The following is a 72089-nucleotide window of genomic DNA, read 5'->3' on the forward strand; positions in this document are numbered from 1 at the left end:
TCGCTGAATGCTTATAGCTTGAGATCTCGGTTTCTTTGGGTCTCTTGATTTAGGTTTTTATTCTTATTTGGAGTGTGCAAGGGATTTTTCTTTGCACTTCCATTTATTTATCCTTTGTTTTAAGCTTGTTACGTGTTCTGGCAACAGCTTGCAGCAGTGATGCCTTAATATATTGTTTTTCTAAGTACGTAATTATGTTATTGGTCATTAAGGCCATAGGGGCTAAACTATTTATTATAGATGTTACGTTCCAAGGAAGGCCAAGCCACATCTAGGCCCATACTCTAAAATGATTAGTCAATGGTACAATTGGAGTTTCATTAGAATCATTATAAAGAGTAAGATCCTCTCCCTCTTAAGTAATGTGAGATTTCATACACCATCTATACTCACTACTCAAATCGGGTCTCACAATTGATATGTACCACGGGGTATCTTGGCCACTGCAAGCTGTAGGATTTGAAGTGTGTCATTATTTGTACTGCCGAATGAATTTTCTCCTTGCTATCTTGTCTTGAAGCATAAACAAATGGTATCATTTTCATGGGATGTAAAAGGGGCAAACAATTTCTAGAGGCTATTAGACTGAGGAACTTTTTCTTGAATTATTCGAGGTGCACTTGTGGAAAACTCCCCTACCCTTGGAGAAAATAAATATTATGCACTCTGGGTTAAGTATTGCTGATAGATTGATAAATATCAGGTGCTTGCGCACATTTTTTCCTGGTTAATACAGATCTCATGGATGTTAGTGAATGTTGATTGTTAGATTTGGACCTATCAAAAAATTTATTTAAAACCTATAAAAAAAATGTTGATTGTTAGATTTGGTTGTTGGTGGAGAAAAAAATGTAGTCAAAATGATATTGGCTTAGTTGGCCCAAATTAGTCGGAATGAGCTTTACTGAATTTACTTGTCTCAAGAATTGAAATAATTGGTGTGTGAGAATTGAATTACTCTTTTAATGTGTGAGAAGAAGTAGTCATACCAGAGGAAAGCTTCATGTAAATCTCTTCCTGCATATCACCATGAAGAAAGACATTCTTCACATCCATCTGATGCAATTGCCACGACTGTGAAGCGGCAATAGCTAAGATGGTTCGAACCGTGGTCATTTTGGCAACATGAGCAAAGGTCTCCTCATAATCAACCTCATATTCCTGCTTGTTATCCAGAGCTACAAGGCGAGCTTTGTACCAATCCAAAGAGCCATCAGAACGAAGTTTTATAGAGAAAACTCATTTACTCCCAATAGGTTTGACTGTAGCAGGATAAGAAACAATATCCCAAGTGTGATTCTCCTCAAGTGCTTGAAGTTCTGCTTGCATTGCATTTTGCCAACACTCATGTTCCATGGCTTGTTTGTAGCATGAGGGAATGGAAATAGTGGATAAAGTAGCGACAAGAGAGACAAGAGGGAAGAAACCATACCGATCAGGGAGTCGAGAAGGACGAGTAGACCAACGAAGAGTGGTGGAAGAAGGAGCAGGATCAGACATTGGGTCAAGATAGGAAGGGAGCACAAAGGAAGTGGAAGCAGACTTATGTCGACTACGTCTTTCATACAAAAAACTAGGCAGAAGAGATAAAAATGCAGATGGCTGCTCAACACGAGATGGAAAGAAATATTGATTTTCAAAGAAAATCACATTCCTAAAAACCCATATACAACGAGCATGGGGATCATAACAAACATAACCCTTTTGAGGGATAGCATAACCAAGAAAAATACACTTAACAGGCTGAGCAGTAAGTTTATGTCGTTCATGAGCAGGAAGATGCAAAAAATAAACACAACCAAATGTACGAAGATCAGAATATAAAGGAGAATGACCAAACAACTTAAAGAAAGGAGAAACATGATTTAACGTAGGAGAGGGTAAGCGATTGATCAAATGAATTGAAGAAGAAAGTGCTTCACACCAAAAACGAGGAGGAACAAATGATTCAAGTAAAAGAGTTCTTACCACATCAAGAAGATGATAATTTTTCATCTCAGCAACACCGTTTTGTCATGGTGTAGAAGGACAAGAACGCTGAGAGATGATCCATTTGCTTTGAAGAAAGTCATGAAACTCATTAGACATGTATTCGCCACCGGAATTAGAGCGCAAGACCTTGATGCGGGTAGAGAATTGAGTCTCAAGAAGTGCAAGAAAGCACTTAAAGACTGAGAAAACTTCGTCCTTAATCTAAAGGAAGTAAACTCAAGTAAAACGATTAAAGTCATCAATGAAAGTAACAAAATACTTGTAATGTGCATGAGAAACATCGGGTGCAATACCCCAAACATCACTAAGAATAACATCGAACCAGATGAAAAGCGCCGAAACAGCAAAACTGAACCAGATGAAAAGCGCCGAAATCCAAAGGCCATTGAAACAAGAATAGAACCCAGAAAACACAACAGAAGTTGCCGAAATCGCAGTTGCTGAACCGGAAAGAAGGAACTCCAAAAACCAACTGAGACAACGTCGAAAACTCGCAAGAAGCACTCAGATGGCGCCGAAAATTCACAAGGAGGACTCAGAGGATGCCGAAAGTCACCAGGAACCCCAAGGATCGACTCAGATGGCACCAGAATCACACGAAAGGCTAATCACGAACTAGACATCACCGAGAATGAAGAACCCACAAAGAAGCTCTCCTGAGAAAGAAAAAAAATTCGTGAAAGATAGGCAATCTAGTAACCTGCTCTTGATACCATGTCAAAATACTCAGAAAACCCAAGAGAAACCGAAACCGAAAACTTTGTTTTTGAAAAAATTGCCTCTTGTGAGTTCTGCCCTTTCATTATACTGTAATTCCAACATCTATACATGGAAGTATATGCTATACACGGATTCTAATTGATTCTTAATATTTAGCATCTATACGTAGAAAGATAATCTGTATAGCTAATATTAACAGAGTCCTAAATTATATAAATTCCTAAAATTATATACGTTAACATGCTGGTGGTCCTACTGGGGGGGATATGCAAGGAAGTGGGGGAGGTTACGTGGGAAGTGGCTATGGTGATGCGAATGGAAATACAGGGTATGGAAATGCAGCATGGAGATCTGAGCAATCACAGACTTCTGACTTCTGGAAATTATGGTGCTTCTCAGGTGAATTGCCCTCATGGTGGGCAGGTTGCCTATGGTGGTGGATATGCCAATGCCCAGGCCCGAACCCAACAACAGTAATCATTTGGCTAGGGATCCAACTGAATCTTCATCTTTGTTTCTTTACTATGAGAGGGTCAGAATTTTTTTCCGTGCAAAGCAGCAGAGGGAGCGGCGCAGTTGGATGTCAACCCGCTTTGGGACTGGTTGGATTGCTTGATTCCCCGTAGTTTGCAGTATCTAGTTTGCTAGTTTATAGTAAGGAGTAATTTTGAGGCGTACTAGATGCTCCTCATATTTAATATTTGCTTTTGAGTGTAGTCTTAAATTTGGCGTGCTTATATTTCTCTACTAGCTCATCTGGAATTTCTCCTCTGTCGTAGTGTTTAAGCCATGGTAGCTTATATAACCTCATTAATGTTGGTTTGATTACATTTGGGTGTTTTGTTGTTATCATATTATTAGTGCTCTAGTTCTGCCTCTGAGCAACAATAGATGCAGTAGGAAATTTACTAAGTAGATACTAATGCTTGATCTGATCTTGCTTGATTTGATCTGACAAGTAGGAATACAGAGATGTGTAGTGAGGTATTTTACTAGTAGCGGTGGAGCTATGGCCACTCGGGTTGATCACTACGTAATGGGTAGCGATAATCGTAGTGGTAGTTGACACTTTAACGTTGGCATAATCATTTTCCTCCAGTATTTGCCCTTGTGTTGTACAGGAGAGATGCACGAGGTCAAAAGTGGAGTGAAGGGTCCACTCATGGCTGAACACAAGCATCGTTGTGGGTGCAGGGGGGGAGTGTTCAGCATGGATGGAATTTCAGGGTTCAGTTTGAAATTACAAATTTACCTGGGACAGGTCATTCTCCAGCCTGGCCATGGCACTGTCAAGTTTTGCAGATTCCAGGGAGTTCAAGTGTGAAAACTTCTCATTACATACGTGAACTAAAGTAAATGTATTCACCTCGGAAACCATTAATTTTATTTAGTCTCGGTCGGGATAAAAGATCTTTCTTCATTTTAAGTGAAATGGAAGATAGCATCCGAGTGCAATCTTTGATCTACTTGGGGAAGATGACCAACTCCTGCCATTAATATGAAGGTTCGGTATCTCCATCGGGAACAGAATCAACTCCCGACGGCACACTTTGATATGAATTGCTGAATGCAGCAACATTGCCAGGACGTGTGAATACAATCTGCATTAGAGATGGAAAGCCAAATATTTCTTAGTTCTAGCTCAAGTATATAAGCTCCAGAATATATTTCAAGGAACCAAGTCCATGATCAAGAAGTATACAAGTAATAATAGCAATGACGATGTGTGTGGTCGCACGAGGGAATATCATAAAGTTTCTTCCCAGTTGAATGCGCCCCTTCGCAACCATCAACGTTTGCATGTTTCTCTACTGGGACGATCTTCGTAATTAATGCATCCTATGATTTTCTTTTGCCAATTTCCTTCTTTTTTGTTATAAATTATAATTAAGCTGATGCAGTTAAACTGTGCCTTTGCGGTCCATTTTCAGCCATTCTATCTACTTCTTCTGATTTCAGAGCACACCGAAAACAGCACTTTTCGTGAAACACAGATTTGCAAACATTAATGATGTATGTGTCCATCCATCTGTTGTTTTTGTAAAGAAACATTACAATTTATATTGACACAATCAAATCTCAATTCTCAAGATTTCAATTTGCACAGAATCAGCCAATGAATCATCAGTTATTTTCCATTTATTTGTAAATATCAGTTATTTCCTTATATTTGTTTATTTCCATATTTAGTTTGACTTCCTGTATCTATTTAATCAGCATTGTATCATTGTAATCGATAAGTCATTTTGAGAATAAACTATTCTAGTCTCATGTTCTTAACATGGTATCAGCCTAAAACACGATCCCTCCCTAACCCGTACCCTCCATGTCTTCCTCTTCCCTAACCGATGTCCCCTCTCCATATATTCTCCATCCCTCTGATTCTCCTAGCCTAATCCTTGTTTCTGGTCTCCTTATAGGAGATAATTTTTCAAAATGGCAAAAAGCCATGACCCGCGCACTCAATGCCAAGAATAAACTCAGCTTTGTCGATGGCTCCCTTCCCATCCCTGATTCTAGTTCTCCCGAATACAAACAATGGAACCAAACCAAGGACATGGTCCTTACCTGGATTTTGAACTCTATCAGTCCATCTCTAGCCAACTCCCTCGAATACCACACAAACCCACGCGACGTCTGGGTTGACCTCCAGTCGCGTTTTAGCCACGGCAACAACGCCCGTCTCTACCACCTCAAGCGTGCACTCTTCTCTCTGCAACAAAACACCAATTCCATCCATGAGTATTACAACCACATCAAACAAATCTGGGATGAATTGAGTCACCTTCAAAACATCAATGATCTCAAAGACATGCAAAAACAAGCCGATGATGAGCGTGTCTTCCAGTTTCTCCTTGGCCTCAACGACTCCTTTGCCCAACTCAGAACCCAAATCCTTGCTATGGACCCTCTTCCTCCCATCACCAAGGTTTTTTCTATTTTATTTCAAGAAGAACAGCAGCGCCTTCTTCAGCTCCAACCACTGTCGTCGGATTCCATGGTCTTTGCAGCCGCCACCTCCAGCAACCCACTGAGCCATCTTCGCTGCACCAAATGCGGCAAATCGGGCCATACCCGTGACCGCTGCTGGAGACTTATCGGCTACCCATCTGGACGAGACCCACGATCCAAGCCGCGCCCATCCATTCTCGGCAAACCACCGCCTACCTCAGCACCGACAGTCAATCAAGCCTCTTCCTCCGCCGATTCCTCTCCTCTCCTTGGATTGACGCCGGAACTCTACAAGAAATTGATGGATTTGCTGAACCCCACACCCATCTCCACCAACTTCGTCGGTAATGCCATTTCTTCTTCCCTCTCCTTTGATAGCCACCGAGATTGGGTCGTGGACAGTGGCGCTAGCGCCCACATGTGCCACGACTGAAGTGCATTTGTTGATCTGCAACCCCCCCCCCCCTTCTCTCTCGGTTAGACTTCCGAATGGCCATACCCTTTCTATTAAGGGTATCGGCACTTGCCACTTGTCCCCTTCCCTTACCCTTTTTAATGTCTATTTTATCCCTGATTTTCATTTTAATCTATTGTCAGTCCCTCAACTCACCACTAACACAAATTGCATTGTTACTTTTTCTTCTAAAATTTTTTTTCTTTCAGGACCCACAATCGACGAGGCTGATTGGAGCGGGTGATTTTTGCAATGGGCTTTATGTGTACCGGCCTAACAACGTCCTGGTTTTTTCCGTGCAATCCTCTACTAATAAAGACTTATGGCACCGACGCCTAGGTCATCCCTCTCGTTTTTTTCTTCCTCAATTATTTAATAATTCTTATGTTGTCTCGGATTGTGATATTTGTGCTCATTCTAAGCACACACGTTTGCCTTTTTCCTCTAATGATAATAAAAGTACTTCTGCTTTTAATAGAATCTTTTGTGACATTTGGGGTGGTTACCACACTTCTTCCATTTGTGGTTCTCATTATTTTCTCACTATTGTTGATGATTTTTCCCGTACCACTTGGCTCTATCTTATGCGTCATAAATCTGAAGCATATATCAATCTTATGCATTTCTTTGCCCTTGTCCAAAATCAGTTCAATACCACGGTAAAAAAAATTCGCACTGATAATGGTCAAGAATTTCTTTCGCACAAATTTCAAACATATCTTCATAATCACAGCATTATCCATGAACGTACCTGTGTTGAAACTCCCCAACAGAATGGTGTTGCGGAACGAAAACACAGACACCTCTTGAATATTGCTCGTAGTCTTCGTTTCCAAGCCCACTTACCCCTCAAATTTTGGGGCGAATATGTGCTCACTGTTGCATATCTTATTAATCGAACGCCCAGTCGCACTCTTCAAAATAAATCTCCTTTTGAACTTCTCTTTGACACCATTCCGAACTATACTCATCTTCGTGTCTTTGGTTGTCTTTGTTACGTTCAAACCCTCGGTGCTCATCGAGATAAATTTTCTCCCCGTGCCTCAAAATGTATCTTTCTTGGCTACCCAAGCAATCACAAAGCGTACAAATTATATAACCTCGACACTCAAACCATTTTTTTCTCCCGTGATGTCACATTTCATGAAGACATCTTTCCTTTTCAAGATCTTCTAGATATTTCTCACTCACCTCTCCCTATACTTCCCTTACCCGTTCCCGAACCTCCTTTATCAAACTCACCACCCTCTCCTTCTCCTATCACCACGCCCTCTCCTCCTCCTATCACCACGGACTCTCTGCCTATTTCTATCCCAGAAACTCCATCCACTCGTCCTCGTCGCACTACTACTCGACCAGCTTATCTCCAGGATTATGTTTGTCCGACACTACACGCAGGGCCCACGGCATCATCACTCGTTGCATCAACCTCAGGTACTGCTCATCCTTTATCTGCCTTTCTTTCTTACTCTCGTTTTTCTCCTTCTCATCTTACATATTTATATGCTCTCACCACTTCTATTGAACCTTCTTGCTATTCTATTGCTTTTCGTCATTCTCATTGGCGGGAAGCAATGTCTAATGAGCTACGTGCCCTTGAAGCCAATTCCACCTGGACACTTGAGCCCCTTCCTCCTGGAAAAAAACCCATTGGTTGCAAATGGGTCTTTAAAACCAAACTCAAAGCCGATGGCTCAGTTGAAAGATATAAAGCTCGCCTCGTTGCAAAAGGCTACACTCAAGTTGAAGGTCTCGACTATCATGAGACTTTTGCACCCGTTGCAAAAATGACTACTGTCCGGTGTTTGTTAGCTGTTGCTGCCACTCAGCAATGGATCATCCACCAATTAGACGTCAACAATGCCTTCCTCCACGGTGATCTTGATGAAGAAGTATACATGACACCACCTCCCGGATATTGTCCTAAGGGGGAGACCCGCGTCTGCCGTCTCTGCAAATCTCTCTATGGCCTCAAACAAGCCTCCCGCAACTGATTTTTTAAACTAACCGTTGTGCTTCTTGATGCAGGTTTCACTCAATCTCAAGCAGATCACTCTTTGTTCACACTAGTCACCACCACGAGTATCACCGTTGTGCTTGTCTATGTCGATGATATCTTGGTTGCTGGCAATGATATCTCCCAAATCGAGGTCTTCAAACGTGCTCGCTCCACCAATTTCAAAATCAAGGATCTTGGCCCCCTCAAATATTTTCTTGGTCTTGAAGTTGCTCGTTCCAAAAAAGGCATCTTCCTTAACCAACGAAAATATGCTCTTGACATACTGAATGACAGTGGCCAACTTGGTGCTCGAGTCGCTCCTTTTCCCATGGAACAAAATTTGAAACTCACCAATCAAGATGGTCGCCTCCTTTCTGATCCGAGTGCCTATCAACGACTCGTGGGCCGACTCATCTACCTGACCATCACTCGTCCTGATATTGTCTTCGCCGTGAACATCCTCAGTCAGTTTATGCATGCTCCCCGCCTTCCACACATGCAAGCCGCCACTCGTGTTCTCCGCTACATCAAAGGCAGCCCAGGCCAAGGCATTTTCTTTCCGTCCTCCAATCCCCTACATGTTACAGCCTACACTGATTCTGATTGGGCCAGCTGTCCCACCACTCGTCGCTCCACCACCGGTTTTTTCATTCAACTCGGCACAAGTCCTATTTCATGGTGCACAAAAAAACAGACGACCGTAGCCCGTTCTTCCGCCGAAGCTGAATATCGTGCCATGGCCGTCACCACATGCGAGCTTATCTGGTCGAAACAACTCCTAACTGATTTTGGTATCCCTCATCCTAAACCTTTCAGTTTGCACTGTGACAATCAATCTGCTCTGCACATTGCCCATAATCCTGTGTTTCATGAACGTACCAAGCACATTGAGATTGATTGCCACATTATTCGAGACAAGATCAGGTCTGGACTCCTCACTGCGGTCCACACGTCATCTCTTGAACAAATTGCGGACATCTTCACTAAACCGTTAGGCAAAGAACTTTTTCATCATTTTTTATGCAAGTTGGGAATTACGGATCTTCATGCGCCAACTTGAGGGAGAGTATTGATACAATCAAATCTCAATTCTCAAGATTTCAATTTGCACAGAATCAGCCAAGGAATCATCAGTTACTTTCCATTTATTTCCATTTATTTATAAATATCAGTTATTTCCTTATATTTGTTTATTTCCATATTTAATTTGACTTCCTGTATCTATTTAATCAGCATTGTATCATTGTAATCGATAAGTCATTTTGAGAATAAACTATTCTAGTCTCACGTTGTTAACAATTTACCTGATAATCTCCAAGTGTACGCGACTTAAAACCTGCTGCGCAATATTCAAAGTAATATTCCCACGTCCTTATAAATTTTTCGTCAAAGCCGAGAGCAACGATTTTGCTGCAAAACGAAACAAGCATTAGCGCCCTCAGCATCAAAATACAACACCTTGTTACTCCCAAATCCTGATTAGATCAATCTTTTTTGAGATGAGGCACGATAATTACTGTACAAATTCTTTTTCTTACCTCTGGTTTTCCATAAACTTTTTCCTCCAGCATTGGAGTGTTTGGTAGTAATGATTCCCTATGTTCTCCAGGTGCTCCACACTGCATTTACCGAATTTCTTTTACTTTTGGAGAGAGAAATACAAAAAGTACAAGAAGTGATTACTAAGCAATAAAAACTTTACCTGAGTCTGGATGCAGAAGCCATGGCTGATGTTATCCTGCTTAATGAAGGTATGCATGCACCGGGAAATATATATTCCTTTATAAAGTCTGAGCTTTTCTTGTGCTCATCATAACGTTCATCTGGCATCGATGAGAACTAAGAAAAGATCAACAGGCTTTAATCGTTAGCAATCATGTGTTGAAAATTGTCGCGAACTTCGGCAAATCAAATTAGAAAACAGAGAAGAGAGGATGTACATCCCTTTCCTATAAAGAGATGCACATATAGATATTATTACCAAAGGAGAGATTTCTCTACATATAAACAGTTAGAGTCCGCTTTTGAAAAAGGGGAAGTGCATCGGAGTCCTCAACCCGCAGCAGATAGGGAAAACTTATTATATAGCATGCACCTTGGGGCTTTCTCTTTGGATGCAATGGAAGTATATAGATATCATGAGTAAAGTTGTAGCGCCTAAGGGTGAGCTTTCATGCAAGTGGAGGTTTGGTCCCAAGTAATGCTTTTGCCTAAGGGTGAGCTTTTTCGAAAAGCTAGTGGAGATTCTGAGGCTCAGGATGTATAGGTATTTACTGATTATGGCTTGAGCGCCTCATCTTTTTGATAGTAGAAATTTTCCCTGATCATCTCCACAGAGAGGTTTGTGTCAAATTATGCAAGCAGTCTCCTAGTGTGTGATCTTCTTACTTTGTACGTTCTTGACATTGAATATGTTGTCCATAGCTATTGGTTATGTTGTTGTATGCTTCGAATATCACTTCACTTTCACTTGGGAGATAATGTGATCAGAAGTAGTCTCCTAGGAGTGTTTCTTTGAAGAGCTGCTGCTACTTAGATTTTGGTGCATTGGGTATATTGGTGGCTAGGATTTGAGTATCTATCACTACTGTAGTACTAAATTTTTTTTTGTGATAATTCACTAACTTTAAGAGTATCCATTGGCATAACACAATGTATTTAATAGGGCTAAATCACCAAGGCATTTGCAACCAACCATGGCATTAGTATCAAACTGTAAAAGACATGACACCATCATTTACTCCAGCCCACCACCCCGGCCTCCCCACAAAGTTCATTACCTGCAGAACAAGAATCCCGTCTTCGGATAACAATGATTCGCAGCAACCAAAAAACTCTTCCATAAATTCATGGCCAACATGTTCTATCATCTCGCTGAAAAATTGTATCAAGAATCACGGTTTTGTTAGCATCATCACAGTCAGATTCTACGAATTGGTAGTTAAAGAACTCACCAAGATATAATTCTGTCATATTTGTAGGTATCTGGCACCTGGCGATAATCACAAAGAAGAAGCCTAATATGGTCCTGAGAGAAGAGTTGATTAAGATGATGCCATTTCATAAAGATAACATTAGAGTCACCAAATGTTCTCATGCTGAGAAGAACCTCATGATCATTAGATGCAAATTGAAACTGAAATGCAGTTGAAGATGGGAACTTTTTTATGCTTTGTATAATCTGAAGCTTCTTTAGTAATTTTTCAAGACTTCTTTAACATCTAATTACAATTGCACCTTTGAACTACCACCCCCTTTTTTGCAATGTGGACCCCTAACTATAAAATTCAGAAAATCACCTGAAGGCCAGCAGTTTTCACTTTCTTTTCCGCATATTTTAGTTGCGCTTCAGATAGAGTGATGCCTGTGTATTTGCACCCGGTCTGTTTGACAACTTCAATGGCAAAGCTTCCCCAACCACACCCAATATCAAGAACTCGATGCTTGTTATCAATTCTTGCCTTGTTATTGGAAAGTAAAAATGAAAGTAATGCAACTTAGAGCAAGGGGAACTGTAAGAATTTGACATGATTCAACAGAAAAGGCTCACCTTTTCAATCAAAATAGAGATTTTTCTCAGCTGTGCAACTTTCAAGTCTTCATCTTCCTTCTAAGAAATATTTTAGAACATATGAATTTAAGTTAAAGCTAAAGCTTGGATGGAAGAATTAAGTAAATGCATTTTTTTTTATCACTAAATCATCAAAAAGGTTCTGATCCTGACCTTAAATACAGCAGACGAGTATGTCATTGTTTCATCCAAGAACAGAGCAAACAATTCATTACTCTAGAAACATAGCAAAGGACGAGCTATAAGTTTCTATTTGTCAATAATATCATGCAGTAACTGCTGATTAGAGGATGAAATATGGAAGTATCCGTATTAGCAAATAACTGAGAACCTTATCAGCTAATTCCTCACTAACTCTTGTTATACATACATATTTTATTTTCAGATTTGTGGGAATCCTTCCTCATTTTCTCGGCAAACTAAAACAGTTCTTACATTTGAACGATCAAACGCCACTCCACAATGATCTATGTGTTGTACACAAACACATGTTCACACAAACACGTGTTCAATCCATAATTTTCCTGATCAAAGCTATTAGGTTGCCATTAATGGTCCTTCTGGATTCATCCAATGACATCAAATAAAAACATGGAATTTAGAGGTAAAAATATTATTTATACCAGGTCGTAATGGCGAGAGATGTTCCTGCGAGCATGTGTAAGGGTATTTTGCCTTAAAAAATGATTGAGAAAGTCCTTTGCAGATGCTATGCCTGCTGTGAATATCAATGGAGTCCACCAGCCCCTAAAGCCAACAAAAGGTCATGAGTGCTCAAACTAGTGCAATTGAGGAGATGAGTAATTATCAATTTATCATGGTATAACTATCCAAGCTTCCAACAAAGTCTGCCAGTTGCAACATATATACCTTGTCTTATTCGATTTTGTGGCAGAGGAAATTGCATCTCTACCGGCAATAATAATCTGCAAAATAAAATTGACGAAGAATTTCATAGACTTAACACATCTCATAAAACCAGTTTAACAAGAGAGTATTGTTTATTTTTTATAAACAGGCCAAAGACCTTGTCTACAGGCAATTTGAGATTATTTCTCAACACGCTCCCTCATGTGCAGACCAGTATTTTTTTCTGGTCCTTATCACAAGATAAGTGGTGTGGGCCTACATTAATTCGTCCTATAACAAGCTCTGATACCATGAAGAAATTCAAGAGCCTAACTCATCTCATAAAACCAATTCTACTAGAGAAAATTACTCATTCTTTATAAATATATCCAATAATTTATCCACAGGTAATATAAAATTATTCTTCAACAATTGACAAGAGAAAATGTCGAAGAAGTAAACAGTACCAGAAAAAAAAAACTTGGTATCAGGCTTGGAGCATTCTTTTTTTCGGATTGCTCTCCTACTCAGATCAAATTGTCTTACCATAAAAAGATTTAGAAGGCCATCGTTTTCAACTGCGAAAGAAAAATCACCATCAATGTATGCATCTGCAAGGCCTAAATCAGCTCGTGTCATGACCTGCTCATGATAGCAATCAACTTGATCTCGTCAGTGCCGGCGAGAAAGATTGTGATAAAAATATAAAATGATTTTGAATTAAAAATGCCAATATTCTGCGTTGGGTGGCCTATTCTTTAATTAAATTTGAAAAGAGTTTTTTTCTCCTAGTACTTTCAAACAGGATGGATGTCGCAAGTTCGAGCTAGCATGGATTATGAACAACTAGAGTACATACGTACCTTCCAGTAAAACTGGGGACTATGAACTCTAAGAACGGTTTCAAGAGAACATTTTGTCATGTTTCCCTCAAAACTGAATGTTGTGCCCCCTTCCTCCATTAATCTGCATGCAATGCCACAAGTAACAGTATATTGATCGTTACAGCGCCCGGGTTTAAGCTGGGACGAGGCAGGATTATAATTAAGTTTGGAGGCCGAGTAGAATAAATAGTTTGAACTGAAATTTTTTAGTAATACTTTCAACAAATCGATACAAAACGAAAACAGAAAAAAGAAAAAAGAAAATTAAACTTGCTTTAATTCTTCTATGATACCATAATTTTATATCTATGTGTTTTTTTATTTTTTTATATATATGTTGTAATTAAGAGAAGACGTTGAATTATGGAAACGATCAATATATATATATATATATATATATATATATATATATATATATAAGGAATTATAAAAAAGAGTTCATTAATATATATAAATCATAAACTAAGTTTTGTGTTTTGCAGAATAATGTATAGCAGTAATATCATATATATAAAAGTTTTTAAATAGTGCAATTGCATACAATATAGCCAGCTAACATAAAGTTTTTTTGGTTAAATATCATCCAGATAATTACAAATTTTAAAAGATAAATAATCTAATGTGAATATTATATTCTAATTTAATTTCTTGAAATAAAACAAGAAAATGTAGTTACCCTAAAATTTTAAATGAAATTAAACTCTAATTTGATGATATATAAGAAAGATATATTAAAAAATTATTGACAATTTACAAGGCATCCCTTAAGACTGGCCATTTAAGAGCATTAGCAAGTATCGATTACAAATTGTGGACAAGAACAAGAATAAAAGTATAAAAAACTAAGGTGGTATACAAATTAGATAAGATTATAATATGTATAAATGAAATTAAATTCTAATTTGAATATGATATTTTCAATGGCAGGAAACCTTTCGTTTTCGAACCTTTAATTTTTTTTTTTTTAAATCTTAATGCTAGAAAATGAGTGGTTTTATAGTGCCAACTATAAAGACAATATATATCATTAAAAATAATTTTAGCATGTGAAAAGTTGTGAGAGATCAATAAAATAAAATGAAATTATGATAAGGTGACTCAATAGAATATAAAGAAAATGCTTCAGGAATTATATATATATATATTAATGTTAAGGAATTAACATCATTAATTATTAAAACAAAGATATAAAAGGTAACGGATTTCAATAACATAACTTATTTTTGTAAAAATTAATAAATCAATTAATATAGCATTAGCGTGGGTCAAATTAAACACGTGCTATAATCAGCATATATACTCATGCTAGACTGCAAGAAAATATAGCACGTATTTTTCCTGATATATTATATCGAGGTCCCACTAGATGATCGTTGATTTAACTTAATCGCGGTGAATAATATTAGTTACAAATCTAAATAGATAAATTTTATAAAAGTATTTTGTAAAAAAAAATCTCACTGATAAAAAAATATTTTTTTATATATTTTAATTAGGTGAGATTCGCTTTTTACAAAGACTTGCATGAGATGGCCGTAGAGTGAGTTTTGTGGAGTCTCGTACCTAAGATGATCGAGTTTTAAATATGTTTGAATGTTAATATGAGTTTAGATGTATTTCTCATAGAAAGTGAAAACATATTGTGAGTCTCATGTGTAAAGAAGTATTGAAATAAAAAAAGTTGTGAGTCTCTCGTATAAAGAGGTTTTGAATTGAGATGAATTTAGTAATATGAGAGTTAAGTGTTTGGATATTAGATTTAGTTTAAAATTAGACTGAACTAAATTAAACTCATATGATTTTAACAACTAATCATAGCCTTGTACTGGACGATAGAAGAAGATAAGCAGGAACAAGAAAAAAAACTTTTATCTTAATTTGGAAGCTGCTGCTTGTTAATTTTGGTATTTCCTCCGCATCTTACAGCAAAATATTTACTTAAGGATTGTGCTGCGCATCAGTCGGAAGCCGCAGCATACCACACAAATTTTTTTTTTTTTTTTCACTCAATCCACTGAGTATGCGCCGGCTTCAATAAACAGTAGGCTGATATTTATATTTTCTCTTTACTTAATTTCACGATAAAGAAATGAAAACGGGCACAAGACATTAGACAATTAATAGAACAAAATTTTTCACGATGGAGGGAAAGATCTAGAGAAGGAGCCGTATGGAAGGATCGTGTAGGCTGTACCGTGGCCGGAGTGGAACAGATGAATTAAAGAGATCCGGACGGCTCTGACTTTAACGTTGGGTACTGAGGATACGGGGCTTGTCTAATATTGCCATGTAGCGCCAGTAGTACTACTGGATCAGGTGCATGGCTACTCTATTATATTGACTCTTTTGGGAAAAAAATAAAATAAATAGAGCATGTCACTGCAAAGGAAATAATAATCTTGGATCTATATGCAGATGAGAAAAAGGAGGATCATCTCTATATAGGAAGCAAGAACACTAACATTAAACGTCCGCAGGAGATATATCTTCTCAGGAACCTCGTGACAAAGAGGCGCGCCCCAGCTTCTATCAGAGAAGGCAACATTTGTTTGGGTTTGCTTAGAAGAGCACAACTCTCTCTCAGCAAACTACGTGCAGCAGCCATGGCAGCCAGCCCGAGTACCGATTAAGAAGTATACGTACCTTAATTTATTTTTTCTGCTCTTGATCTGCAAAAAAAGAGTAGTGATGAGAAGGTTTATATAGATGTAAAGTACTGATCAATCGAAAATGATCAAGTGATCGATGCATGTATGTATGGGATCAAGCATGTATAATTGGATCATGTGGATGCGCGCTAGCTAGCATATGGACATGGTCGATATCTATTATATTATAATAAGTAGTTATCTATTTATGAATAGTAATTTTTATTATTTTTTCGTTAAATCTGTTTAGTTCTGTTTTATTAAAGGTCTTCAAAATTCTTGATCATTTTACGTGTAGCTCCCTTGTAGAATTTAATGAAGGATCTTATTTTACTAAAAGGTTTTTAAGACTCTTGACCATTTGATATGAAGCTCTATTATAGAATTTAATGAATGATCATGTTTTACTAAAAGATCATTAATATAATATAATTATTATTAATATTAATATTGAATATTATTAATTTGATTAGAATATAATTATTATTAATATTTTAATTAGTAGAACTATAAAATGTGATAAAAATATAAATTATTAAATTATTAAAATAATAATATTTTATTATTATATAGAGAGTAAATAGATAATCCAATATGAATGTTGATCAATGCTCATATTTTGTTGAAAATTAAATTTTTTATCTTTCTTTAACATTTTCTTTTCTCAGACAAATATGGTACTGATTTTTTCATTTTTTTTTTAATTTAAATCATTAAATTAGGTGCATCCCGAGATTAACATACCTGGGACCATTCCCGTGTGTGTGTGTGTGTGTGTGTATATATATATATATATATATTTATATGAAAATGATAGTATGTCCCTTGAGTTTGTTCCTAACCGTTAATGTATTTTATTTTATTTTTAATTTTTTTATTTAATAATTAAAGAAATGACTTTTAATGTATTGATATATTTTTTATTTTTAAAAAATATTTAAATATGTTAAAAAAATATGAAAAAGAAAAAAAGAAAATTTGTGCTAGGCGACACACCCAACGGTCAAAGTTGGGTAGCAGCCTAGCACGACTCATATCTATATATAATGAAAAAAAAAATTCATAAGTTATTATTTACTACTCTATATTTTATATCCTATAAAAAATATTTTCACATCTAATAAAAAATATTTTCGCACCTCATAAATTATAAATTTAATTTATGAAAGTAATAATGATTGACATATTGCAATCTTCATATTTAATATGGCTCATTATTAAAAAAAAATAGAAATTACTTTAGTCATAAATTGATTACATAAAAGTAAACTCACAAATTGATATTACTTAATATAATATATTAAATTATAAAATTACTTTTATTATAAAATATATTTAACAAATTCTATAAAATTACATCAAATCAATTTAAGTTTATTTTATTTAATTTTTTTTTTGGGAGCATGGAGCAGTTCTAAAAATAAAATAAAAAGGAAAATGCTGGAGCTCCCGCTAGGGGCTCCCGCTGAGAGCTCCCGCTGGAGCTCCAGTGTATTTTATTATGTGTATTTTTTAATTCTTTTTTATATAGATGTTTTTAATAATTTTAAATATTTTAAAAAAAAAATTATAATATTATTAAATAATACTTGCTTAATCACGAAGTAAAATATAAAATATTTTTTTATAATTTTTTATTTTACTTCGTGATTAAGGAAGTATTGTTTAATAATTTTTTTTTTTACTTCTTGATTAAGAAAGTATTTTTAATGATGTTCTAAATTTATTTTATCTTTTAAAAAATATTAAAAAAAATTATATAAAAAATAACTTAAAAAAAAACACATACAATATATACTACAGCCCCCAGCGGGAGCCCCCAGGCTCCAGCGGGGGCTGTAGCATGATCCAAATAAAAAATACATGGCTCACCAAACGGTCAGCATGTGATAGATCGCAGCCATCCATTGCAACAATTACCTTGCAGGACTTCTGGCTAGAAAACTCATTAGTCATGTGGGTCCCGCGTCTGTTGTCTTTTTTTTCTTAAGGTCGTTGAAATGCTTGGATGCAACGTATATGTCCTGTCATGTCCTGCGGACGGTCCTACGTCTACTGCTCCCAGATCCCGCTAAGCTACCGTTAGGAATTGGTCCCCTTTTTTAAAATTTTTTTACATATATTTTTTAATCATTTTAAATATATTTTTTTTAAATAAAAAAATTATAATATTATTAAAAAATACTTTCTTAATTATTAATTAAAAAAATAAAATAAAAAATTCAACATTAATACCGAACGATAAGAACCAATAATAAAAATATAATTTTCTTTAAATTAAACATCAATTATCAGCCGTACATCTTTGATCATTCAAAACTGCACATGATCAAAATTCAAAATATCCAATTAGTCCAACATCTTAATATTATGAAATTAATTTACGTACGTCAATCACTCAATCAATTTACGTACGACATTTGAATGTTAGATACTCCTCGATCTTCCTCTTCATTCCAACGGCAAATGGGAAGGACCAATTAATATTACCCTTGTTCCAAGATTCCTAGGAAAATGTTAAAAGAGATAAGATCTTAATTTAGTTAAAAAAAATTATATAAAAATAAGTTATAGATAATTGATGTGATACGTTAAATTATAAAATTATATTTATAATAAAATAGATCTAAAAGACTTGATCACATAAAACTATATCACTTTGTAAATTTTCTTTTGTGTACGTAATATAGTGCAAGTCTCACCTCTAATATATATCTAGCTATATACTTCTAATAATCCTAATATATAGTGCAAGTCTCACGTCTAATATATAATTTTAAACTAATCTGTTTGGACATTTTTATTTTGCAATAATTGACATAAGATCACATGATACATTTTTTTATGTCAGGAATCTCACATTTATATAGCGATTAGCATGCTCTCAGCTTGGTCTTAGATCCACTTCTTGCTATGAAAAATATTTGGGCTTGCGTGCTCTTGTTGGCAAGTTAAGGTTTCAAGCTTTAAAAGGAATATTGGATAGAGTATGAACTCGTATTAGCCACTGGAAAACTAAGCTACTGTCCCAAGCAGGAAAGGAGATTCTTCTAAAGGCTGTGTTATACAAGCCCTTCCTATATACTGTATGGGGGGTTTTAAATTGCCTAAAGACCTTCTTAGAGAGCTTAACAAGGTCATGCACAGATTTTGGTGGGGTCAACAAAAACAGGAGAATAAAGTTCACTGGATTTCATGGCAACAAATGGGAAAGCTAAAGCTATTGAAGGATTAGGATTTAGAGGATTGTAAAGCTTTAACTTGGCTTTATATATTGGCTAAACAAGGATAGAGGATCCTACAACATCTTATTTCTCTGGCTTCACAAGTTCTAAAGAGGAAGTATTTTCCTTCTACTGATTTCCTTCATGCTAAGATGGGCTCGAGGCCTTCTTTTATATGGAGGAGTATATGTGCTGCTAGGCATTTAGTTGAGAGAGGATCTTTTTGGAGGATTGGTAATAGAGCATATACTTTAATCTGGAAGGATAGGTGGTTACTTATTCCTACCAGCTATAAGGTTCAGTCTCCCATAACCTGTCCACCAGAATCTGCAAGGGTTGCAAATCTCATAGATGCTGAAGGCAAGCAATGGAAGAAAGAGTTGGTGGCTATTATGTTTAAGGAAGATGAAGCTGTTGTTGTACACAAAATCCCTATCAGCTCAGTTGGCTCTAGAGATAGATTGATATGGCTGGGTACCAAAGATGAATCTTTTTCAGTGAAGAGTGCTTATCATCTGCAAAAGGAGATTGCTAACATAAATAAAGGTCAGACCTCTAGTGGGACTTATCTGCAATTAGAGTGGACCTCATGCTGGAAGTTCAGGATTCCCAGTGCTACAAAAGTTTTTCTATGGAGAGCATGCCTAGAGTCCTTGCCAACAAATTTAAATCTCTTCAAGAAAAAGGTTATTGACTCACTTTTATGCCCCATCTGCCTAAGGGAAGAAGAAACAATGTCTCATGCTTTGTGGAGTTGTGCTTCTGCCATGGATGTGTGGAGTCAAGGGCCAAGAGTGATCAATAAAAGTTCTATCAGAACAGGTAGCTTCAGAGAGTTGGTTGAGAGGCTAATTTCAATATGTGACCAGTAATATGTGGATTTGTTGGTAGTTACAGCTAGGAGTAGAAGAAACAATTCATATTTTAGGGATCTTTTGATCATCCTTCTGCTCTTGCTAACAAGGCTAGGGAACTGCTTGCTCAGTTTCAAGATGTCCAGCTTGGTTCTAAAGCTACATCTAGTGTGTCAACAACACACAATATGAGTTGGTCTTCACCTCCTTTTGGTCAAGTCAAGATTAATTAGGATACTACCTTATCTGAGTCTAAGGGAAGTGCAGGGTATGGTATTGTTGCTAGAGACCATGAGGGTCGGGTTCTTGCTACTAAGAAGTTTTCAAGGCCTAGTTTATTTGATCCTCTGTTAGCAGAATCTCAGAGAACCTTTTTTGCTGCTAGTTTGACACTTGAAATGGGGCTGAGATCAGTTATCCTGGAAGGTGATTCATGACAAGTTGTTTTTGGTCTTCAGCAGCAAAATGATAGAGTTGATCGAGTTGGACTGATACTTAGTGATACCAAGGCTCAACTTTCAAATCTTGGTAATTGGAGAGTTGTTTTTGTTAAAAGATGTGGCAATGAATTTGCTCATAATCTTGCCAAGAGTTCTTTAGAGTTAGAACCAGACTCTGTTGTTGATTATTCAACCAGACTGTACGAAGGTTTCTGCTAATTCTTTAAGTTAATGAAGTTCATATTTTCCATTCAATATATATATATATATATATATATATAGCGATCAGCCTAAGATATATTCAATTTCCCAACTTGGGCAAACAAATTAATTAAGAGTTGCCGGCCCGATACATGCATGCACGGCAGGCCTTCATCCGCGCGCGTTCGGAGTTTTGTAATTAGTCAGGAATCAGTACTACGCCATTGACATCCAATGAATCTAGATTAAAAATATTTGATAATTAATCAGTGCGTTACAAAACCCAAGCTCGCACCATTAATTAACACGCTCGAAATTTATGAAGAAGCAAAGCAACGACGTCTCACCGTTATTTATCATTTTATTATTACTTATTTTATTTTTATTTAATAATTGGGACTTCTCATTTTCAGACAAGAATTTCAAATTTTCGGATTTCCTTAACTACATGAGTCCCACCTGTGGGTTTTAGGAGATTTTATCAATAACTAACCTTACTCGATCTTAAGGCTTTGGATATTGGATAGATGGATGCATGTTTCCATCTCATCTCATCCGGTCATCTTAATATCTAAATATCACAAATACAAACTCTTCTCAATTTTAAATTTTAAATTTTAAATTTTAAATTTTTTCTTTTAATTATTACTTAATTATTACAATTTTTTCAAACTTTTAAACAAAACATAAAAAATAATTCAACCTTTTTAAATCCCAAAACATATTAAATAATATTAAAAAATTATATTATAACAATATTTTAACTCTATAATATTTTTATTCAATTTTTTTTTCTTTTTCCAACACCCTATAAAACATTTTAACTTAAACCATTTATACCTCATCTCATCTAAAATATCTCACTACTATTTACAAACTATCTCATTTCAATTTATTATCCAAACTAGGCCAAAGAGTTTTCTCTATATTTTGCATCTTTTTTCAATCTTAATCCTTAACTTTGTTAATTAGCCTTGAGATCTTACAAATCTTGTGGAGAGAGAAAAAGATGACAAGCTTACTTAAAGATGTTGCATTGGTCTTATGCTATTATATTGCTTTGGACATATAACAAGAATCCAATCGCCAAAACCATATCATGTCATAATTCACAAGATCACCAACTTAATTTCCTTCAAGATCAACTTGGAACATAATCTTTCATCAGTTGCACACACGGCCAATATTTCTCAATAATGGTATACCTTACACCAATATTGCTAAACTAAAACCAACCCCATAGCTATATATAGACATATAAATATATATATGTATATATTTATAATTTTGTTATAATATTCCAAGTACAAAAAGTGGTGATTCAACCCCATACCTACACATAATTTTTCTTTTCATTTTATTACTCCTACCTACCTTCACCCCTCTCTATCTTAATTAGCTCCTCACTTCTACAACATCACCCCCTACTACTATTACCATTATCAGCCTTCAAATTCATAACTTCCATGGCTCTCAAGGAAACTCAAGATGTGATCCTACACTGATTTTACACAAACTCATTAACTGCAACATCTATCCTATTTTAGTTACACATATTTTACACAAACTCACCATCACAAAATTATATAGATTTTACACAAACTCATCAAGAAAAAATAAACAATTACACAACCATATCATCACAACATTACATAGATTTTAGACAACCATATCATCAAAAAATTATACAAATTTTACACAATCATATCATCACAAATTACATAGATTCACATTTCTAATTTCCATTTCCACTATCAAATTACACAGAAATAAACTTAGACACAGAGAAGAAGATGGGAGAAAAGAGAGAGAAGACGAAGGGAGAAGAGAGAGAGGCTTACCATGTCGCACTTAATTTTGAGAGGACGTGTATTGGACTGCAGCATGCAGAGGTGGCTGGGGAAGGGTGGCTAACTGGGTGGGGTCGCGGTGGGGAAGAGAGGCTCTGGGTGACTAGGTGAGGTCGTGGCAGGGGGAGAGGGTCGCAGTCGCAAGGAGAGAGAGGTGAGGTTGCGGCAGGAGGAGAGGGTCGCAGTCGCAGTCTCTGGGGGAGAGAGAGAGAGAGAGTAGTGGGGTGGGGGTTGAGGGAAGAAATGAATAAGGGGAAAACGTAGGTTTTAATTTTAATAGCTTTTGCACCATGTTATTATTGCCGTAAAAGCTGATAACGTCGCTAAAAAAGCAAATAACCCAGAATAGAAAAAATAATTCAGGTAAGTTTATTTACGGCGAGAAAAAGTTACCACACAAAGTTGATAACCTCGTTGCAAAAACTAATAACCTACTAGAAATCCATATTTCTGGTAAGCGACTTTTTGTGGTGAGCAAAAGTCATCGCAGACAACATTTTTTTCTCCACAAAAGCATTCCCCCCACAAGGTTTTACTTGCCGACGTGATCTCATGGTAAAAAGCTTATTTTTTTTTCTATGAAAAATTTTCGTGTCATCAACTAATTATTTGTCACGATTGTATATCTTGAAAATAAAATTTCTGGCAAAGACCATATATTCTTATAATGTTAATTCTTATTTTTTCCGGCGTCGCTTATTCAGTAATTGATAGAAGTAAAGAAAATAAATAAATAACAGAAAGGAAGAAGAAGAGACAGATAGATAAAAAATTTCTCACTAGAAGAAAACCCCGTTGGTAATTTATAAATAGCCACTATTATATATTCATCATTGTGTGACAAACCGTGTACGCCAAGCGACATGATCTCCATGCTCCAAATTAGAAGGCAGAGATACCAGTATAACAATATTATTCATTACTTTTGTCATAGAAAGTACTGGTAAAGTAAAATAGATCAGTGCATATCGATAGACTCTGGAGTGCAATATTCTTTGATGTACTTTGGGAAAAGGATCAAGTATTACTCCTGGCATTAATTCGAAGTTTCGATTTCTCCATCGGGAACAGGATGATGATCAACTCCCGAAGGCACATCAGTTTGATATGGATTGCCGAATGCAGCATGATTTCCAGGACGCGTGAAGACAATCTATATAATATATGTAATATTAATTTCAAATTAATATTTGTGAGTTCTAGCTCCGATCCAGTACTATAATAATTAATTAAGCTACGGATCGGATCGAGTGTAATCGTATTCTAAGATAGCAAGTTCGTGAGTGAACATATATATATAATGATAATAATCATGATCACATGAGCAATATTTAAAATTGAATGTAAAATGCATGACATGCGATCGCATGAGTGACTATTAATATCACAATTATATATAGAGAATAACTTATAACCGGTGTCTCCTATCAACCTTATATATCGGAGACCAATGTCAGCTTGCCACGTCAGGAGATCATGAGTGAAATCCCACAGCGTAAACAGAGAATAAGCTCTCTGCTCTCTGCTCCCTCTCTTTCTACTCTCTCGATCCTAAGCTCTCACACTCTCTCTATCTCTCTGCTCCCTCTCTCTCTGCTCTCTCGATCCGAAACTCTCTCACTCTCTCTGTCTCTCGAGTCTCCCTCTCTCTCTACTCTCTCCTGAGCCTCCCGAGAAAACCCAAACCCAAACCCTCATGCTGCCTCTCTCACTCTCTCTGTCTCTCGATCCGAAAGATGGAGACCATGTGAGTATGCAGTTGTTCTCTACCAGCACTACTCTGCCCGTCTCTGTGACTCCTACACCATTATCTTCTTCTTCTTCTTCTTCTTCTTTTGACAAGAACAAATTAAAGATCAATGAAAATGACTCACGCAGATAGAACCAAACACGCAAAGGCCAAAACAAAAGGCCAAAGTGGACACAAATATAGATACAGATGCAGCAGACCTCTAATAAAGAAAATATCTAGCTAATTAATCAAGATTTTCCCTACTAGTCTGCATTACTCGATCTACTTTCAGAATCTTTATAATGCAGTTAAAAGAGCGTTTGTACTGTGTTCCACTTTCAGCCCTTCTATCTACTTACAATTTCATATGATTCATCAGCTGCTAGCAGGGACACACTGATCACTTCGGTTTGCGTAGAATCATGCATTGATCAGGAGAGTTTTCATGAAACACTACGTACTGAGTAACAAACATTCACTTAGCATGAGCCAAAGTACTGTTGTTTCTGTAAAGAAACATTAATTAATTACTTATTACCTGATAATCTCCGAGAGTACGCGACTTAAAACCAGCTGCACAATATTCAAAGTAATATTCCCACGTCCTTATAAATTTTTCATCAAAGCCGAGAGCTATGATTTTGCTGCAAAACGATACAAACATTAGTTATCATAAACATTAGTTATAATAAACCTAGGCGGCCTGTCCCTTTCATCTCCGAGATAGGCCTGCAGGTTTCAGTAGGATGCCTTCAGGCTGATACCGATCAAATATATAATCGGTAGCTTCATCAAGTTGAGGTTCTTTAGACCAAACTTCTTTGAGATACAGTCAAAGTAAGAAAATTATAACACTAAATATAATTCAAAATGATTATTTTTAATTCTTACCTCCGGTTCTCCGTGAAATTTTTTCTCCAACATCTGAGTGTTTGGTAGTAATGAATCCCGATGTTCGCCAAGAGCTCCACGCTGCACTTAGAGAAATTATATAAATCTCCGAGAGATTGTTATATAAATACTCAAAAGTAAATTACCAAGCGAATAAAGAATTATACCTGAATCTGGATGCAGAAGCCATCGCTGCTGTTATCCTGCTTAGTGATGGCAGGCATCCACCGGGGAAAATATATTCCTTGATGAAATCTGAACTTTGCCTATACTCATTATATCGTTCATCTGGTATCGATATGAACTAAGAACAGATCATCCAGCTTAAAACAGTTAGCAATACTCTGAAATTGTCTCAAATTCTAGTAGATCATCGTAGGAAATAGTAAATAAGCGGCTAAACCTTTTTTTCTATTATTATTCAAATTACACTGAGTCTCATGGACTTTCACCTTTCTGCAGTGTGATGATCTTTACATCATCAAAGTTATCACTCGACTTACACTTCCGATCCCAGGTTTCTAAAGAAGAGATTGATGAATTGTTGTTCATGGACCAAGGAAGGGCTTGGATACAATCGAATTAAGCTTTGGTTCAAGTGGGGTTTCGGCCCAATTAATGCTTTGGGCCGGCTAAAGTGGGTTCTTCAAAGAGCAAGTGTGCTAGATTTTGTGCTCGTCTTTTCATATTACTTAATTGTTTGCCATCTAGAATCTTAATTTAATATAAGAAACTATTATAATATTCCGCCGGACATACAACAGTATTTTTTTTTTTGAGTTGGGCCAGGGGTTTTCGAACTCCAAACCTTCGTTTTGAAGGTTGAGATTATGTCAATCAGACCTCGAGACGTTGGTAATTTACAGTATTTTTATGGTGAAAGCCAGGCAACATTTTTAGCTTTTCCTCCTATATTATATCATTACCTGCAGAACAAGAAGCCCGTCTTCTGCTAATAGTGATTCACAGCAACCAAAAAAATCTTCCATATATTCATGGCCCACATGTTCTATCATCTCGCTGAAAAGTTGCATCAAAATAAATATCATGGTTTTTGTTAGAATCATTATGGGTAGAGATATTCAAAGATTTGGTAGTAAAAGAACTCACCAGGATATAATTCTGTCATATTTATAGGTAGGAGGCAATTGCCGGTAGTCGCAAAGAAGTAGTCTAATATGGTCCTGAGATCAGCAAAGTTGATTAGGAGTCATTTGAAAGTAACTGGACCTTTAAGAGAAGAAGTTCATTAGATGTTCTCATTAGGGGTGTAACCGGTCCGGTCCGGTCCGGTTTTGGACAAAATCTAGGACCGAACCGGTATGTACCGGTTTTGTATTTTTCAAAACCGATTACGCCCCGATTACCCTCCTAAACCGGTACTTCCGGTTTTACCGGTTTCCGGTCCGGTCCGGTCCGATTTTCCGGTTTTTTTTAAATGTAAAAAACATATAATAAAGTGTTAATTCTTATTATAAAATATTATTAAAAATTTAATATATATATTATGCTTAAAGCATATGATCAATTAAATTTTTATCTTTAAGATTAAACTTTTATTTTATAAATTATAACAACATTATCTTATATATAATTATATTAATAACATATGATCAAATAAATTACAAATGTTCATATTTAAGATTAACATTTTATGTTATTATTTATAAATTATAATATAAAATTTTTTCATATATGATATATAATTATATATATATAATTATATATCATATATATAAATATTTTGTATAATATATAAATTAATTTTTATATTTTTTTTTTCCAACCGGTCCGGTTCGGTCCGGTCCGGTCTCAAAAACTACGGAACCGGAACCGGACCGGAACCGGCCGGTTTTCATAAAATAGGAACCGGTTTCGGACCGGACCGGTTCAAAACCGGACCAACCGGACCAACCGGTCCGGTTCGGTCCGGTCCGGTCCGGTTTTCCGGTTTCCCGGTTTAAATTTACACCCCTAGTTCTCATGCTGAGAGAAGAACCGGATCATTGTTGATCCATGCAACTTGCTTCCTAAGATAGAACATGATGTAATGATGTTTTGATCCTCAAAGAAAATGTATTACAGAGATTACAATTTATATGATTACTGGGATTTGTCTAATGTATAATAGGATAAAGAGGGCTAGCTGTTATGCACATGAATTTTAGGAAGCTGCTTGTTGCCTTGTGTGTGTAGCATGATCTTCAGCAGAGGAAGTCTTGCCATGAGTTACACTGCTGACAGATGATGTATTAACATTCGAGAGAAATGATATTTGCAGTTTTATGATGTGCAAGTTCCGCACATTCATTTTGAAAAAAGTAAGTAAATAAGAGACTCACATGAAAAAATAATTTTTTTAAATGTTAGACCCTAATTTTTTTAAAAGAAGTACGCAGGACATGCATACCTTAAAATTGTATATAACATTACTCTCAACATTTCCGACAGCTGAAGATATGATCGAGCTTTCTAAATTATATGAATGGCATCTTATATATCCATATCTTAAAATAACTTTTAATAGAAGTTGTCTTTTATTTCAAACTATCAAATAAAGAAAATAGTAGGTGATATAACAGAGTTAAATGACTCAATTTTAATTTCAATTTGGGCACTGAGGAAGAATGTGAGGTTCAGCTTCCAGATTCAGTCCGAGGAAGAAAATTAATAGAAAGACCAGTCGCATAAAGAACCAGATGATGAAAACTAATCCAACGTTCTGTATCTGGCTGCAAAATAGGTTTAAATTGCAATATAGATGCTTTACTAGAAAAGTTCTATATATATATATATATATATATATATTTTGATGTCGGAAACCTCTGTAAGGCAGGACCCTTTGAATCCATCCCTACTAGTAAATCCCGATCCCGTGCACCGTATACTCGAAGTGTATACATATATATATACACACACACACGCATGGAGTACCTGAAGGCCAGCATCTTTCACTTTCTTTTCCGCATATTTCAGCTGCGCTTCAGACAGAGTGATGCCAGTGTATTTGCACCCAGTTTGTTTGACAGCTTCAATAGCAAAGCCTCCCCATCCACACCCAATATCAAGGACCTCATGCTTCTTATCAATTCTTGCCTAGTAAATTGGAAATGAAGACAAAGTAGAAAGTTTAGTACAGAGAGAACTTCTAAAATTTGGCATGATCGCAACAGAAAAGACCCACCATTTCAATCAGAAGAGAGATTTTCCTCAGCTGTGCAACCTTCAAGTCTTCATCTTCCTTCTGAGAAATGTTTCAATACAGATTAATTCAAGTGAAAAAGTTGACACTTTGTTTAGTAGCGCGCAAATCATCCAAAGGTTGTGATACCGACCTTAAATACAGCAGACGAGTATTGCATTGTTCCGTCCAAGAACAGGGAAAAAAATTCATTACTCTAGAAAAACATCAAACACGAATTGTAAGCCTCTACTTGTTATATATATATACTAAGTCAGTAATCTGGTTCCAATACTATCAATCCAAACATGGTCTCAAACTGAACGCAGTTTAACTCGTTTATAAATTCAGATTGAAGATCGAGGTAAAACACCCAAACAAATACGAGTTCAACCCATATTTTTATCGACTATGGCTATTAGCTTGTTAGTAATGGTCCTCCTTGAGATATCCAAACGCATGAAATAAAAGCAGCGGAATTTACAGGTCAAAATGATCATATACCAAGTCATAATGACGAGAGATGTTCCTGCGACCCTGTGTAAGAGTATTTTGCCTCAGCAAATGCTTGAAAAAATATTTTGCCGATGTTATGCCAGCTGTGAATAGCAATGGCGTCCACCAGCCCCTAAAGCCAGCGAAAGGTGAATGCTCAATCGAGTGCATACAGTTCATGAGGAGATGAATAATAGTAAATAAAAGAAGCAAATTCTATCAGTTGCCATATACCTTCTGCTTTTCGACCTTGAGACAGAGGAATTTGATTCTCTACTGGCAATAAGAATCTGCAAAACAAATCAGCAAAGGCAAATGCCGAGGATCAGAAGCAAATACCAGTAGATCAAACATATAACCTCTGAGCTAGCATTCCTTTTTCGGATTGGTCAGAAAAATCATCTTACCATAAAAAGGTTTAGAAGACCTTCATTCTTATCTGTGAAAGAAATATCCCCATCAATATATGCATCTGCTAGGCCTAAATCAGCTCGTGTCATGACCTGCTCATAACCCTCAACTTCTCATCAATGCTGGTGAGAAAAATTGCAATACAATAAAACGATGATCTTTTAAATGCTAATATACTGCCTGGCCTACTCTTTAAATTTTGTGAAAATTTTCCTACTAATCTCAACACTATGTGACGTGATCTTCGTTAAAAGAAAAAAAAGATTCCAAACACAGACTAAGAGTACTACCTTCCAGTAAAATTGGGGACTATGAACTTTAAGAACAATTTTTAGAGAACACTTTCTCCTTTCTCCTTGGAAGGTAAATGTTGTACCATCTTCCTCCAATAATCTGCAATACCAAAAGTGATGTCATATCAATCGACTATATGAAATTTTAGTATAGTTAGGTAAAGTACAGGAGACATTGGCTAGCTGTTTTGAGTGTCTACATAATACAGTGGAGGTTTAGGTGTTTGACGAATGTGGTGAAGAGATTATAAGTTCATGATTTTTAGATCTAATATTGGTAAGTACTGATGGTGTGAGGGGAGTAATCCCCAGGACCGGGCTAGGTCGGCCCAGAAGGCCCAGGAGTAGAAGCAATCGAGTGACACGCGCTGGCCAAAATATGGAAGGTAGAATTGTCTGACATCGCTATTGGTTGACATCCGAGGACAGTCCTTGTCCTTGAATCCCGGGGCCTGGGCAGGCCTAAGGAGTGGACGCATCTGACCGAAGCCACGCATCATTTAATGGGGAACAGAAATGAGCATGCCACGACAGGGAGCCACGTTGCATTTAATGAACCCCGAGGCCAAGCACGCCACGACGTGCCTCCTGGGTTGTCAATGGTCACCACAATCGAGCCTGGCAAGTTTGCCATAGGACAGGAAGGTGGCAGGAACACAAAGCTCGAGTATGGAGCAACACACCCACCATCTCCTTCCCAAGAAGAAATGCCTTGATTAGGTATATATACCCCTTCCCTTAGCAAGGGGAGGGGTTTGGAGACTTAGATACTTCATTTTTCACAATCCCCATAAGAAAATCGCATACTGACTTTGGCATCAAATGTATCTCTCACTACCTCGAAACTGTCGTTTTGTAATAGTTGCATGTGAGAGAATTGGGTCCTTGTGGAGTTGCTCCAGCAAGGAAACACGACATCAACAGATGGTATACATAAGTCATTCAAATCGAATTTTATTAGTTTTTTTTTTTTTTTTTTGGGTCAATATGGTCATGTCTATGTTTTGATCCGGTCTAATTCGGTCTATCAACCTATCATATGAAAACCTTAATTATCATTTAAGGGCTTAGTACTCTAATATTCTTTGATATCCCTGATTCGGTATATATTTGTTAGGACCGCATTCTCATGACAAAGTTGTCAACTTTTGGGGATCAAGATATATTATACTATTATATTAGAAGAGAAAGGAATACTAATGTCTAGTACCCTCCAACTCACAAGTAATTACAATTTGTAAACCAAATTTTTTAAAATTATATATATGAAAAAATCTATTTATAAGCCTAATTATAATTTTTTGTACACTTAGCGCAGACCGCTGATGTGGGCGACGCCTAAAATTAAGATTTTTATTTTTATTTTTTTTTGAGTTATGGTGTGTAAAGTGAAAAAAGTTTGTTAGTTTAAAATTGGAAAGTGCATTTCCCCTTATTAAAATCTCACTTGAAAGGTTCCCAACTATCTACTTAAAACTTTAGACAAGGACTACAAATTTTTTACACGACCCAGAAAATGGAAACAAATACGACATTAAGGCGCTCATCATCTGTCTATTCATGCATGGGATCAAGGCCCTTACACTTGGCCGGAGGTGAGCCGGCCCGGCCCTGTCTCCGAGGTTTTAGAAAAAGATGTCGCTGCATTAAGGATTCATGATGTGTACATAAATGTATATATATAGCTAGAAAAGAGTAGATCACTCACGTTAAACATCCGCTGGAGACATATGTTTGAAGAAACCTGGTAACAAAGAGGCGCGCCCCAGCTTCCACCATAGAAGGACGCACCAATATTTGTTTTGGCTTGCTCAGGAGAGCACCACTTTCACCGGGCAAACTATCATGTGCAGCAGCCATGCCTGCAGCCAGCCTCCCAATTAATTACAAGTATACCTTTTTTTTTTCCTCTGCAAATTAGAGTACCGGTATGCATTAGGAAACAAAACGAAGGTTAATATTTATATTATATATATATATATATATATATATATATATATATAGGATCATGAGTACTAGTACTGTACAACCGAATTGATAAAAGAAAAAAATGGAGAGTGGGATTAATGAGTCAAACGAAATTACCAGTTGTCAAATTTGCCTGCCAAATCAATTGCCAAATCAAAGTTGTCAAAGTTGTCTGCCAAATCCACTTATTCTATACATGACATGAACTCCACTCCCCGGCACAATTGCGTGTGTTCATCGAGTAGTACGCGCGGTTCCATGAATCTTTATATCCGCAGCTCTATTAAATACTAGATACGTACACCAGGTCAAGTAGAACCCACGCCATGTCATTTGAAGTCAAATTCTTATTAAAACGACAAGATCGTTTTCAAAAGCTTCCCCCGGCCCTTTACTTTACTTATACGTGTGTATCTTTTAATTTCAAATGCAGAATCAGCAAACCTATGGGCTTAATTTGTTTTATAATGAATATGATGTGATCAAGAGCCGTGACAACTTGAAACGTTTCAACTTCAACTTTATTATTTCAATAATTATTGGAATCTGATCTTTATACACTTCATTCACTAATTCGATTTGATATCTTTCCTAACAACCCTCATTGAATTTAGAGGAAGTTTGCATTAAGAATGGTCATCCAAGTTCCGGCCGGGAACCCGGGTTTCAAATCCGAGCCGGAATTCGGGCATGTTCCAGGTTGAATCCAGTTTTTTTTTTTTCTCTTGCAACTACCTTTTAGGAAAGCCTTTATTCTCTGCTTTGCTTCCTTTGCTTCGAGTCACACGTGATCGAAAGTACTTCTAGGCAAACAAACGATAAAATATTGTCACAGCATACCCTTTTCAATTGTGGTATTAGGAAGCTGTTTAGCAAACACAGAGAAGACATACAAAGCATTGTTGAAAGGAAAAACTCTATTTGCACCCGGGAGGTGTACCCCCCGCGTACACGGGCCTCCACATGGATGCCAGAAACGCTGCGTTTCATTTGCAGCCCTCAACTGATAGCCCCTCCTCCGTCTTCGTCATAGACACCCAACAATAAACGAGCCACTGCAAGTGTTGGTGAGGCACGAAGAGTCTAAAATCAAGACTAACGAAACGAAATCAACAGAGCTTCAGACGAAGATGATTGAACTCGCGAATGACCCATGGAAGAACGCTTCGGTCTCCACTCTTCACCTCGCACCGTTCAAACCTCCAAGCTTCCCACGGCCGTGCTGCCAGACGAAAGACGAAGGGACTAAAACAGAGCATACCCACACTCCACATTTGCGCTGTGTTTGCTTCTGAAATCGTATTTCGGCGAGGGAATCTGCTTCCCACAAGCCACGAAAATAGATTATGCTTCTTAACTTCATCTCCTCTTCTTCTTCTTCGTTTTTTGTCTTCGCATTCGTGGACCCAACCGTGTACCTCCCTGCCATCGTCTTTCTCAATTTTTGAAAGCCCGGAACCCTAACCCACGAAGAGCTTCATTTCGATGAATGTGAAGGGTGAATCTGCTTCCCACAGTCTTTGCATCCGAGCTCGCTGCCTGGTTGTTCACTGGCACTGCATGAATCCAGTTCCTCAGTTTTTCAAGAATTTTTTGGATAATAAGAATGTTTGTTTCGTGGGAATGGAAGATGAACTGAGAAAATTACTAGAATGGCCAACTAAATGTAATCATTTTCACACGAGAGCTGTAGGACTGGGTCATTTGGCTGCTAGGGTTCTTAAGAACCCCGACCTTCAATGGCTTGGTTTGGCTAGGTTAGTAGCTGCAGTTGGGCTGCGCTATAAGGAACAAAAAAATGGAACTTTCTCCGACTTGAGTTCTTATACGTTTTTTTCGAAGGAAGAGGTCGAGTGACTAAGGAATGAAGAGGACGAAGAAAATTTCTGAGATGAAAAACAGGGATGAGTTGTTTGGCGCTAGATGATGAGATGATTTCTCAAATCGAGTTTTTTTTTTTTTAATTCATTTATTAAAATAATAATATAAAAATGACGTGGCTAATACCACGTCACACGATTCCGCAACAGGTACCCAACGCCGGGTACCTGTAGCAGAATTGTTGTTGAAAGTGCTTGCTAAAATAAATGTGTCTCTTGCGGGGACTCCAAACATATGATTTTGTAAGCACAATTTCTCCAAGTTGATGCTTAAAACAGTAAACTAACTGGACAAGTTGATGCATGGATTCACGTAATTGATATATGAAACTTGGAAATCAAATTGCAGCTAGGTAAAGAGAACGAGAGAGAGAGAGAGAGATAAAAAAAAAAAAAACCACCTACTGGATTGTAAATCTAAGTTCCGATTTTAAAACTAGTACCTGAACCGGGTGTATCCGGAATTTTTTACCAGAGTTTCGGCCTGAAAAACCCGGAACCGAAATTCGATTTTGGTACTTAAAACAATAAACTAATTGGCCAAACAAGTTGATGCATGGATGCAAGTAATTGATACCAATCAACTAATTGGAAATCAAATTGCAGGTAAAGAGAACGAGAGAAGAGAGAGAGAGAGAGAGAGAAAAAAAAAAAAACCTACATACCGAGGTTTAAACCCGGGTTCTGATTTTAAAACTAGTACCCGGATAAAGTGTATCCGAGTTTTGTTACCTTGGTTCCGACCCGGAAAACCTGGAACAAAAATCTAATTTTTCAAATTTCGGATTGGGCTGGGAAAAAATCCGATTCAAATGAACAGTCTTAATTTACATTCCTAACGTAAGATATTTATAATAATAAAAAACCAGAAAACCAACTGTTCTTTGTGGTTTTTCATTCAAGTAGTTAATAAATTAATAAAATCATTTCATTAAAGATAATGCAAATTAAAATAAAAATAAAAATTTTCGAAATGAAAAGCCGATGTAATTGCTGGACTCACACAAAGTCAACATCTCAGTAGATCATGTCCTACTAACTAATTTTACAAGGGTTATACTTTAATTACACAAAAATAAAATTATAAACTGATATGATTGATGTGGTACGTTAGAGTGTAAAATTATTTTATTATAAAATAAATTTAACAAATCTAATTATAAAATTACATCAATTTATAAATTTATTTTATATAATTTCTTTATATCTATACAGTTGTTTTTATTACAATAGTGATTGTTGCACCAATAATACACGAATACAAAATAGGAGATATTGCTTGTCCTTCACGTGTACTGTCCATGTGACAATCATTGTGAATTTTATAATAAAAAATACCAATCAACTAGTGATCCTTCGTTGGTTTATTCAAACAATAGATCAACGTAGGGAATAGGAAAGAGATTTGTTTGACTTCAAAATCTTATTTCCTCTTAAATAATGAGAGGTCACAAAATTCATTGAAGAGTTTTTTAAAATCATAGATGTTTCAAATTTGGAAAATAATTCGAGATTCTTGTGTCTATCTTCTCTTTATTTAAAGAGTAATGCTTGGGACTCATGCTGGGAAGTCCAAGTCTCATAATACTTAACCAACTGATTGGACAATAATAATACTAGACTAACTCGAGAAGGTAGATCAGTATAAGACCGACAAGAAAATATGAAGATTTCTTAGTTGGGCGAGAAATGGAATCCTTCAATTGAGCGAGAAAAGAGGAGCAATATTGCACACATATTAGTATTTTAGTCATAACTTTGACTTCAGGTGTCAGAATCACGCATATAACTCCAATTTAAAAATCTCCCTTCGACAAGCATGTCTTGGTCACCACGTTATGCCTAATTGTCTCGGTTTCAAGCTAGAAATCAGCCATTTTCTCTTCCAAATTGTCAACTTTAGTTATTTTTTATTTTTGATTATTTTTCTTTTATGGTAATATTTATTTTAATGAATGATTTTATTCAAAATTCTCAAGTAGATTTTAGCAAAATACTTTCTTTATTATGTATTTCAGCTAGAAAGATTTAAAGCTAAAGTTCCCCTCTACTCCTTTTATATTTATATTTTTTTTAATAAGTCACATGACATGGCAGTGCCATTATCGGAATGCAAAGCATTTCTCTCCCCCACCATATCATTTGTATATCGCCAGGTCAATGTTCCTGTTGTTGATGTCGTGGATGAGTTGATAAATGTTGTCATGGGACCAATTATTAGCACTTTTAAGTGAAACGGTAACTCCACTGCACAAGTACTACGCCAAGAACCTTTCATCTCGGCCTCAACTCTCGAAGATCATCGATCTGGCCCTTTCCACTTCTTCAACAATGAAGTATCGTGTAAACTTTAAAAAAAATGTGAAAATTCATGTTACATGACCACTCTGGACTTAACAGGACCACAAAAAATTACCCAGAAGAAAAACGATAGTGAACCCGACAACTACTGACGTATGCTTAAATAGGAAAGATTTGACTTACACGTGGGTTCTTTTTATTTCAAATACAGAATCAGCAAACCTATGGGCTTGTTTTCCCGAAAACCTATGCGTAGGTAATGAATATGTGTGTAGATCGATCGTGACAGGTAATTGAACGTATAATTTGAACATATGTCTTCATTCGCTAATAATTGGATTTGATATCTCTGCCGCCTAAGAGCACTTTTATTAGCTTATTCAAAATTAAAAGATAATTTTAATGAATGTAAGAAAAATTTAACTTTCGACTATTTTATTTATATAAATTTCTATATTGAAATAGATATTTTTTTTATTATATAATAATAAATTAATATAAGATAAATTTGATTTTGATTATTCACATTAAATCTCCACATTAAATTATATATTTATTCATTATATGGTAATGAATAACTAATAATTTTAAAAATATTTAATTTTTTTAATTATTAATTTATTTAATTTTATCATATTTTACTATTATACTTATTATATGTTAATTAATAATCATGTTCTTATTAAATTAATATATCATTAAGTCAAATTAATATATTAATTGTGATAAAATATATTATAGAAAGAAAGGGAGAGAGAAATAATTAATAAAATATGTATTTGATGTATGTACAGTAACCTTCAAATTTAGAAAAACTTTTGAAAGTCACTGTAGCTAAATTCTAAATATTTAGAATTTGACTAATCCAATGTGAGCATATTTTACTCTTTAATAGCTAAATACCCATTAGATTTAGTTTTTAGCTAATCCAATGAAAGTGCTCTACAAGCGTCTTTTGAATTTAGAGGAAGTTTGCATTCCTAGCTAACTTAAGATATTTATAATAATAAAAAAAAGAAAAAGCATTATTTGATATATTTTAAATAATTCTTCATTTAAGTAATTAATAAAGTAATAAAATCATAACTTATAGTACATCTTATTATAATTCATCTCATATCATCTTATTATAACACGTCTTATGATTTCATCTCATATTATTATAATACTTCTATTTATTGGATAGTGAAAGTCTTTTTAACTCATCTCATTTAATTATTACAATTTTTTTAATTTTCACACAAAATATAAAAAAAAAAATCAATTTTTTCAAATTTCAAAACTATAATAATATTAAAAAATAATATTTTATTCGACTCTCAACTTTCATCTCATTTTAACTCACTATTCAAACCTCCCCATAACTTCAAGTATAATTAAAGATAATAAAAGTTAAAAATAAAAAATAAAAAATGAAAAGCCCATATAAATATTGCAAAATAAAATGGCTTATTGTGGGGCTACGTAAAAGGAAATTGAAGCAGATGAAAAATTTTGCTAAGGGCAAAAATACTCCAAAACATGACCATATTTCTTAAATATTTGGTTAAAACTTTTAGACGAGCATGAGCGTGATGCCCCGACCCCTTCATATGGCAATGCGGGGATCGGGATGTCAAGATGATGACAACACGAGTCAAGCATCCCAATGATAAGTGTCAAGTGTACTGTGAACATGCAGAAAGTGTACAACAAAAATGCAGCAAATAATTTAAGTAAGTCAACTAAATACTAGAAATTTAAATACAAATACCCAAAATAAATTACCTTTAAAAAAGTTATACAATAATCCCAAAATATATTACAAAGGCAAATACATTAACGAGTAATAAAAAAAATTTCGATACACGAGAGTAACCTTAGGTCACTCCTCCAGCGGAGCCAAAGCATAAGGCTCGTCGTCCTCGTCTGCATCAAAATCTACGATACCATAAAACGATACCACAGATAAGTAATAATCCAAACAACTCACGAGATAAAAATGCATTAATGCAACCAACAAACAGATCCCAAAACCTCATTTTTCCAAAAAATGTTTATTTTCCAACACACGCCAAAAAATCATTTTAGCCAAAAATATAATCCAACATTTTCCCAGAAAATGATTCACACAAAATCCAACCATTTATCGAACATTGTAGGCGGGAGCCATAGGCGGGACTATACCACCATCCCTACCACATGTACCGTAGGTGGGAATCACAGGCAGGACTCTACCACCATCACTGCATACCACCATCCCTACAGTTCATTTCCACACAATAAATACATATCAGAGCACTCTAGGCGGGAATCATAGGCGAAACTATACCACCATTCCTACCGCATGCACCGTAAGCAGGAATCACAGACGGGACTCTACCACCGTCCTACTTACCACCGTCCCTACAGTTCCTTTTCACACAATAAGTACATATCAGAGCACTGTAGGCAGGAATCACAGACGAGACTCTACCATCATCCCTATCGTGTGCACCGTAGGCGGGAATCACAGGCGGGACTCTACCACCATCCCTATAGTCTCTTCCCTTTCTTTCACATGAAAATCTAATTTTCAATAAATACATGAACATGAATGCAATTACACGAAAACCTAGTTTCCATTTATAAACATAAACATGCATGCAAACATGCAATGTACAAGACACGACATCAATATCCAATATCCAACAACCAACAAATCTCAATATAAACCAATCACATAAACAACTTCATCCTCCAATCCAACCGACCCCCTTACTCCTCGGATTCAATCCGACACAACCAACCAATTATAGTAAAATAATGAGCTAGTGCAAAAATACATTTAAATCTCAAAAATTATATGGAAAAATACTTACAGCGCTTTAATATAATTTTTGAAAGATCACGGAAGTCCAAGAGACAGCAACACAACAACATATCAGTGCAAAATACACTGTGGCCGTGTCTCAAAAACCTTCTTTTGAATAGGAACAAGCCAAGACCAAAGATTATTAGGGAATAGCTTCGGGATGTCGGTGAAACTAATGGTGTGGTGGTTGACCGTGGGTGGCAGTGTAGAGGGCGGTTGAAGTCCAAAAAGCCCAAAACGAAAATGGAGTTGGATGCACTTCATTGGTGATAGATCGGGGCAGAGAATTGGTGCATTAGGTTGCTAAGAGGTCAAGGATGATGTGGTGAGAAAATGTTGGCAGAAGGTGGTGCGAAGGCGGCGCAACGACGCAAGGAATACCGCAGCTTGAGGCTACGCGCGGGAGCTAATGGCAGGGACGGTGTCGGACACGGGCAGTGCACGGCGATGCTGGGTGGAGAAGAAGAAAACACACGGGGGAGAAAGGGGAGGCGTAGTGCGTGCACGGGGAGAGAGGAGAGAGAGAGGAGAAAGAAAATGAGGAGAAAAGAAAAAAAGAAAAAGGGAAAAAGAAAAAGTGATGGAAAAAAATGAGGTCCAATCCTCACATATTGGGTCACACAAAATGATACAACGAAAATTATTTCAAAACAATAAATTTAAATAAAATAGTTTAAACACAAAGACTAAGTAAAATAAAATAATTAAATCCAACAACACAATAATTTTAAAACCCACAAATAACTAATTTAAATTAAAGAACAATTTAAATTCAAAACAATATTTAATATCAAGAAAGCACACCCAACTAGACTTCACAACTTAAAAATCATGAAATAAATCAACGAGAAACCCAATAAATTTTAAAACAAGAGAACTAATATTTAAATTAATTAAAATAGTCCTCCAGTTAAAATGCACTAAAATACGAGGTATCACATCCTCCCCCTTTAAAATAAAATTTTGTCCTCGAAATTTGTGAGGTCAAACATCAACGCCAAAGCAAGATACAAGATACCACCCAGAACACGCTCGAGACAAACATAACATCAAAATCTCCCAAATAGGCATGAGTAATGCTTTCTCATGTCTACTCCTATAGGCGATTCCATCATACTCTCACTAGTCCCCTAGTGACAGATCACACCAAGTATTCCTAAGGTGGCTATGCTATCCAAAATCTCATTTTCCACAAGAACCTTAATACAACCTCCAGTAATTTCCAATGATTAATAGCTCCATACAATAATCTGAGCCAACCTCAATCGACTCTTATGCTATAACTTCCAAACCTTCCTCGTATTCTACAAGTTGGTAACATATTAGCCACTTCCAAAATTAAACATCAATAAGCATTTCATCATCTAGACATATTCCCTCAAAATCAACAAGAATCATATTCTAAATCCGCACCACCAAAAGTTTAATCCCTAATAACAAGTTTCACATGAAATTTTCAAATCACCACTAATTCCTTAAGATCAACACAAGGTTTGAATTCTTAATTATATCACAACATAACACCATCAAGTACAAGGTAGCCCAAAACCTACTGACCAGAAAACTCTTACCATCTTTTGGTAGAAAATTCTTGATCTCCCAAAACCATGAATTATTACACATTTTCCTCAAATTCACCAAGAATTTATTCATGAATCTGCACCAACTATTATCCTTAAATTTAATATGGATCAATCCTAAAACCTGTCACTATAACCTCGAACTAGTAACAATTATTTTCCCCAATTCGAACCAATTCTTCAATCCTCATAGAAATACACGAACTAAATCAATATCTTCAATCCCCAAAGAAATATTATCCTTGAAAATTCCTATATTAATAACTCAACTTCGATCAACCCCATTTAATGTTCACAGACTAATCAGTCTCCAAAATAAATCAAGCTAGCACATCAAGCCTGCAGAATTAAAAAACTTAAATCTTATTTCAAATCAATCCTTTAAATCTACAATTCTAAAACCTTAAACTATATTAGAATCACTTTCTGAAATCTGTAAAATCGATAAACTTATATCCAATAAATAAACAATCGACTCCCGAAACTTTCAAAATCTAAGACATTAAATGATAACAAATCATTCCTAAAGTCTGCAAAACCTTAAACCTTTGGTGAAATTCTCGTAAACATATTCTTAAAGTTTGTTGAACTTATAACTTCCAATTCTAAAGCCTCATGTCAAATCTCCACGAAATCTAAAACCTCAATTATCCCACTCGCCAAAGAGATCACCCAAACCAAACCGTTCCCATCATGCCTCAAGATTACAAAAGCAAACCACGTCCATAAAAGTTCAAGCCTACTACACTTAATATTTATACCTAACAATGACATTATCGGTCGTACGATTTTCCTGGCATAGCGTAACCCTTAACCCTACTTTCAACTCAAAAGAAATTAAGATATAACTATAGCAAAAGAAATTTAAAATACAACAAGATAACATGAAATAAAATAGAATAAAACCAATAAAATATAAAAACATCGCACACACATTAGTATTTTAGTCATAACTTTGACTTCGGGTGTCAGAATCACACATATAACCCCAATTCAAAAATCTATCTTCAACAAGCATGCCTTGGTCACCACGTTATGCCTAATTGTCCCCGTTTCAAGCCAGAAATCAGCCGTTTTCTCTTCCAAATTGTCAACTTTAGTTATTTTTTATTTTTGATTATTTTTCTTTTATGGTAATGTTTATTTTAATGAATGTTTTTATTCAAAATTCTCAATTAAATTTTAGCAAAATACTTTCTTTATTAAGTATTTCAGCTGGAAAGATTTAAAGCTTAAGTTCCCTCTACTCCTTTTAAATTTGTATTTTTTTAATAAATCACATGATATGACAGTACTACATTAGTTGTGTAGTACTGCCATTATCGGAATGCGAAGCATTTCTCTCCCCCACCGTATCATTTGTATATCGCCAGATCAATGTTCCTGTTGTTGATGTTGTGGATGAGTTGATAAATGTTGTCATGGGACCAATTATATATTAGCACTTTTAAGTGAAACGGTAACTCCACTGCACAAGTACCACGCCAAGAACCTTTCATCTCGGCCCCAACTCTCGAAGATCATCGATCTGGCCCTTTCCACTTCTTCAACAATGAAGTATTGTGCAGATCTTTTATTAAAATGTGAACTTTAAAAAAAATGTGAAAATTCATGTTACATGACCACTCTGGACTTAACAGGACCACAAAAAATTACCCATACTATAAGAAGAAAAATGATAGTGAACCCGACAACTACCGACGTATGCGGAAATAGGAAAGATTTGACTTACACGTGGGTTCTTTTTATTTCAATTACAGAATCAGCAAACCTATGGGCTTGTTTTCCCGAAAACCTATGTGTAGGTAATGAATAAGTGTGTAGATCGATCGTGACAGGTAATTGAACGTATAATTTGACTTTGCAAATATGTCTTCATTCGCTAATAATTGGATTTGATATCTCTGCCGCCTCACAACCTCCTTTGAATTTAGAGGAAGTTTGCATTCCTAGCTAACTTAAGATATTTATAATAATAAAAAAAAGAAAAAGCATTATTTGATATATTTTAAATAATTCTTCATTTAAGTAATTAATAAAGTAATAAAATCATAACTTATAATACATCTTATTATAATTTATCTCATATCATCTTATTATAACATGTCTTATTAATTATAACCCATCTTATGATTTCATCTCATATTATTATAATACTTCTTATTATTGGATAGTAAGTCTTTTTAATTCATTTCATTTAATCATTACAATATTTTTCAATTTTCACACAAAATATTAAAAAAAAAATCAATTTTTTTAAATTTTAAAACAATAATAATATTAAAAATAATATTTTATTCGACTCTCAACTTTCATCTTATTTTAACTCACTATTCAAACCTCCCCTTAACTTCAAGTATAATTAAAGATAATAAAAGTTACAAATAAAAAATAAAAAATGAAAAGCCCATATAAATATTGCAAAAGAAAATGGCTTATTGTGGGGCTACGTAGAAGGAAATTGAAGCACATGGAAAATTTTGCTAAGGGCTAAAATACTCCAAAACATGACCATATTTCTTAATTATTTGGTTAAAACTTTTAGACGAGCATGAGTGTGACACCTCGACTCCTTCGTATGGCAATGTGGGGATCGGGATGTCGGGATGATAACAACACGAGTCACGCATTCTAATGATAAGTGCAAGTGTGTGTACATGCAGAAAGTGTACAACAAAAACGCAGCAAATAATTTAAGTAAGTCAACAAAGTACCAGAAATTTAAATACAAATACCCAAAATAAATTACCTTTAAAAAAGTTATACAGTTATCCCAAAATATATTACAAGAGAAAATACATACACGAGTAATAAAACAAATCTCGATACACGAGAGTAACCTCAGGTCACTCCTCCAGCGGAGCCAAAGCCTAAGGCTCACCGTCCTCGTTTGCATCAAAATCTGCGATACCATAAAACGGTACTGTAGGTAAGTAATAATCCAAACATCTCACGAGATAAAAATGTATTAATGTAACCAACAAACAGATCTCAAAACCTCATTTTTATCAAAAATGTTTATTTTCCAACACACGCCAAAATCTCATTTTAGCCAAAAATATAATCCGACGTTTTCCCAAAAAATGATTCACACAAAATCCAACCATTTATCGGACATTGTTGGCGGGAATCGTAAGCAAGACTATACCACTATCCCTACCACATGTACCGTAGGCGGGAATCACAAGCGAGACTCTACCACCATCTCTACTTACCATCATCCCTACCATGTGCACCATATGCGGGAATCACAGGCAGGACTCTACCACCATTCCTACAGTTCATTTCCACACAATAAATACATATCAGAGCACTATAGGAGGGAATCACAGGCAGAACTATACTACCATCCCTGCTTACCCCCATCCCTACCGCAAGCACCGTAGGCATGAATCACAAGTAGGACTCTACCACCATCCCTGCTTACCACCATCCCTACAGTTCCTTTTCACACAATAAGTACATATCAGAACACTGTATGCGGGAATCACAGACGAGACTCTACCACCATCCCTATCGCGTGCACCGTAGGCGGGAATCATAGGCGGGACTCTACCACCATCCCTACAGTCTCTTCCCTTTCTTTCACATGAAAATCTAATTTTCAATAAATACATGAACATGAATGCAATTACATGAAAACCTAGTTTCCATTTATAAACATAAATATGCGTGCAAACATGCAATGTACAAGACACGACATCAATATCTAACAATCAACAAATCCCAATATAAACCAATCACATAAACAACTACATCGTCCAATCCAACCGACCCCCTTACTCCTCGGACTCAATCCTGCACAACCAACCAATCACTATAAAATAATGAGTTAGTGTAAAAATACATTTAAATCTCAAAAGTTATTTGAAAAAATACTTACAGCGCTTTAATATAATTTTCGAAGGATCACAGAGGTGCAAGAGATAGCAACACAAGAACAGATCAGTGCAAAATGCACTGTGGCCATGGGTCTCAAAAACCTTCTTTTGAACAGGAATAAGCCAAGACCCGAGATTACTAGGGAAGGGCTTAGGGATGTCAGTGAAGCTAATGGTGTGGTGGTTGGCCGTGGGTGGTGGCATAGAGGGCGGTTGAAGTCCAAAAAGCCCAAAACGGAAATGGAGTTGGATGCATTTCACTGGTGATAGATCGAGGCTGAGAATGAGTGCATTAGGTTGCTAAGAGGTCAAGGATGATGTGGTGAGAAAATAGTGGCCGAAGGTGGCACGAAGGTGGCATAACAACGCAAGGAATGTCGCAGCTGGACACTACGCGCGGGAGCTAACTGTGGCGCGGGAGGAGCTGGGAATGGAGGGAGGTGGTCGCTGGCCAGTGGGGAAGCGAATGGCAGTGGCGGTGTCGGTGTCGGACACGGGCAGCACACGGCGGCACTGGGTGGAGAAGAAGAAAACACACGGGGGAGAGAAGGGAGGCATCGTGCGAGCAGGGAGAGAGGAGAGAGAGAGGAGAAAGAAAATGAGGAGAAAAGAAAAAAAGAAAAAGGGAAAAAGAAAAAGTGATGGAAAAAAATGAGGTCCAATCCTCACATATTGGGTCACACAAAATGATACAACAAAAATTATTTCAAAACAATAAATTTAAATAAAATAGTTTAAACACAAAGACTAAGTAAAATAAAATAATTAAATCCAACAATACATTAATTTTAAAATCCACAAATAACTAATTTAAATTAAAGAACAATTTAAATTCAAAACAATATTTAATATTAAGAAAGCACACCTAACTAGACTTCACAACTTAAAAATCATGAAATAAATCAACAAGAAACTCAATAAATTTTAAAACAAGAGAACTAATATTTAAATTAATTAAAATAATCCTTTAGTTAAAATGCACTAAAATACGAGGTATCACATCCTCCCCCATTAAAATAAAATTTCGTCCTCGAAATTTGTGAGGTCATACATCAACGCCAAAGCAGGATACAAGATACCACCCAGAACACGCTCGAGACAAACATAACATCAAAATCTCCCATACAGGCATGAGTAATGCTCTCTCATGTCTACTCATATAGGCGATTCTATCATACTCGCACTAGTCTCCTAGTAACAAATCACGCCAAGTATTCCTAGGGTGGCTATATTATCCAAAATCTCATTTTTTACAAGAACCTTAATACAACCTCCAGTAATTTCCAATGATTAATAGCTCCATACAATAATCTGAGCCAACCTCAATCGACTCTCATGCTATAACTTCTAAACCTACCTCGTATTTTACAAGTTGGTAACCTATTAGCCACTTCCAAAGTTAAACATCAATAAGCATTTCATCATCTATACATATTCCCTCAAAATCAACAAGAATCATATTCTAAATCCGCACCACCAAAAGTTTAATCTCTAATTACAAGTTTCATCTGAAATTTTCAAATCACCACTAATTCCTTAAGATCAACACAAGGTTTGAATCCTTAATTATATCACAACATAACACCATCAAGTACAAGGTAGCCCAACACCTACTAACCAGAAAACTCTTACCACATTTTGGTAGAAAATTCTTGATTTCCCAAAATCATGAAATATTACACATTTTCCTCAAATTCACGAAGAATTCCTTCTTGAATCTGCACCAACTATTATCCTTAAATTTAATATGGATCAATCCTAAAACCTGCCACTATAACCTCGAACTAATAACAATTATTTTTCCCAATTCGAACCAAATATTCAATCCTCATAGAAATACATGAACTAAATCAATATCTTCAATCCCCAACGAAATATTCTCCTTGAAAATTCCTATATTAATAACTCAACTTCGGTCAACCCCATTTAATGGTCACAGACTAATCAGTCTCCAAAATAAATCAAGCTAGCACACCAAGCCTGCAGAATTAAAAAATTTAAATCTTATTACAAATCAGTCCTTCAAATATGCAATTCTAAAACCTTAAACTATATTAGAATCACTTTCTGAAATATGTAAAATCGATAAACTTATATCCAATAAATAAACAATTGACTCCCGAACCTTTCAAAATCTAAGACATTAAATGATAACAAATCATTTCCTAAAGTCTGCAAAACCTTAAACCTTTGGTGAAATTCTCGTAAATATATCCTTAAAGTTTGTTGAACTTATAACTTCCAATTCTAAAGCCTCATGTCAAATCTTTACGAAATCTAAAACCTCAATTATCCTACTCCCCAAAGAGATCACACAAACCAAGTCGTTCCCTTCATGCCTCAAGATTACAAAAGCAAACCACGTCCATAAAAGTTCAAGCCTACTACACTTAATATTTATACCTAACAATGACATTCTAGGTCATACCATCTTCCTGCCATAGTATAGCCATTAACCCTACTTTCAACTCAAAAGAAATTAAGCTATAACTATAACAAAAGAAATTTAAAATACAACAAGATAACATGAAATAAAATAGAATAAAACCAACAAAATATAAAAATATACAATAAATTAAAACCATTAAAATAACATACTTCAAACAAAATAATTTCAAATCACAACTTTAAAACTTTCTAGGACTGCACCTATGGGACATGTGGTTTTACCCAGAGCCACGAGAACAGGGACATGTGGTTGTGGGTCTCAAAAACCCACTTTTGAACAGGGACAAACCAAGACCCGAGATTACTAGGGAATGACTTAGGGATGTCGGTGAAGCTAATGGTGGTGGTGGTTGGTCGTGGGTGGCAGCGTAGAGGGCGGTTGAAGTCCAAAAACTAAAAACGGAAATGGAGTTGGATGCACTTTATTGGTGACAGATCGGGGCTAAAAATGGGTGCATTAGGTTGCTAAGAGGTCGAGGATGATGTGGTGAGAAAATGGAGGTCAGAGGTGGAGCAACGGGAATGCCGCGGCTTGAGGCTACGCGCGGGATCTAACGACGGCGTGGGAGGAGCTAGGAATGGAGGGAGGTGGTCGCCGGCCGGTGGGGAAGTGAATGGCAGGGGCGGTGTCGGACACGGGCGGCACATGGCGGAGTTGGGTGGAGAAGAAGAAAATGCACGGGGGAGAGAGGGGAGGCGTCATGCACGAGCAGGGAGAGAGGAGAGAGAGAGGAGAAAGAAAATGAGGAGAAAATAAAAGAAGAAAAAACGAAAAAGGGACAAAGGGACAAAGAAAAAGTTAGGGAAAGAAATGAGATTCAATCCTCACATCTTGGGTCACACAAAATGATCCAACGAAAATTATTTCAAAACAATAAATTTAAATAAAATAATTTAAACACAATGACTAAGTAAAATAAAATAATTAAATCCAACAACACAATAATTTTAAAACTCGCAAATAACTAATTTATATTAAAGAACAATTTAAATTCAAAACAATATTTAATATTAAGAAAGCACACCCACCTAGACTTCACAACTTAAAAATCATGAAATAAACCAACGAAAAATCTAATAAATTTTAAAACAAGAGAACTAATATTTAAATTAATTAAAATAGTCTTTTAGTTAAAATACACTAAAATACGAAATATCACAATGAGATTAATCTTATGTTTAAATAATTTTGAAAAATATGCTAATAGTTCCATTAGTCGAGCTAGCTTTCATTACAAGCCATTTATAACAGATAAATCATGATGAGACTGACTATGTATATATTTGATCAATTCATGATATATATGGCCTTTATCCGATTGGGTAGAAGATCAGAAATAAATATTAAAAGTAGAAGAAAGAGGAAAATAGACGCTAATTTTACACTACTCGACAGAAGAAGAAGAAGAAGAGACGTACGCGTTTAGATTCAAATATTTATTCAGTAGAAGAAAAGATGGATTATTCATGATCATTATGACCATGCACCATTATTAATAATACTTGTATTACAAATCATGCCAAGCAACACCTGATCATCCCGGCGCTCTCCAAACTCCATAAAAGGCAAAGACCAGTACACCTTTATTCATTATTTAATTTGTCTTCAAAGTAAAATAAAATAAAGTAGCTTAATATATATATATATATATATATATATATATATATCGATGGATAGCATCATCTGAGTGCATTAATGCCATCTTTGATCTAGTTGGGGAAAGCTGGGATCATCAACTCCTGATTACATTAATACGAAGGTTCGGTGGTTTCTCCATCAGGAACACTAGGATCATGATGATCAACTTCCGAAGGCACCCTTTGATATGGATTGCCAAATACAGCAACATTGCCAGGACGTGTGAATACAATCTACATTAATTAATTGTAATTAATATAAGCCAAATAACAATAATAATAATAGAAATTACTAGCATCCATCGCGAGTGTAAAATATATGATCGCATTTAATATTCTTACCAATTATATATTACCATACCGTCCCGACATTTTTATTTTACATGAAACATTAATTACCTGATAATCTCCGAGTGTACGTGACTTAAAACCAGCTGCACAATATTCAAAGTAATATTCCCACGTCCTTATAAATTTTTCATCAAAGCCAAGAGCGAGGACTTTGCTGCAAAATGATACAAACATTGGCTTTTCAGCATCAAAGTATAACTTGTTAATTTAATTAGCTTCTTATATCACGTTCAGTAGTACTTTTACAACCAACGTAAAAGAAACATTAGACAAAGTATAATGACAATAACAATATTAATACATGATTATAATTTTCTAATTACCTTTGGTTCTCCATAAAGTTTTTTCTCCAACATCTTAGTGTTTTGTAGAAATGATTCCCTATGTTCTCCAGGTGCTCCACACTGCAATTTCAGAATTTCTATTGGTTTTTGGAGAGAGATGATCAGATAGAAATATTAAAATAAGATCAGACAATAAAATTATATACCAGAGTCGGGATGCACAAGTCATGGCTGATGTTACCCTGCTTAATGAAGGTAGGCATCCGCCGGGAAAGATATATTCCTTCATAAAACTTGAATTTAGCCTGTTCTCGTCATAATGTTGATCTGGTAAGGATGAGAACTAAGAACAGATAGAGGGGTTTAATGGTTAGCAATGTGTTAAAAAATAAAGAAATATTTTAGCCAAATTTCGCGAAATTTATATCATATGTATATGAGAACAGCTACAGACACAAAAAAATTATACAAACTGATGTGGTTTCATAGAATCTGTTTATTATAATAAAAATAACTTTACAATCTGATGTATCATATCAAATTACATCAATTTATAAGTTTATTTTTGTGTAATCACTTTATGACTAAAATATATGTGTGTCTATTTGATTAACTGGCAGAACCTATCGTATTTAAAAGACCTAAATATATACCAATTAAAGCATTTTGCAACCCTGACGTTAATATCAAACCGTAAGTAAGAGACAGGCCACCACCTTGGGCTTTTTCGCCAGTCATTACCTGCAGAACAAGAATACCGTCTTCGGCCAATAATGATTCGCAGCAACCAAAGAACTCTTCCATAAATTCATGGCCAACATGTTCTATCATCTCGCTGACAATTAAATGGATCCAATATCATTGGTTTTATTGAAATTATCAGTCAGAATATTGGAGATCAGTTTTAATTTGGAAAAAAAGAACTGACCATGATATGATCCTGTCATATTTTTGGGGATCAGGCACTTGGCGGTAGTCGCAAAGAAGAAGTCTAATGTGATCCTGAGAGAAAAGTAACTTAAACTTGGTAAAGAAGTCTAATGTCGGATTCTGCTTGGAAAGATAAGATCGGGGAAAAAAAAGTATAATAAAAAGTGAAATTAATTCAAGCGACACGAGATTTACGTTATTCGGCAAAATGATATCTACGGAATTGTAGAGAATTTTATTCAGATGATTATAAAAAAATACAATAGGTCAGCTGTACAAAAGTTTAATATAATATATAATAAACCCCAATTAGCGGAATTGGTCGGATTAATAATCAAAACAGGTAAAACATTTAGACCCCCACAAGACTTGTCCATGATCAGTATTTAGGCTTAAACCAATAGGCTAAAGCCTCCTCTTCATGCCTCAAACCTCATTGAAAATCTACCGAAAAAACCGCAATGGATCTTTTTCGGATTGGATAATCAAACCGGACCGCTCCAAAATCACAACCAATTAACTTCCACATATAGAAAAGCCCAACAAATTCACCAGATCTGCATGTTCTCATGCTGAGAAACATCACCCTAAAAAAAAATAAAAAAATTACATATATTTTAATTAAAAATCTTAAACTAGATCACGCATCGGCATAGCATGATTTTATGACTACTGTATTCAATATTGATGATCTACATGCTTTATAACAACGTTCATCATATATATATATATATATATTACCTGAAGGCCAGCATCTTTCACTTTCTTTTCTGCAAATTCCAGCTGCGCTTCAGAGAGAGTGATGCCAGTGTATTTGCATCCCGTTCGTTTGACAACTTCAATAGCAAAGATTCCCCAACCACACCCAATTTCAAGAATTTCATGCTTCCTATCAATTCTTGCCTTGTTATTTGAAAGTAGACATAAATTAGAATTGCTGAGAGAAAGAAATTATACCCGTAAGAATCCGAGATGATCCAACAGATCAAAAGACTCACCTTTTCAATCAAAATAGAGATTTTTCTCAGCTGTGCAACATTCAAGTCTTCATCTTCGTTCTAAGCAATATTGTAACACGAATGAATTTAAGTTAAAGCTAAAAGCTTAGGTGAAAGATGACATGACAAGAAGTTGATGCAGTTTTAGCAATTAATAAATCATCAGAAGGTTCAGAACCTGACCTTAAATACAGCAGTCGAGTATTGCATTGTTTCATCCAAGAACAGAGCAAATAGTTCATTACCCTAGAAACATACCAAATTACGAATTATAAGCTTCTGTTTGTTACATACAAAACCAGTAATTGGGTGTAATTTCAGTACTATCACTCTTAACATAGTCTTAAAGACATCAAATAAAAAATATGCATGGAATTATTTAGAGTTAATAATCTTATACCAAGTCGTAATGACGAGAAATGTTCCTGCGAGCGTTTGTAAGAGTGTTTTGCCTTGAATAATGCTTGAAAAAATTTATTGCAGATGATATGCCGGCTGTGAATAGCAATGGCGTCCACCATCCCCTAAAGCCAACAAAAGATGAACGCTCAATTAATTAACTAGTACTGCAATTGAGGAGATCATGACTAATCGCAATATCACCAACAAAGTTCTGCCAGTTGCTATATATATATATATACCTTTTCTTCATTTTTGTTGTGTTGGAATTTACATTGCTGCTGGCAATAAGAATCTGCAAAACAAAATCAGCAAGGCAGATGCTGAGGATGTAAAAATACCAGAAAAGATAACTTGGACTCAAGACTCAGATCGATGATCATACCATAAAAAGATTTAGAAGGCCATCTTTCTTATCTGTGAAAGAAAAATCACCATCAATATATGCATCTGCTAGGCCTACATCAGCTCTTGTCATGACCTGCTCATTACAACCAACTGCTCATCACTATACCAGTACTGCTGGTGAGAAAAATTGCATTAAGATCAGAAAATGATTTGAACTTTTGAATGCCAATATCCCACGTGGCCCATCCTATTACGAGTAGATACCTTCCAGTAAAACTGGGGACTATGAACTCTAAGAACAGTTTTCAGAGGACATATTCTCCTGTTTCCTTCGAAGGTGAATTTCGTACCCCCTTCCTCCAATAATCTGCATTACCACAAGAAGCAATACATTAATCGTTACAGCGGCGATCGAAGTATCGATTTTATTTTCTTCCTAATATATCATCAAAATTCACTTTTTTTATTTTAACTAATAACTTTTACAACATTATATTATGCATCACCTTATCTATTTATTTTTGTCTCCATATCATTTAAATATTATTTTTTAAATATTTTATTAATTTCAAATATTTTTCCAACTATCAATAAATTTACAATATTCTCATATCTTTTATATTCTTCACAAGTTAACCGAAACCTAGAATTCACGCCTTTTAAGACGAACAAGAAGAAGGTAGGAGCGAGGAACAGAATTCAATCGGAGAAACGCTTCTTTTTATTCCAAGTCTTTCTGAAGAAGCTTGTTCGTGTAAATACCACCACACGTTTCAGCGGATTCTTTGCGTAATTGCTCATGGGAATTACCGATCGAGATCGTTGTCGACAGAAGTACGCAGACGAAAATATGAAAATATTAACAAAAATCTTCAAGTCAGAGGGAGAGAGAAGAGGGACAGAGGAGAAGAGAGACTTTGTTCTTTCAAGTGTAAATGATGTTTGACGTTAGCTTTTTGTGATGACAGAACTTGATCTCTATTTCCTCCTACGAAAATGTCGAGCGTGTGTGTATATAACTTTTTGACACATGATGGCGTACGGTCATCTATATACAGCATGAGCATGGAGATACGTAAGACGGTCCTGGTCTTGTCTGAGTTTCAGACGTACGTTAGAGAAGAAGATATATGTCGCACTGCATTAACTAATAAAGAAGAAGGAAGCAACAATCTGCGGAATCATAGGAAAAAAGGATGTCTTTATAGGAGGGAGGAAAGATCAGTAGACTCACACTAAACATCCGCAGGAGATATGTGTTTGAAGGAACCTCGTAACAAAGAGGCGCGCCACGGCTTCAATCATAGTAGGCACCATGCGTTTGGGGTTGGTTAGCAGAGCAACACTTTCACCGGCCAAACTATGTGCAGCAGCCATGCCAGCCCTCCAAGATGTCTACCTTTTTCTGTTTTCCTCGGTAAATGAAATTGATATCACTGATGGTCTGAAATGGGTTAGAATTTGGGAAGCAAACGAAGGTTTATATAGATAATATCCGTTGTGCAGCCAAATAAAAAATGGAAAAAATATCCCTTTGGAGTGAGTGATCGATCCTATGTTTTTTTTTTGTCTGGATGGAAGGGGAACTGGGTGATGTGAAATTAGGGCCCATACATATTTCAAAGCTATTTGACCCAATTTTGTGCCAGTTGACGGGCAAATTGGTATGCTATATATTAAGAGTATTACTTCCACTACATTCCACACTTCATACTTTTTTAAATTTTTAATATTTTTTTTAAATTTTTTTTTAAGTTTATTCTTTTTAAATTATTTCAAATTTTTTATTTATTATTCATATAATAAATATTTAATAAAAAAAATAATAAAAATTAAAAATAATGTGGAGTATAGAGTATTAGAAAGTTGTAAAGATTTTTAGATATATTAATTACTTGGATTCGCCACGAATCGAATCTCGAAGCGAACATACAGAGGCCCTATTTTTTTAATTTTTTTCTCCACGTGTACATTGAACGTGTTTAGGTAAAATAACAATTTGTAGATTTCAAATCCATTTTGAAATAGCCCAAGTTGTAAACATCTTGAAATCATCTTACGTTTGAATGTTTAGTTGATTTTAAATTATTTAAATTGATTTGTAAATAAAATATTTTATAGATTTCATTAAAATGTATTTAAATATAAATAAATTAAGATATATATTTGAATGTATAAATAATAAAATAGGTTAATATGAGTTTAACATTTTTATAGAAATTAGTTAAAAAAATAACGAATCTCATTAATAATTACTTTGATACAGCACTAGAACAAATTTTAACTTTTGTGATTGACCAAATCGTCGCCAAAAATAAGCAAACCTCACAAAGACTAGCTCTTTTGTGATGGTTTGAGACCGTCACCTAAAAGGTATGACAAAAAGTTTTTTTTATGACAGTTGGAAGTCTTCCATGAGATGCAACATTCGAACGTGATTTTTTTTTGTGATAGTTAAAATCCATCACAGAAAGTAACATTCAAACGTTAACTCGATCGATTAACATTCAAAAGTAAAAAAATTAGACGTTCGTTATTTTGCTTCGCACAATTAATATTTAAGTTTGTACGTTTGCTCGGAGACGTTTAAATGTAGCATTCAGATGTTAATGGCGAAGCATTCAAACGTAAAATTTTTAACATTCGAACTTTGGATTGTCATTCGAACGTATATATTATAATCATTCAAACGTTTAGATCGTTTATGCATTCCAACGAAGTGACTTACATTCAAATGTTTTGTTAAAATTTGGTGGTATTATGTTCGAATGTGAAGCCATATTCAAACGTTTATTTTTTATATTCGAACATATTGATCAAAAATATTAATTTTATAAAATTAAAAAATATTTAAAATGTATCGTATTATACCATAAATATAGCGTAGCAACACTTTCACCGGCCAAACTAGGTGCAGCAGCCATGCCAGCCCCCCAAGATGTCTGCCTTTTTCTGATTTCCTCGGTAAATGAAAGTGATATCACTGATATGGGTTGGAATTTGGGAAGCAAACAAAGGTTTATATAGATAAGGGTTGTGATAGAGTTATTATGATCTTATCATTTATTTATTATTTATAATATATTTGAAAATTTTTAATTTTTTTCAGTATTTTTTTGACATCTTTAATTATTAAGAAAAATTTTAAAAATAATAATTTTACTAATAATTACTTCTTTAACTATTAAGTAAAATAAAAAATTAAAATAAATACAATAAAAAAGAATTATATATAAATAATAAGAGAATGATAATCCTATCATTTTCTTATAGATAATATCCGTTGTGCAACCAAATAAAAAATGGAAAAAATATCCCTTTGGAGTGAGTGATCGATCCTAAATTTTTGTCTGGATGGAAGGGGAATTGGGTGATGTGAAATTGGTGTTCTATATTAATTGAGTAATGTTACCTACATATAAATTATACTGGAATGCGTTATTAAAAAAAATAGAATTTATTATTAAAAAAATATTATTTTTTATTTATCTTTTTTAAATAATTACACAATATTTACTTACACGATTATAATTATCATTTTTTTATATTAATTACTTGGGAATGGCCATGAGTATGGAAGCCCTCGTATAGAGGCCCTATTTTTTTTCATTTTTTTTCCCCACGTGTACATTCAACGTGTTTAGGTAAAATGTATTTAAATATAAATAAATTAAAATGTGTGTTTAAATGTATAAAAAATAAAATAGATTGAGATAAATTTAACTTTTTTTAAAAAAAATTAAAAAAAATATCGATTCTCATTAATAATTACTTTAAGATGGATTGACATCACTTTAACAACTAAACATAGCTGACTTACGAAATGACATTTTATTTGAATACAAAAAGATAAAATTATATATTTATAAGATTTATTTTTTATGCCCCTAACACAATATTGATGTGGAAGTTTTCTATATCAATTATACTAAAACATTATTAGTATCTTAGATTTTTTAAGTTATAAAAGATCATCTCATTATAAGTGGGCGTTAACATAACAACTTATGTACAGTGAAATTAATATAAAAATATTATAAAATAAAATAAAATATCTGCTCAGAGATATCTCTTAGGCTGATCCCCAGGATTTTTTTTAATTAAAAATAAAAGGAAAATCTATTGAATATAAATGCTCGAAGAACGAGCTCATGATGGGTACTATACTTTCCAGTAATTTTCCCCTCCATATCCAAGACGTAGAAAAAAGAAAAGAAGAAATATAGTATTGAACTTAATCTTTTCTAAAGGTGCTATCACAAAAATATTACATTCACGTTGTAAGAAAATTATTTATTTATGATTAATTAATTTTTATGATAATGACAATTTTTTATTAAAAATAAGTCTATTTTTATTATAAATAATTATTTTAATCATAAATAATTAATTATATATACTTATTTTTCTTATAATGGTACGTCACGTGATATATTATATGCTATTTTATCACAGATAGCGAATGTGATAATAAAAGACTTCTAAGTATTACATATAAGCCTTTTAAGATTTGGTAGAAGATCTGATTATTAAGACTTTTATATTTGAAGAAATGAATGTATATTTTTCAGTAATTTTCTTTTAAGATTTGTCAAATATATTTTATGTGAGCATGAGTAATTAAAATCTTATCTTATTTTATAATCGTGCAACGTGCTTTATAAATTTTTGTGTGTTTATTTCATCTCATATATATAGCTGCTGATCAATATCAAAGTTGACTTTCTAGAAGCCTCGTGACGATGGAGCTCATTTATAAGAGCGGCTCCAATATTAATTTCTACAGGAGAAATGACATTTCTACATTGTGGTCTTGAGTACTTTTTAAAAAAAAAAATTAATAAATTTAAAATTTACATAAAAAATTATTTTTAATGATAGACTCTATTTATTTTTTTTTATAAAAAATACGTATAACTTACATACTCTAAAATTATATTTATCATTAATCTTTCTATCGAGTGTCAAATTAGGAGTGTTTCATGCCGAGTTGGCATTTTTAAAAGAGAGAAATATATATATATATATATATATATATATGTATTACATATAAGCCTTTAAGATTTGGTTGAAGATCTGATTCTTTAGACTGAATTTTATATTTGAAAAATGAATGTATATTTTTCAGTCATTTTCTTTTAAGATTTGTCAAATATATTTTATGTGAGCATGAGTAATTAAAACCTTATCTTATTTTATAATTGTGCAACGTACTTTATAAATTTTTGTATATTTATTTCATCTCATATATATATATATATATATATATAGCTGGTGATTGATATCAAAGTTGACTTTCTAGAAGCCTCGTGACGATGGAGCTCATTTATAAGGGCGGCTCCAATATTAATTTCTACAGGAGAAATGACATTTCTAATTTTCTACATTGTGGTCTTGAGTACTTTTTAAAAAAAAAAATTAATAAATTTGAGATTCACATAAAAATATATATATATTTTTAACAATAAATTCTATTTTTTTTATAAAAATTACTTATAACTTACATACTCTAAAATTATATTTATCATTTATCTTTCTATTGAGTGTCAAATTTGAAGTGTTTCATGCCGAATTGTCATTTTTAGAAGAGAGAAGCATATATATATATATATATATATATATATACTAGCGGTAGTGTAACGTCCAAAGGATGTTTGCCTATTTTTTTTTTTTTTTAACCTAGTGATTAAGAAAGTGTTTTTTAATGATGTTGTAAATTTTTTATTTTTTTAAAAAATGTTTATGATGATTAAAAATATACATAAAAAAAGAAAAGAAAAATAAAAAAGTGAAATACATATTCAGGACACATTTTCGGGTTACTTTTTCGATAGCAGTAGCAGTTCCTTTTAGTTAATTAAGAATATTATCATATTTAAATTATGTTAAAATTTTAATTATTTATATAGTTTTACTTTTTTAAAAATATTTAATAAAATTTCATCATTTATTTAATGATGAAAGATTAGTATTTTATAAATTAAATTTGATAGTTTATTTATGATATGATATTTATATGTTAATTATATATTTTAAATTAATTTAAATCAGTATTTAAATTTTCATCATTGGATCTAATTTGGAGAGTTATGATGAAATGTTAGATTTAAATCCCAAAAAGTTTTCTTTTCCCCTCACTTGCAATATATGAATTGTAGAATTCAACCATACTACTCAATGACCCGGGGAGCACTAAAAGAATACAGAGTCTTTTATTTCTATATTGTTCTCACATTTTTTCATCACTAAAGTAAGTCTCTTCTATTTTGAAAAATTCAAAAATATTATAATGGTAGAAAATCATTTTATTTAAATGATTTTAATTAATTAAAAATATTATGAGATTTAAATTATATTAAAAATTCTAATTATTTATATGATTTTACTCTTTTAAAAATATTTAACAAAACTCTATCATTTATTTAATGATAAAATATTAATATTTTATAAATTAAAGTTGAATTTATATTGCAATTATCTATTTTAAGTTAGTTTATTTTTAATGTTTTAATCTTCACTGTTGGATCAATGAGGATTGAAAATGAATGGTTGAGATTTAAAATCTCAAAACCCTAACTTTTTATTTGATTTTCCCTCTTCCCTCTCTCTCCTCCCTCCCTCCAGCCGCACGCCTCTCTCCCTCTCGATGTCTTCTCCTCGACTCTGCCCAGCGCAACCGGCCGCCGCTACCGCGCCACCACCAAGCCCAATGACCGGCGACCTTCCCCACGCCGATCTCGTGCCCAACGACCTCTCTCTCTGCCCCCGCAACAGGCCGAAGCTCGTAGCTCTCTCTCTTCCTCTACACGCATGGGTTTCTCCCCGTACGGCCGCCGTTAGCCACCCCTACAGCACCGTACCACCACCAGTAGCCCGCCGAGCTCGTCCCCACAGACCTCTCTCTCTCCCGCCACAACAGGTCGAAGCCCATAGCCTTCTCTCTTCCTCTACAAGCACGGGTTTCTCCCCGTCTGTTGATTTGTGATTTGTGTGGAAATTTGTATGTTGATTTGGTGATTTGTGTGGTGATTTTTTGATTTTGTTGTATTTTTTTGGTGATTTTGTGGTGATTTGGTTTCTTCCCGTGCATTGATTTGTGATCTGTGTGAAACTTGTGTGTTGATTTGGTGATTTCTGTGGTGATTTTTTGATTTTGTAGTATTTGTGTAGTGATTTGCCGTGAGTTTTTGTGATGATTTTACCGTGAGTTTTTGTGATGATTTTGCTGTGTTGATTTGATGATTTGTGAGGTGATTTTTTGATTTTGTGCTATTTGTGTGGTGATTTGCTGTGAGTTTTTGTGATGATTTTGCCGTGAGTTTTTGTGGTGATTTTGCCGTGGGTTTCTATGAGGATAGAGAGGGAGGCGGAGGCAGAGAGGGACGTGAGGAGGAAGATAATTACTGTAGATCTGATATTAGATCTTTCAAAAAATAGAAATTTATTATTATTAATTAAAAAGAAGGATTGTTTTTTACAGATTAATAATTTTTTTAGTGATTTTATACTTAATTTTTTTTTCCTCACGCTCTCTTTTCTGGTGCCCGATTCATCCCACGGACCTCATTTTATACCTTTTTTTTTCCTCACGGTTTCTCTCTTCTCTGGTGCGCGATTCATCCGACGGACCCATTGTGTTTCAACTCAGCCCGGCGCCGCCATGTGTCGGCCAGCGTCACCACTTCCACCGGCAAGTCCCCCTCACGCCGGCGACCAACGCAGCCACGACGGATGTCCCCCACGCGCAGCTGTGTCTCTCCCCCGCAGAAACCCATCCAAAATGGGTTTGTCTGATTTCTGTGAACGTGAGCCGCCGTACGCAGCCACCCACGCCACTGCACCTCCACCACTTCACATCGGCGACAACCTCCACCAGACCCGGCCACCACGAATCTCCGTTTCTCTCTCCGTTGCACACTACCATTCGGACACACACAACAACTCTCTCTCTCTCGCTCTTTTCAAACCAAAAGCAAACGAAAAATAAAAAAAATAGATATTGCAAAACAAGAAGAATTGCCGAAGAAGGGAAACGAAGAAGAAAAACAAAAAGAATTGTCGAGAAGAATATGCGAGAAATAGATAAATATGCGAGAAAGAGAAAAACAAACAGCAGTGGAAAAGTATGGAAAGAAGATGTAGAAGTAGAATTAGAATAATTTTGCATACCAAAGGTGTGAAGAATCCTCAAACAGCACTGTAAAATTTTTTTCTTCTTCCACTTCAGTCCGAAAAGTCTGCAAATGCTTGAAAAGCACGAGATATATATGGACTGCATGCCTTCTATCGACACAGCTTAGATATTTCCGACCGCCACAATATATTGCTAACCAGATGTTGGTACTCAATGAAGAATCAACGAATAAGTAAAATTGTGACTGAAAATAAAGAAAATATCATGCAGAAGAATGAGACGCAGAAGAGAAAGTGTTGGACGCATGACATACTGTTTTAACTATTCATTACTATTGTTCATTACTGTAGATGTTATACATGCTTTTAAGTTATAGGCAAGATATATATATTTACCTATTGTGGAACCATAAATATTCTATATGGTACTGCATATGAAGCATTAATACAAACGTATGAATTAATCTCATATTTTTAAAAATCCTTTCAAATTTGTAATCATTTTGAGATATAGTAGTTTTAGTCACGTACTTTTCAAGAATTCAGATTTTCAAGCATTGGATTCATATGAACATGATGGATTTTCAAGCATGAGATCCGAGGTTTGTTAATTATTGAAACAATAAAACAATTCCAAATCCAAATCCAATTAGATCCAAGATTTTTTTTTCCTCATAATTTGTTTATTAATCTTACTTCTACTCTTAAATCGCAAATGATAATCATGAAACCTGTTGACAAATTAAGCTTACATAAAAGATTTGTCATTATTATATGAGCTTAATTTCTATAAAGAAAGTTATTATAAGATCTCCTAATTCAAGAAAATACTTCCACAAATTTTCACTATTAATATCTCTCCCCTTCTAGTTTAAAAAAAATGATAATATAATTCTCTAATATATATCCTCCATCTCTTTGGTTGTACTAAAATTCTCAAATTGCCTTAATTTATTTTTTAACCTATCTCATAAAACCATCGAGAAAAATATATATAGCTTGTCAAGTACATGACTGGGTTTGGCAGGATTTTTTTTTAAAATTACAATTTTGCGTGCTTTCTCACGTAAAAAACTGCAAAACATGCATATTATATATATATATATATATATATATATATATATATTTATATAATACCGTGTTTTCATATTTAGAATATTTTAATATATCTATAAATAATACATAATGAAAGAATTTTAGTTAAGATGTTTATTAAATTTTAAGAAATGAAAGAAAAAATTGAATAAAAATATTATAGAGATAAAAATTGTTTGAATATGAATTTTTAATAATATTTTTTTTTTTGAAATTACTTGAAAAAGTTATATTATTTTTTATGTTTTATTTGAGAGTTTAGAAAAATTGTAATGATTAGATTAAAAAATTGAAGATTTGAAATTAAAAAATATATTTTATTTGAGTGATATTTGAAAATAGTTGTATTGCTAAGCGGACTCTAATTGAAATTTTGGATGAGTTGATGTAAACTGCTTCAAAATGGGGTTTGGCCAAATATAAACCTTTCAACAAGAGGAAATACTTTACTCATAAAAAATTATATAAAAGTATATTTATAAATTGATGTAATAGCTTGATGTGATATGTTAAATTATAAAATTATTTTTATTATAAAATAAATATAATGTATCATAGAAAATTATATTAATTTATAAATTTATTTTTTGAAATTTTTTTGTAAATTCGATGCAACCCTTCTTGCCAGCAAATACATGTATTTCCAACCATATATGTGTTTTAAAATTACGAGCTGCACAGTAGTTGATGTAATATTCCCATGCATGGCCGAATGAATTTCTCATTGAACCGATAGATTAGGTTTTGTTTTAGGGAGCTCCTATTCGATGTGATAGTTACTCCACACGAACACTATTGTCATTTGTCCAAAGGACAATGCTAGAGCTCTTCTGGAAGTTTATTTTTATGTATTTTTTTTAAGTTATTTTTTATATAAAATTTTTTAATATTTTTAAAAAAATAAAAAAAAAATTAGATCATCATTAAAAATATTTTTTTAATTAAGAAGTAAAAAAATATTAAAAAATATTTTTTTAATCACAAAGTAAAAAAATAATTTTATTTATTTCATACTTAAAAAAATACTTTTTAATAATATTATGAATTTTTCTTTTTTCAAAATATGTAAAATTGCTAAAAAATTTATATAAAAATAATTAAAAAACACATAATAAAATACATATTAAAACTCAACGAGAGCTCCAACAGAAGCTCTAGCATTGTTCTTGTCCAAATCTAGTATGCTCGTGATCTTAATTTACGTGCACTCAATCAAATGGCCTTTGATCAGATACTCCTCGATCTCCCCCCGTTTGTCTTCCTTTTCCCCTAAAATCTAGAATGATCTGGAAGTCCATTTGCAAAGTTTTACGTAAAAGAAAATCGAACTGTAGTACCTGAGCTAGCTTTCAGCCTTTCATCGAGTAGTGCAAACTAATGTTTTGAATACCGTACCGGACGACGTATCGGTCAAGACACTGGAACGAAATATTTCGATACCGTTACCGTTTTGAGATAGCGTTTCGGGATAATGTTTCGGGATAGTCGATATATAAATGAATTATATATATAAATATATATAAAAATTATATTTTAAAATAATAGTCTATATATAAATAAATTATATATAAATACATATATATATATAAATTATAAATAGTCTAGTCTGAATTATGAGTTAAAAAATAAATTTATAATTTGAAAAAAAAAAAACACATAGGCCGAAATATCGGTCGGTACCGGCCGAAATATAGGCCGGTACAGGCCGAAATTTAGGCCGAAACGGCCGGTACCTTCCGGTACGGCCGGTATTTTAGCCGATACGGAACACATATAGTACCTGTACCAGTCGGACGGCCGAAACGAAAAATTTCGGCCGTATCGGCCGGTACGGTACGAAATTTAAAACTTTGGTGCAAACACTGAATTCTCTTTACAAATTCCAAATTTTCAACGCTCGCTCGCTTTCCTCGGTACGTATACCCTTGGTCCAAGATTCCTTGAAAAATGTTAAAATATGATCAAGATCACCTAAAATTCCTACCTTTGCGAGTGTAAATTCCTAAAATTTTCTCAGTCTATTATTATATTTGAGAATAATAGATTTTTGTGTCTTAACATTTGAGTCTTAATTCTGAATTTCTACTAACCATACATATATGTATGTATGTATGTATCATTATCAAAACTTACTTATTTTGAACTCTAATTTGGATTTCGTCCTATTTTCAATCATCCTTATCATCAACTCTGTTTGGTCACTTTTTATTAATTTGTAAGTGGCATGAGACTTTGTCCCTAGCTAGCGACTTCATTCTAATAATCCTAATAGTCTGGAATCTCACGTCTAATAATATATCATGACGACCAACCTAATATATAATATATATATATATATATATATATATATATATATATAGTTAATACAACGTACGAGACGATTCGTGAGTTATTTAAATCTCATATAATTTACTAAGAACGTCGTTGGCGGAAACAATAGATCGATTTATTGGGCGCTATGATAGGAACCATATATTAATTGACATTATTTTTATTTTGCAACTGACAATATATATAAGACGTTATACATTTTACAACGTCAGAAATGATCTCACATTCAATAGCGATGAACCTATATAATATATATATAGAGAGATATATTCAATTATGTACCAACTTGGGCGAACAAATTATATGCCCCATGGTGTTATTCTAAGGGGTGTGATCACCAAACGGTGTATCCCTTATAATGATATTCTTTAATATGGTGATGGTTTTCATAAGGGGTGATATATAATGAAGTGTCAATGGACACAACTTTTTGATTAAGTCAAAAGGTTGTGTTACTTCTTAAGGTTATGACCTTTGGGTTACCATTGGTTTACCAATGGTTGTGCCCTTTCACAATAGGATGTGTTATTCCTTAAGGTTGTGACCTTTGGGTTACCATTGGTTAACCAATGGATGTGCCCTTTACCAACCGGTGCATGATGGCCTATAAATAGGAGTCATTAGTGCACAAATGAGAGCACTCAATTCCCTTTATTCATCATCAACTTGTGAGACAAATACCATCACGGTAGTGTCACCATATTGTTGTAATTCCGCTTCCATTTGTTATTTATTTTCCTACAGTGGTATCAAGAGCCTGGTCATGTCAGAGGGAATTTTATTGTGCATTGCGAAGATGATAAATAAGCAAGTGCTTGGTTTGGCAACTACACTTGCATATTTTAATCATTTTCGCTTGCTTGAAAATTCGAGAGAGAAACTTTTTTCAGATCACAGTGGAGGGTCTAGAGTACACTGGTAATCTTCAAACTCTTGTGAATTGTTATTATTTTGAAAAAAATTATTGGCATTATTTTACACAAAGAAATAGTGAATTAAATAGCCCATTTTCACACACTGTCACTGTTTCGGCCGGTCGCCAGAGCCCCTCATCGCCGCCGGACTTAGTGGATCTCGGGAGCATGTCGGAGTCTTCGTCGCCGGCCACCAAATCGTCGGACGAAAGTGAAGACAAAAGCTTCACGATCTCTAGAACGTCCCAGCGCAAGGTTGAAGACAACCCAGGATGAAACGGTACCATTTCGTCCAACAGTCACCCAGTTCGAATTCGGGAGGGACTAAACGATAGTGTCGTTCCACTCGTCGATCCAAACGACAACGTCGTTTGGTCCAACGGTAAGGAATTTCAAATTCCACCTGGACTAAACGACGTTGTCGTTCAGCCCAACGAGAAAAACGACAACGTTGTTTTCGGCACTGAAGAGCCACAATGGTCACCTCTAAACGGCACCGTTTTTCCCCTTCAAGCCGAGCCGCAAGCCGATCTCCGAGCCGAGCCGCTTACCAAGCCGTTGACCGAGCCGCCGACCGCCGGTTTTCTCCAGAACCCGGTTTGAACAAGCTGAACCGGTTTACCCGGTTTCCTGAACCGGTTCGTGGCAGATTTGCTCAATCTGGCCGTTCAAGATCATTTCAAGCCCGATTTGGCCCGTTCAAAAGCCGTTGTGCTCCAAATTTTAAGCCAAAATATTACAAAGCCCCTATTGGTCAAAATTATCGCCAAAAATTCATTGAAAAAGGTGAAACATCAAAAAAAGTTCGTGGATATCCTCGATAGGGGCGTCACTTTCATTATTCTCCTTATATAAAAAATATAATAGGAGAATGTCTAGGTTGTCACCTTGGATTAAATCCAAGGATTATTATCACTATTAAGTTTGTAATAGTTTTAATTTTTTCACAGTTGAACTATTATATTTAAATAGTACACATTTATTATTTCTACATTCTTCTTGTTGATTAATTTTTAAGGTTTATTATTCATGGCAACAAAGAAAAGTATTAATCTCTCAGGGATAGAAAAATTAAATGAAAGAAATTTTCGAACCTGGAAAAGGAATATAACTTTTCTTCTAACCCATGAAAAGACCTTATATATACATTAACAACACCAGAGCCACGTGAAGAAATTGTAGAAAATGAAAAAAGTGAAAGTGGGAGCAACATTTCAAATAAAGATAAATGGATAGAACACAATGCATGGGCAAAAACTTTAATTTTGCATTGCATGAGTGATCATATTATTTCTTTATTTGAAGACTATGAAACTGCTACAAAAACTATGGATGCAGTTGAAGTAAATTAGGGTTTAAGGTCGGATACTTATATACAGTTATTATTGGATAAGTATAACCGGACTTGTATGAAAGAGAATGATGATATTGGCGATCATGTACTTCAAATGGAGTTAATGGCAAAAGAATTATATGATGCCGGTCATCCTCTCACTGACAAAATGCAAGTCACAACCATACTAAATTGTCTTCCTTCATCTTGGGATCACATTATTACTTCTTTCACACACAGTGAAAATGAAGTAACAATGATATCACTTCCAGTACTTTTAGTACTTGAAGGAGAAAGGATGAAAAGAATGAATAAAGATGGTGAATCATCCAATTTATTGATGGCCCAGGACAAGCGTTCTACACAGAATAAGATGAAACCAAAATAGTTTAAGAAAAAGAAATGGTTAAAAAGGAAACAAAATAAACCATTTTCTGGAAACTGTTTTAAGTGTGGAAAGAAGGGTCATTGCAAATCACAATGTCCTAACAAAGGAAAAGCACAATAAAGCAAGGAAATTGTGATGACAATCTCAGAAGTAATGCTAGTGGAACCAGTGACAGATTCATGGTGGGTTGACTCTGCAACAATAAGACATATATGTAGGAACAAAGATATGTTTGTCAAACTTGAAGATAAACAAACTAGAGAGCACAAAGTGTATATGGACAATAATACATATTACGATATCTTGGGGTAAGGTACATGTAAGTTCAAAGTGAATGGTTCCGTTATTTTACTTAGTGATGTTCTATATGTACCTAGTATTCGTAGGAATTTAGTATCAGTGCCTGTACTAGATAAAAAAAAGCTACATAGTTGAGTTTAACTCTGGAACCGTTGTAATAAGTAAGGGCAATATATCAGTGAAAGGCGTAAAAGATCACAATATGTATGTACTAAATGTTGATATTAATAAAGTACCTATTTCTGAGTATTTGAATGTGTTTACAGATTCTGCATATTTATGGTATTTAAGATTAGGCCATATAAATAAAAATAAAATGATCAGAATGTATAAAAGTGGATTAATACCACAAATAAACTCAGATAATTTTGATATATGTAAAGCATGTATCAAAGGAAAAATGAGTAGTAAATCTTTTTCAAAAAGTTGGAAATACATGGATTTACTAGAAATTATACATTCTGATGTTTGTGGATCTTTTAAAACCAAAATTCATAGAGGAATGAAGTACTTTATTACTTTCACTGATGATTATTCAAGATATGGGTATATCTACTTACTCAAGCATAAATCTGAAGCAATTGAGAAATTTAAAGAATTTAAATTAGAAGTAGAAACCCAGTTGGGTAGACCCATTAAAAATTCGAATAGTGATAGAGGAGGAGAATTTGAAACTTTAGATAATTTCTGCAAATTGAATGGTATAAGACACATTTATACTATGTCATATAAACCTCAACAAAATGGTATTGCAGAAAGGAAAAATAGAACTCTATTGGATATGGTGCGATCGATGATGGCATATGCTGAACTACCAATACATTTTTGGGGTGAAGCATTATCGACTGCTATATATATATGGAATAGAGTTGAAACTAAAGCGAAACCTCTTACACCTTACGAGTTATGGACAGACACAAACCGGACTTAAGTAAGCTCAAAATGTGGGGTTGTAAGACACAAGTGCTTATCCCAAGACCATTAAGGGATAAATTAAAAAGTAAAACCTGGGAAGCAGGTTTATTGGGTATGTAGAAAATAGAAGTAGTTACAGATTTTATCATTCTGAAAAAGGATTGATAGAAAGTAGGGATGCCGTTTTCCTGGAAAATACGAGTCTTATTACTCCTGTTAATCAGACAGATTTATTAAATAATTTAGAGAATCAACAGATCTCCACAGAGTTTGACAATGAAAACTTTGATATTATTCAAATTCAGAATAATAAAAATAAAAGAAAGTCTGATGAAAATTAATCTTCAGGTATTGATGTTGGAGACAGTGGGAGTAAAAAATCCAGAAGATCATCAACATTATTTCAAGATCATTATGCACTAAATACCAGTTTGGAAATTTTAGATAATGATCCTGAAAATTTTTCTGAAGCAGTTAATAGTATTGATTCAGATAAATAGCTTGACGCCTGAAAGATGAAATAAAATCAATAAACAAAAATAATATTTGGGAATTAACAGACCTTCTAAAAGATAGAAAAACTATTGGCTATAAATGGGTTCTCAGAAGAAAGTTTAAAGTTAATGGTAGTTTGGAAAGGTACAAAGCAATGTTAGTGGCCAAGGGATATACCCAACAACCAGGTGTAGACTTTGTGGATACATATTCCCCTGTGGCGAAATTCATATCCGTAAGGATCATCATGTCCATTATTGCCAGGATGAATTTGAAATTAAATCAGTTAAATGTAAAAATAGTTTTTCTCAATGGTGAATTAAAAGAGGATATCTTTATGATTCAACCAGAATGATTTCAAATTAAAGGACATGAAGAGAAAGTCTACAGGTTGAGGAAGTCACTGTATGGACTTAAGCAATCTTCAAGATAGTGGTATTTGAAATTTCACCAATCCATTTTGGAAATGGGATATGAAATGAGTCCACTAGATCATTGTGTATACATATGGAAAAATGATGATAAATTAACGTTATTATCATTATATGTTGATGATATATTACTGGCAGGAATTGTCTAGATATGATGCATGAAACAAAAGAATTCTTGAAATCTAAATTTAAAATGAAAGACATGGGTGAAGCTGCCTATGTTCTTGGTATAAGAATTTCTAGACATAGAAATTTAAATCTATTGTATTTAGATCAAGAGAAATATCTAGAAAAAGTGTTTAAAAGATTTGTTATAGAAAATTGTAAATCTTTAAGTACGCCTGTTTGCAAAACTCATACTTTAAATAAAAGTGTGTGCCCAAAAATGAGGAAGCCTCATGTATGCAACGACAAGTACCAGACCATGTATTTGTCATGCAGTAGGATTGGTAAGCAGATTTCAATCCAATCCAGGTAAAGAACATTGGCAAGCAGTGAAACGTATATTAAGATATTTACAAGGTACCAAAAATTTGAAATTGTGTTTTGGAAACAGTGATCTAGAATTAATCGGCTATAGTGATGCTGATTTTGGAAGTGATGTAGATGATAGAAAATCTATAACTGGATATATATTTCTATTTGGCGGAACAACAGTTTCTTGGTTAAGTAAGAAACAGAGCTGTGTTGCTAAGTCTACTATGGAAGCAGAATATATTGCTTGTAGTGCTGTAGTGAGTAATGCAGTGTGGATAAAACGCTTTGTTGAAAGCTTAAATTTGGGTACATCCACAGAACCAATCAATGTATTTTGTGATAATCAGTCTGCCATTTCTTTGATAAAAAGTGAAACACAGAATTTCAAGGGAAAACATATTGATGTGTATTATCACTATATTTTAGATATAGTGGAAAGAGATGAGGTCAATGTTAATTTTGTTTCCTCGACCGAGATGGTAGCAGATCCAATGACCAAAGGTTTATCTCGGGAGAAATTCAGAGAACATGTGACTAGAATGGGATTGAGAGAAACCTAGGTGAAGCAATCTCATGGTCAACATGCATAACTCAGCAAATTCTGGGGACGCCTAGAAAATTGGAGTTATGGAGATACCCAAATGAAAATTTTGATCATTTGTAAAGTCACTGATAAGGTGATCAAGAAAAACCTTAGGAATGACCTTAAGATGAGTACTTGATGAAATTTCAGTGCAGGTTGATTAACCAAGTAAAAGGTTGATCATGGTAAAGTTGCTGATAAGGTGATTAAGGAAAGACTCAGGTGAGTAAGTAGTTAACGAAAATTCAGTGACATTCGCTAAAGTTTTAGTGAAAAGTGATTTGATTACCCAAGTAAATGGTTAATCATTTGCAAAGTCGTTGATAAGGTGATTAGGAAAAACCTCAGGAATAGCCTCTAGAGGAAGTACTTAACGAAAATTCAGCGCAGGTCGATACATGTATTATGTATTCGGCTGAAGTCGTCAATTGTGACAGGGGTATGGATTGTTGATCCAGTCACAGAGAATTAATATCGTTCACTAAAAACTTTTTAGTGAAATGAAGTCACCCCTAATATGTGATCAGTGGGAGCACATACGGTAAAGGGTGCGGTCAGATAAGGTAATGACAAAAAACGTGTGCATGTAGAGGCTTGTCATGCTCTGACGCCGATCTGCAAGAGTAGTAGGTGAGAGTTGAGTCGTGGAAAGCTTATATTGGTACCAAGGTAAAATACTCAACTGGAACATCACCGTTTTGTGTGATCAAGTGCGAGATGTTATTCTAAGGGGTGTGATCACCAAACGGTGTATCCCTTAGAATTATATTCTCTAACATGGTGATGGTTCCCATAAGGGGCGATGTATAATGAAGTGTCAATGAACACAACCTTTTGATTGAGTCAAAAGGTTGTGACACTTCTTAAGGTTGTGACCTTTGGGTTATCTTTGGTTTACCAATGGTTGTGCCCTTTCACAATATGATGTGTCACTCCTTAAGGTTGTGACCTTTGGGTTACCATTGGTTAACTAATAGATGTGCCATTTGCCAACCGGTGCATGATGGCCTATAAATAGGGGTCATCGATGCAAAAATAAGAGCACTCAATTCCCTTTATTCATCACCAACTTGTGAGACAAATACCCTCACAGGAGTGTCACTATATTGTTGTAATTCCGCTTCCATTTGTTATTTATTTCTCTACACCATGCATGCATGTACTTTCATCTTTCGGAGTTTTGTAATTAGCTAGGCAGGGATCATCGGTACTCCATTTACATTCAATCCATTTTTTTTTTCTTTTAAGAAGAGGACGACACCTCAATTTTATTGATAGTCCTCACTTTTAGCGAAAGAAAACCTTGATTACAACTAAACACCTAAAGGTTACAAATAAGCATAAAAACCAAAATCCAGGTATCAAAAAAACAAAAAGACCCAACCAGATTTACATAAAATTCATGCATGATCGATCTTGATTAAAATATTTTCTTCAGGTTTATATGGACATAGTTTATTGGTGTTTTTTTTTCATGCCTTAAATATGGAAAATTCTATACACCACACCACTATCCTACTTTCATCCCACTATATAAGATGTGGCACATTTATCACCATTGGATGATAAAAAATCATTCAATAAAAGATCATCCAATGGTGATAAATATGTCACATCTTACATAGCAAGATGAAAATGGGATAGTAGTGTAGTGTAGAACATTATTCCTTAAATATACATAGCTACGCTTTAGTAAAACTTTCTTTATGTTCCATAAAAGCAAAGACCGACTCCATGACCATTTAATTGACATGCAATACAATTATTAACATCGTGTTTCGTACACATTTTGGTCAGGTTCCAACAACTCAAGTATTCAAAACTGGGACTGCGAAAACAAAGTAGAAAGCAGCTGGAAGAGAGCGGCGTTGGGGCCGGAGAGTGTCCAATACCAAGGTTAGTAGAGTATTTTAGAAGTTTGTAAATAATGAGAGAGGCTTGAGATTAAAGAGTTTTCTCGTACCTGGAAATTGCTATTTGTACAAGGAGTTGGGGGGGACAGATCGTGCCTGCCCCCGTGGAGTCCATGCCCTCTTTACTGTTCCTTTTGTCAAAGATCTTTAATGCTACATGCATCTGCGACTACATCATTAATGTAGTGTGTAGCTTAGGTAGCGGTGCAATTAATGCAGCGTAGTTCTTTATTTTGCCTTACTCTGCTAGTGTCCTCGGTGGTCCGTCGATGTTACATTATTAGAGGATTGAAGGTCCCCCTTACTTCCCGCTTGTTTGCGTGGGCAAGTACTTAAGAGCTGGACGCTGTTCGAGGGTTCCCCAGAATGGCGAGACCCATCCCAACAATATGCTCCCATATAGGGGATGCGTCCAGGAGACTCTACCTGTGGGCTGAGCCGAATAGTCTATTTGTTATGTGTTGGGCATTCGTTTCTTGTTCCCGTAGTTGCTCCTCTCAGGTCCATCAAGAAAAGGGGGAAAAACTCCTTATAGTTACCCCACCAATTTTCATCGGACTTGTACGGTAGGAATTCCTTTTAATCTTAAACTCGCATTGTCGTCGAGGCCTAGGTTGCCCTGATGAAGTGTGTTTGGCACCGAAGTCTGAGGTGGTTCCTTGTCACTTAGCAACCCTAGTAACGTTTCCCTTTCCGCCTTTGTTGGCACGTCTTCCAACAACATGCTTGTATTTTATGGCGTCTTTTTAGTTGTGTCAGTATTGAGAGCGTCAGGCGTCTCTTCTCCTTCACGTAGCTTCGGGGTGCGTATTTTTCAGAATTCGAAGTATCTCGTACCCCTTCCTCCTGCCACGGTGCATGAGAGATTAATCGCTGCCTTCTTCCTTTATAAGCGTGGTTGGATCATGGTCTCACTTTCTTTCTCCGCACCATAATCTTCTCGCCCTTCTTTTCTTTTGACTTCCCACCCTTTTCCCTTATACCCATTTCTTCTTTCTCTGTTACTTTCTTCCTCTTTGTCAGTGGCCCTTGAGAAGTCCACCCAACCCACGGCTTCTAGTGGGGGAGATGCACCAAGAGTTGGCGATGCCAGACTTCTTGGGCAGCACTTGGATTTTAGGTGTCCAAGCTATGACGCTGGCATCTCTGGCCGATACCTACCAAGTCCAAAAAATAATGGTCGTCGAGGTCCTTGGTCCACACAAGGGTGCCATCGACACTGAGGGTCACTCTTCCATAGTTGCTCTCTTTCCTTCCATGTTTACATGTGGTTTGAGGGTGCCTTTCCTCGCCCTGTTCGT

General features: G+C 34.9%; 3 protein-coding genes across 9 annotated transcripts; 1 reads left to right on the top strand and 2 right to left on the bottom strand.

Annotated features, from left to right (window-relative positions):
* Positions 1-3089: 3089 nt before the first annotated feature.
* On the top strand, positions 3090-4121 carry LOC109021696. The gene is made up of 2 exons (XM_019004387.2): positions 3090-3314; positions 3834-4121. Exons 1-2 carry the CDS (start codon positions 3125-3127, stop codon positions 4034-4036), a joined length of 393 nt encoding a protein of 130 aa, XP_018859932.2. The 5' UTR covers positions 3090-3124; the 3' UTR covers positions 4037-4121.
* Positions 4122-4189: 68 nt separating this feature from the next.
* On the bottom strand, positions 4190-52860 carry LOC109015791 (tuberculostearic acid methyltransferase UfaA1-like). 2 transcript variants are annotated; one of them, XM_035692034.1, is made up of 14 exons: positions 15884-16116; positions 13401-13503; positions 13084-13179; positions 12559-12614; positions 12312-12435; positions 11842-11904; positions 11668-11727; positions 11417-11578; positions 11072-11145; positions 10898-10991; positions 9820-9956; positions 9656-9736; positions 9422-9527; positions 4190-4313 (listed from the first exon to the last, which is right to left on the bottom strand). In XM_035692034.1, the coding sequence occupies exons 1-14, from the start codon at positions 16024-16026 to the stop codon at positions 4206-4208; spliced, it is 1407 nt and encodes a 468-aa protein (XP_035547927.1). In that variant the 5' UTR covers positions 16027-16116; the 3' UTR covers positions 4190-4205. The 2 variants fall into 2 exon arrangements, with proteins under 2 accessions (XP_035547927.1, XP_018805426.1); XM_018949881.2 differs by lacking the exons at positions 4190-4313; positions 9422-9527; positions 9656-9736; ... (9 more) ...; positions 13401-13503; positions 15884-16116 and adding exons at positions 48155-48404; positions 48570-48675; positions 48845-48925; ... (9 more) ...; positions 51745-51847; positions 52715-52860.
* LOC108979239 (tuberculostearic acid methyltransferase UfaA1-like) lies at positions 23436-31827 on the bottom strand. Of its 6 annotated transcripts, none has more exons than XM_018949871.2 (15): positions 31727-31827; positions 31350-31551; positions 29639-29741; positions 29345-29440; positions 29172-29227; positions 28947-29070; positions 28597-28659; positions 28446-28505; positions 28196-28357; positions 26372-26445; positions 26188-26281; positions 25429-25565; positions 25262-25342; positions 24909-25014; positions 23436-23791 (listed from the first exon to the last, which is right to left on the bottom strand). In XM_018949871.2, the coding sequence occupies exons 2-15, from the start codon at positions 31499-31501 to the stop codon at positions 23675-23677; spliced, it is 1425 nt and encodes a 474-aa protein (XP_018805416.1). In that variant the 5' UTR covers positions 31502-31551; positions 31727-31827; the 3' UTR covers positions 23436-23674. The 6 variants fall into 6 exon arrangements, with proteins under 6 accessions (XP_018805416.1, XP_018805420.1, XP_018805421.1 ...); XM_018949875.1 differs by lacking the exon at positions 31727-31827 and adding an exon at positions 24730-24830 and having other exon boundaries at positions 23695-23791; positions 31350-31563; XM_018949876.2 differs by lacking the exons at positions 23436-23791; positions 31727-31827 and adding exons at positions 24285-24470; positions 24730-24830 and having other exon boundaries at positions 31350-31563.
* Positions 52861-72089: the final 19229 nt, after the last annotated feature.

Source organism: Juglans regia, chromosome 7 (genome assembly GCF_001411555.2).
Source record: "Juglans regia cultivar Chandler chromosome 7, Walnut 2.0, whole genome shotgun sequence".
Classification (NCBI taxonomy): Eukaryota; Viridiplantae; Streptophyta; class Magnoliopsida; order Fagales; family Juglandaceae; genus Juglans; species Juglans regia.

What these genes read in the sequence shown, in the direction of transcription:
- LOC109021696 (XM_019004387.2), top strand. Translation starts at nt 3,125, where the DNA reads ATGGTGGGCAGGTTGCCTATGGTGGTGGATATGCCAATGCCCAGGCCC. An exon ending in GTCAACCCGCTTTGGGACTG is followed by an intron (nt 3,315 to 3,833) that starts GTTGGATTGCTT and finishes TGTGTTGTACAG; the next exon opens with GAGAGATGCACGAGGTCAAA.
- LOC108979239 (XM_018949871.2), bottom strand. Translation starts at nt 31,501, where the DNA reads ATGGCTGCTGCACATGATAGTTTGCCCGGTGAAAGTGGTGCTCTCCTG. An exon ending in GTCTTCTAAACCTTTTTATG is followed by an intron (nt 29,228 to 29,344) that starts GTAAGATGATTT and finishes TTTGTTTTGCAG; the next exon opens with ATTCTTATTGCCAGTAGAGA. An exon ending in GTACTCTCGGAGATTATCAG is followed by an intron (nt 23,792 to 24,908) that starts GTAATAAGTAAT and finishes TATATTATATAG; the next exon opens with ATTGTCTTCACGCGTCCTGG.
- LOC109015791 (XM_018949881.2), bottom strand. Translation starts at nt 52,857, where the DNA reads ATGGCTGCTGCACATAGTTTGGCCGGTGAAAGTGTTGCTCTGCTAACC. An exon ending in GCCTTCTAAATCTTTTTATG is followed by an intron (nt 51,428 to 51,517) that starts GTATGATCATCG and finishes TTTGTTTTGCAG; the next exon opens with ATTCTTATTGCCAGCAGCAA. An exon ending in TCTCTATTTTGATTGAAAAG is followed by an intron (nt 50,639 to 50,733) that starts GTGAGTCTTTTG and finishes TCAAATAACAAG; the next exon opens with GCAAGAATTGATAGGAAGCA.